This window comes from Centroberyx affinis, unplaced genomic scaffold (assembly GCF_046629955.1).
Source record: "Centroberyx affinis isolate AG114_WGS23_722 - 3 ecotype Tasmania unplaced genomic scaffold, CSIRO-AGI_Caff_v1 ptg008104l_1, whole genome shotgun sequence".
NCBI lineage: Eukaryota > Metazoa > Chordata > Actinopteri > Beryciformes > Berycidae > Centroberyx > Centroberyx affinis.
The window spans coordinates 330-72,418 of NW_027284045.1; the positions used below are offsets into that span (position 1 = coordinate 330).

At 41.0% G+C, this 72,089-nt stretch overlaps 1 protein-coding gene across 1 annotated transcript; it reads right to left on the minus strand.

The window, feature by feature from the left end:
* Positions 1-6,629: 6,629 nt before the first annotated feature.
* znrf2b (zinc and ring finger 2b) lies at positions 6,630-56,805 on the minus strand (the record flags this gene model as incomplete). Its single annotated transcript, XM_071514164.1, has 2 exons — positions 55,963-56,805; positions 6,630-6,725 (listed from the first exon to the last, which is right to left on the minus strand). Coding segments are annotated over exons 1-2 (499 nt in total), but the record flags the coding sequence as incomplete, so codon positions are not given.
* Between the last annotated feature and the right edge of the window lie 15,284 nt (positions 56,806-72,089).

Consider the following 72,089-nt stretch of genomic DNA (forward strand, 5'->3'; position numbering starts at 1 on the left):
TCCATGCTAACACTTTAGCATACGCTACGTTGAGAGACAGTAGGCTCCATGCTAACACTTTAGTATACAGTATGTTGAGTCACAGTAGGCTCCATGCTAACACTTTAGCATACAGTACGTTGAGTGATAATAGGCTCCGTGCAACATTTTAACACAAGTTTTTTTCTTTCATATTTCTTTGAGCCTACTATCACTCAATATAGTGTATGCTTAGCTGTTAACATGGAGCTTACTATTACTCAATATACTATATCCTAAAGTGTTAGTGAGCATGGAGTATCACTCAAGACTAACAATAATAAACTGAGCAACAATAAACTTAAAAGCAACCCATGAACCAGCATTCAAGCCTGACCAAAAAAAAGAGAAAAAAAAAAAAAGAAGAAAACGGGGCACATCTAACACTTATTCCTTTAAACCCAGATCAAGCAGAAGCTTGAATGTAAACCAGACATCTGAGCTGACAGATCATTTATCTTCACTGACGGCAATAAAAACCCAGTCACAGCCTGAAGGCCTAGATCATTACAAAGTTAATGTGCTGTTCAACATTGGGCACTGCAAACTCAAGTGTAAGCATATGTTCAGTTAGCCAAGTTAAAGGAATAGTTCACCCAAAAATGAAAATTAATTCATTATCTACTCACCCCCATGCCAGCTGAAACTTGGGTGGAGTTTGTTAGCGTCATCATTTTTAGCATCAATCATTTTTACAAAAATCTCTTATATATATATATAAGGAAATTTTACAAATGGGTCACTTTACTAGCCTGGTTCCAGACTCCTGAATTGCGTCCCGCTCCCGCCCACTTTTCAGTTTTTGTCGAGCGATTCAGAGAGTCTGGTGTTGCTCCAGTCAATGGCTTGTTCTCGCTGGGAGAAACAAAGGAGCCAATCAGTGCCTTTGGGGGCGGGACTAAAGTTTGAACCGTTCAACGCGCGCAATGTGAGCTTTTCAACAGCTAGAGTGATGATTTCAGCCAAATAATGGTGTAAATGTCGGTCTTTTCAAGTCACTTCGGGATCGTTTGGCGTCCGGAGACTTGCATTATGCTGGACAAGCTGCATGGAGCCATTTTATGGTTATTTTCCGTTATTTTTTTCACCGTCAAGTCAAGTCAGGTCAGCTTCTGCGCCGTTCCGCTGTGGAGCTCAGGGCGCTGTATGGACTAACAAACTCCAGCTGGCATGGGGGTTTCAGCTGGCATGGGGGTAAGTAGATAATGACTGAATTTTCATTTTTGGGTGAACTATTCCTTTAAGGCTTAACTGTTTTAGTAGAAAGAATGGCATACATGCATCATATTCATCATATCAGGTGGACTACACTGACTGGACCAGATCTGATTTAAAATTTTTAACAAAAGGACAATATCAGCCCCATATATCAGCAAACAGACATCCAGGTCTAACCCTATAGTGTTCAGAATGAAGGGCAGATCCCATCAGCCAAGCTCTAAATGAATCATGGCAAGAGTCAAAGAGGAGCCCATCCTGGCGATTCCCTTGTTCCACAGTTTTTCTTTGTCTTATTTCTCATTATCATTCTACTCTCTACTCTCTCTCTCTCTCTCTCTCTCTCTCTCGTCTCAAGCAAAGCTCCAACCCTTTTTATCTGTCCAAGATTTTTTTTTTTTTTGGTCGACAATCAAAGAATGCCTCGCTCTCACTTCATTCTCTCTCTCTCTTCCCTCCATTTTGCTCTGCTCTCCTTTTCTTTCTTATCTCTCCTCTGTTAATCAATTTCTTCCTAACTTTTCAGGTTTCATTTCTACCAGTATGTGTCCACTACTTCCTCACTGCTTTTGTCTTAGAAATAGTAGTAGTAGTAGCAGTAGTAGTAGCAGTAGCATTAATAGTAGTAGTAGTAGTAGTAGTAGTAGTAGTAGTAGTAGTAGTAGTAGTAGTAGTAGTAGTAGTAGTAGTATTCTGGGTTTCAGAGTGTTAGTGTCCCATACTTTTGGCATTGTTTTTGGCATGAAAATAGTCAAATTCAGATACTGAACATCGGCACAAAATATCGGTAGCTTCACTCCAAACATATATTGGCCTTCAAGAATCCGTATCGGTTGACCCCTAGTCACGACACGGGAGATTAATATTGAAAACTATTTCACAGTGGCTGAAAGACTTCAGAGGGCTGGCATGAGGGAGGGTGAAGCCAGATAATGAAGGTGAAGTCACGATTCATTCTTCAGTTCCCCTCATGGTCTATTACCCCAGTGCAATGTGCTGCGCTAGTATCTTTGCAGGCCTAACCAGCCCGAGCGTTATCGAAGAAACGCAGCAAGCACTCGTTCCCTGATGTTAAAAAGCTTCTCCGTACGTTCCAGGACACACAGCAGTGGATGAACGTAGAGATCCTGTCTGCTTTGTGTTCCATTTGAAAAAAAAAAAAAAAGGCTTCTTGTATGGCAGATGAGGGTAAAAAGAGTCACTACTGACCTGAAAAACCTGGTCAACACACACACACAGTTCATCTGACCATATCACCACAATGATTGATCTGTTTTTTCCCCTCTTCCACCGGATGGCAAACGGAGAGACGTGAGCCAGAGTGTGTGTGTGTATGTGTGTGTGTGTGTAAGTGTCTATGAGTGTTACAAAATACAGAGAGACCATTTACTTAAGTCAACACCCTCTGTCAAACGCTCCTACTCATGATTTCAAAGCTATTCAAATCAGCAGAAGCTCTTTGGCAGCTCTGCGCTTTGGGCAGAGTAGCAGAGAAATGGCCGTAGCAGCAGACTGAGACTGCCATATCCCTTTAGCAGCATTACCATGCGCTATGTATTGGGTACTAAACTGCTAAATGAGCTGGTAGTGTTCATAGAAAAAGGTCAGACTAAAAAGGCCTGACCCACAGTGACCCAGAGGGATTGCATCTAATATGTCTCTGCATGTGGAAACTCTATCTGGTTTTGAAGGGATTGAGAAAGGCAAAGTTAGAGAAGACACAGCCAATCCTTCTCCTATATTCATACCAGAGGTGTGACCAAGTCAACTTTGCTCGAGTCCCAAGTCTTGAGGCACAAGTCTCAAGTCATATCCCAAGTCTGAATGTAGATTACCAAGTCAAGTCCATGTCATTAATGTCAAGTCTCAAGTCTAAATGTAGAACAGCAAGTCAAATCAGAACAAATCAAGAGTCCAGTATCAATTAAAGAAAACTAAATATCTAGGACTTTTCAATGCAATATGGTTTTAATAGGATAAAAACTTGGTAAGAACATCATGAGTTTGATTTCTATAATCAGTTTCAACTTCAATAAATTCAATCATTCCATACAAATTCAGAAAACAGAATTTAAATTCAGTCGTCTGTTGGAACAAATCTCAACACAAGATCTCAAGTCAAGACTTTAGAAACATTTTTAAGTCATCAAAGTACAAGTCAAAGTCAAGTCCCAAGTCACCAGAACCCAAGTCAAGTCAAGTCTCAAGTCTTCTCTTCATGCATCAAGTCAAGTCTCAAGCAAGTAAAACTGTGACACATCTGATTCATCCACACACATATCCCTACACATGCAGTATGCCCAACGCACACACTTCGTGCAATCGTCCCATCTTAATCCATCACACATGGTGTCGGGCTGACAGATGACTTTCCCCACTTCTGCTGATGGATGGGATGCCAGATCTGCTGAGCTGCAGGACCTTCGCCCATCAGCCCAAAGCTGCAGCACGTCAGGACACATCAGGCTTCCCACCGCGGGCCTCTTATACAGTCACATTCCAGGACTTTTCCATGGCTTTCCATAACTAAGTTGGATGACCTAACCGTGTTCTTCCTTCCTGGTTTGTTAATGTTGTTTTTCAGTGTGGGGGCGTTGATTTTCTCCGAACCAATCACTAGTGACTGACATATTCGGCCACTGCGACATTACTTAAGTCACACTGATGCTGCAGCCAGTTAGCCTCTATATCCATGGTTAGCCAGCCGATTTAGCAACTTTACCAAGAATGATGGTCGATTTTGCCAAAAATGCTGGGGGTGATTTCAACGAATCTATTCTGCCGAAACACCGATGAAAAACCGTTACACGAACGGTTCAAACTTTAGTCCCGCCCACAAAGGCGCTGATTGGCTCGACTGTTTCTCCGAGTGAGAACAAGCCTCTCTGAATCGCTCGACAAAAACTGAAAAGCGGGCGAGAGTGGGACGCAATTCAGGAGTCTGGAACCAGGCTAGTAAAGTGACCCATTTGTAAAATTCCCTGATATTCCCTTTTTACCTTTGTTTGTTTGTTTGACTGTTAGCAGGATTACGGAAAAACTACTGGCCCGATTTTCATGAAACTTTGTGGAAGGGTGTAGCATGGGCCGAGGAAGAACCCATTCAATTTTGGAGCGGATCTGAATCCGACTCACGACCAAGCAATAATAGCACGAACCTAGCAACTCGGAGGTCTGCGCTCCCCGAGTGCCCTTCTAGTTTTTGTAAAGAGATTTTTGTTAAATGAATTTTTGGGGTATTTTCCTCAAAAATCAAAGTAGAGAGAGACAGATGAGGATGACATTTGAGACAAAGTCCAGGGCCGGATTCAAATCCAGGATGTTGCTTTATACGCTTTAGACCACAGACCACCTGGATGCCCATTCCCTGACTTCCCTGGAGAATTGATCAAATTCCCTGAATTCCCTGGAGAATTGATCAAATCCCCTGACTTTCCCTGTCTGGAATACACCTCTCTAAATTCCCTGATGTTCCAGGACTTCCATATCCAGCGGGGACCCCTGGTAAACACTAGCAGAGCAGCTGGTGAGGAAATGGAGCCGACCATGGGGGCTTACCCACATCCATGTGAGTCAAGCCTCGACAAGAACTTGACGCTGATAGCGTTGTGGAGGTGGCAGAGCCGGACATAAGGGAAAGCGTTCCATAAAACAGCTTGTCACATGATGCTGTCACATCAGCCATAAATCAGATGTGACAACTGGAAGACAGCCAGAGAGGCTTTTATAAGACTCTGCTGGGCTGGCCTGACATTGAATTTGTGCACCACATTATTTTTTCTGTGCACTAGGTTATGCAGCTATCAATAAGTGCTGACTGGAGCTCTCCATAAAAGTGAGCACCGAAACGTGTGATCATCATATGACTGAGGGAGAGGAAGACTGAAAGAGGAATTTGGCCCAGCCGGACAGGAAAATTAACACCATGCAAGCGCTGTGTTGCTTCACTCTGGATGAAGTTAGCACACCATCTGTCCCTGGTCTGTCCCCATAGAGGAACTCGACTTCCTCCCGAAACATTCGGCTAAAAGGGAAGTGGCGGGGGCGAGTGTGTGTACATGAAACTGTGAAGAAAGGTTTTTGAGTGTGTCCAGAAACGCAGAGAGGTTCATATCGCCGAGAGGAAGCTGGAGGAAATGAGCGGCAGGATGATAAACTCAATAAACTTTGCTCGAGACAGAAGGGCCGACTCTGCTTTATCTCAAGCAGACGTACACAGACAAACAAGGGAGAGGCAAGAGCAACTGCTGTTATACTGTAGTCATCGTCCTTTGTGAATCTTTACCAGAGAAAGGTTCAAACTTCAACACTCCCAAGTTCCAATAAAGAGACTCAGTCAATTGCCATGAAAATACTCATGCTCAGTCTAACCCGGTCATCTAGTTTCAGTTCTCTGTGCTGTAAGAAAATAAAAGCAAACTTGATAAGGTGCAACTTTACATTTTGGCCAATAACTCCTAATGCCCTGAATCATTTTCCCCCTCAAATTCAGTGGCTCAACACAAATCCATTGCTATTAGTTTTAATTTCAGCCTTGTCATTTTGAATTTTGTGCAAAACCTTTTTTCTTTCGCAATTTCTCTCAGAAAGTTGATCTAATTTCCACGAAAAGTTGCACACTACACGTGTGGACATCCTATATTATGGCTTTTACACATAATTTTGATACTCCTGTGAAACACAAACATATTTGACAGCCAAGACCTGCAAACAGGCAATGAGGCATAATTCCTAAATGATGCTAGAGCAACTAAATTTCACATACATGCTTGGGATGGACCCAGACCACATTTGGTCATGCTGAATAGCACCAGGACATCATCAGGACAAATTGACAATTTTTCAAATAGCAATATGTCATGCATCATGTCACCTGAAGGACTTTCATTGCCTGGTGTCCAGCCCCCATTGATCACAGTCTGACATACCTGACTGGATGGTCGATGTAGGCGGGACAAACCTACTTATGATGCCAATGGAGACACGACAAAAACAATGCCATTCAGTTTTTTAAGGACTGATGAAATTGCTAAATCTAGCTTGCTATCATTCGCCGCTGCCATATTGGTAGTTGTTGTAAAGCGTGTCATACGCAGGTTTGTCCCGCCTACATCGACCATCCAATCAGGCTTGTCGGATAGTATCTGTCCGAAATAACTGCCGTTGGATAGGCTTGGATCCAGACCACTATGAATAAAAAAAAATGCTAAAGACTGCGATTTACTGGGGCTGGTCACCAGGTGAGGACTTTCACCAAAATGTTCTATCTCGGCGATGTAGAACCTTTCCAAAATGATGAATAATGATAATAATGATAATAAAGCTTGCTCTTTTTCCATCACTGCCCTGCTTCACATTCATACAATTAGTAAGAAAGGAAGGGTCATTCTTACCGTTATACGTCACTCTAGGTTTGGTTAGACACATGACCAGGTGAAGGTCCATCTCATCTGACGAGACAAACTTGGAGCACACAGGGCACTTGAAGCCTGGATGGAGCGAAGAGAAACAAGGCAATGAAGCGATTAGATAAGAGAAAGACTATCCCACATAAGTTTGTGTAGAAATGTAGGCGGATGGCTGTTGTATTCGTTTAGGAATAGGAATCATCAAGCTCCTCTTTATTATTGTATCTCCATCTTTGGTGCTCAGCGCTCATTGCTGTGGTGTTTCTGCACTGCACTTCCCAGAGATTTCATCCCATTGTGAGGAAAATGGTTGTGTGGTAAGTGTAAACGTTGGGCGATAATATGCGACAGTCAGCTCATAGTAAATGTTCAGATGGTCAGAATATGGAATGTTTCAAAGTTCACATCTGACTACAAGAGGGGAAAGCATCAATGACATAATGACAGACTTCTAACAATGAAATGTTAATTACAGTACAGTAAGTAACAAATGAATTGCTGATTGTTAAAATTAATGAACCTACAGCATCTTAAAAGGGACTCCCTTGCTGAGCAAGTCAAAGAAATGTTAAGTCAGCATATGTGTAGCTATGAGTAGACACTTTTCAATCAAAGATTTAATTACCGTACAATTTTTTTTTTTTTAATGGTACTTCAATTCAACTTTTACATGGAGCTGCCAAGATGTCACATCACTGATTGACCCCCTCACAAAAAAAGTACAAAAAAGAAAGAAGAGGAGAGTTGAAGAGAAAAAGAGAGCAGGTAAAAAAGGCTGTGTTGGCATATTTGGATTGGAATCTTTCAAAAAATAATAGTATAATTTGTATTTTTTTTTTTTTAAAAGTAGATCCGGTTTCTGAAACGGGAACTATGTCTCCTCAATGGTATCCCTCCGCTATCTTCTCATCTATCAATAAAAATGCTATTTGGCGAAATTATGTTCTAAAACGTTGGACCCACAGTCAGTTGAAACACAGCAGCAGGATCTGTTGTTGAATCTGTTCACCAACGTGTTAAATGTCAGTTTTCAGTCTATTTTCATGACCTCATTCAAATGAATGGGAAGTAAAAATCTGAACACTACAAACTCGTCCAGCTGCATCTGATCTTGCTGATTAGTTTATATTCTGGTTGTCATGGCGGTCAAGTGTCGAATAACCCCCATGTTAAAACTAAGTGGAATATTGCTTTAAACATCATGGATCCTGCAGCTTCCACTGACATCTTAACGATTATGTTCAGTAGATTTATATGAAGCGAAATCAGATCAGGTTAACAGCAGGAGACATACAACAGTTTCCCAAGCCATCTGAAGTCATCACAGTGAACAGTTGAGTCCTATGATAAAGGACAGCAGTTAACTTTCATCCCTCTAGCATGGTGGATAACAGCACTCTAGGGTGGCTAGAATGTCATTTATCATTGACAGGTGACAGAAGTTAATATTGCGTGTGTGTGTGTGTGTGTGTGTGTGTGTGAGATGCTAGGGAGGAATTTCAATTCTCCACTCAGTGCACAGTGTGTCCCTTGACATAATCCTACATGAACATCTTGATCCACCTTGAAATATCTTGATGTTTCTATGATTTTTCACTTCATACTGCTGTATTCTTTTTTTTTTTTGGTAGATTTTCATATCGTACATATTTTCATAGAGTTTTACTTGGTCTCAGTCGAGATTAGATCGGATGAAACTTTAATGATCCCTGTGGGGTAACTGGGTGGTTGCAGCACCAAATAGGATATAAATATGAATAGAGCAAATGGGTGTTATATAAGCATACAAAACCCACAATTCCAACACTCAAACATAGTAAGTAAAAATGTATGAATGAACATGTGAAAAATATGGGCAAAATAGCAGCAGTAGTTATCAGTATTATAGCACTAGTAGTAGGTGCGATAATATGAAAAGTAAGTAATAATGAAATTGTTGTATGCACGTTCAACTGCTGTTATTTTGCACACATCATAATTCATATTATTTCATATTTTCATTCATTCATATCCACTTAATATGTTCTTGACATTGTCAGATGCACACAAATTTCCACACAGGGATGAATAAAGTTTCATCTTATCCCAACAGTACAATCTGACAGTTAAAATCTGTGTGTAGATACAGTGTGTGTGTGTGTGTGTGTGTGTGTGTGTGTGTGTGTGTGTGTGTGTGTGTGTGTGTGTGTGTGTTTCTGATCACATCTCTCTAGAATGATAAAGTCTGCCACAAATGCTGTAATGCTCATGGGGTAAAAGGATTAATGCAGCCAGGAGCCAGACTCTCTCCACTGTTTATCTGATCCATTTTAACCCTAAGTCACAGAACGCACACACACACACACACACACACACACACACACACACACGACCAAGATGTACAAGGGTGACATCTCCTAGGATCTGGTCATCTGCTGACAATTCAGAATGTGTACTATAGTGCTTAGGGACTTACTCAGTCAGTCAGCCATTCAGGATGGCGAGGGAAACACTGCAGGAGCTAAACCTCTGTAATACTGCATAAAGTTGAGAATGAGTTCCAGCTCTGCTACAGTTCTGCCGAGTGGGCCTGGTCCCAAGAGATAAACTCATTCTCAGAAATGCAAGAAATCAAAGCTGGCGGGAGCTCTCCCTGCGACCGCGATGACTCATGCATTATATGGGATGCTCTCTCCAGGAAATTAATCAGAATAAAGCTGCGTGTGTGTGTCCATAGCACCGCATACCAAAGTGTCCATAACACCGCCAACCTCTGCTGCATTAATAATGGTCGTTACAACCCCTAAACGTGCTTTGGAGTGTATTTAGATGTCGATTGTGTCAATATTCCATCATTGTTCTCAACCTTCCCTGCATCTTGCTTGATGAAAACCAATTTTTGCCTGGGTGACTCATCATCTTCCACCCCAGCTGGTCCTCATCCATCCATCTCTTTGCTCTGAGATGTGCGAGGGCGGTCTGCCTGTAATGAGGGGTGAAACAGAGGTAACGGAGCTTTTATCGGGGCTCTCCTTAATTTCGCTCAAATAATCCGGTGATGCCCGCGCCCCCTGCAGCTCAGATAAAAAACACACTGGGCAGAGGGCGCTGCTGCTGTGTCTGTTCAAGGACATCACACACACACACACACACACACACACACACAAAAGTCGCTTTCACACACTGTCTTTTGTCTGGTCGAGGAGGAACACACACTTGATGAGCAGTTGGATTTAGAGAACACACACACTTGACGACCAGTTAGATTTAAGGAACACACACTTGACGACCAGTTGGATTTAGGAAACACACACTTGATGACCAGTTGGATTTAGGGAACACACACTTGATGACCAGATGGATTTAGGGAACACACACACTTGATGAGCAGTTGGATTTAGGGAACACACACTTGACGACCAATTGGATTTAGGGAACACACACTTGGATTTAGGGAACACACACTTGGATTTAGGGAACACACACTTGATGACCAGTTGGATTTAGGGAACACACACTTGGATTTAGGGAACACACACTTGATGACCAGTTGGATTTAGGGAACACACACTTGACGACCAATTGGATTTAGGGAACACACACTTGGATTTAGGGAACACACACTTGGATTTAGGGAACACACAGTTGGATTTAGGAAACACACACACTTGATGACCAGATGGATTTAGGGAACACACACTTGACGACCAATTGGATTTAGGGAACACACACTTGATGACCAGATGGATTTAGGGAACACACACTTGACGACCAATTGGATTTAGGGAACACACACTTGACGACCAATTGGATTTAGGGAACCCACACTTGGATTTAGGGAACACACACTTGATGACCAGTTGGATTTAGGGAACACACACTTGGATTTAGGGAACACACACTTGGATTTAGGGAACACACACTTGATGACCAGTTGGATTTAGGGAACACGCACACTTGATGACCAACTGGATTTAGGGAACCACCCCCCCCACCCCCCAGCGACTTTTTGAGCAGTAAACAGCTACTCTCCTTGGAAGAGAGTTGGCAACAGCATCAGATTGGAGTCGTACAAATCAATCATGTTTGAAGTCACGGTGATAGTCTCGACTGGATCTGGGGCAAAGAGATTAAAGTCGTGAAACAACAAAATCTGATCTGATCTGGAAAATCCTACCCGATGGCCAAATTGTGGATATAATCGCACTAGAAGTCTTATAGTGTTTCCCCAGCCTTAGATGGAGCGAGAAGACAGACACGAAGGCAGTTAGCAAAATGGGAAGACAGAAAGACAGACAGGCTGACATACAGACCAAAAGACCAAAAGCAGAGCAGGTCTTAACTGTTCTTGGCAGGGAAAACGCTGAAAATACTGGCTTCTTAAAGAATAATTCTGTTGGAATAATTCACATATGCTGAAAGAAGTATGAATAAGTAATGTGAGTGTTTCATAAGCACTATTCATAACCCCGGAGCAATGTATACCTTTCAGAGTTTCATCTTTTGTTTGTACAGAACAATACAAAACATCGCAGTGGGGGCATTCTGCTCCACGGAATTAATGAAAACAAGGGAATGAAACAACAAAGCAGCGTGATCTGAAACATCTGCTGCCTTGAGGCCGACACGGAAGGTGGTTGAGTAAAGGTTAAGTTTGTTAAACTCTCAAAGGAACACACATCCAAAGAAAGGTGCACATGTTTGGATGATGAAAATATTGAAAATGCACTTTTCCCTCCATGCAAATAAGAGCGAATTTACTCAAGTGTTTCAGCTACATGCCTTCATCATCATCACAATGCTCTGATGAAGGCATGTAGCTAAAAAAAAAGTAGAGCAAAATATAAATTTTACTGTCATTCAGAACTTGCTTCTTGTATAAAGTATCGTGCACGCCCTTTCTCTCTCACAGGTTTTTGTCATATTGCCAAAGGACTTTTATTCTGAAGGGCTACATGAACCGTGCATGCATCACGGTAGAATCAACGCAATCGGTGAGCTAGCATTAGCTTTAGCTTCCGGCTCTCAAAAGCTTCGTTTCGGGAAAAAGAAAGATGGTACTGGAATTTTGATGATATCGTCCAGTGGTTCTCAACGTGGGGTCCGGGGACCACCAGGGGTCCTTGAGGGGGTTCCAGGGGGTCCCCAGCAAATTGATGAATTGTTACACTTCATTATTTTGTCATTTTAGAATGACTGTTTTGATCATAGTCTCTGTTCGAAACCGTTCCCTATTACAGAAATAGTGCACTATATAGTGTATCCGCCATTTTCTACTAGTGTCCGAATTCTCAACGGTTAATTTGATTCACTAAATAGTCCACTATAAGATACCCACAATGCACTACAAATTGTAGTGAACAGACAGTGTACCCTACAATTTCTCCTGTATACCACAATGCAATGTGATCGTGTCTTACCGAAGAAGAAGAAACAGCTAGCTAACATGTTAGCTAATAGAAACTGGTCTGTTTACCGGTTGACAGCGTTAGCAAATCAACAAAAGACGTATCAGACTCCTCAGTCGAGTTTCCTCCGTTTTGAACCAAGAGCAGCAAAACTGCAGGAATCATCGTTACAGGTCAGCTGACTACTTTATCCACCAATACAGGACAGGAGGTGATATGAAAGCTTCTGCTAGTCATTAGCTCACAAGCTTGTTTACCAAACCAAAACAGCTTGCTGCCATTAGCAGACAGCACCAAAGTTGACAAAACCACACTTGCACATGATTAGAATTTCAACAATTTATTTGTAATTTAATGTTGAAAACTTGTCAAAATCAATACGACCTGAGTCCATTTCAACCTGCTGTCATGATGCTTGGTTTGTTTACGTGATGCTGGGCGCATCCCGGTGCGTCACACGAATATCCAGCGCATTTTTTTGACGCAATTATATTTACTATAGTGTCCGAAATTTCGTTTGGTCGTTGCCCATATAGTTCACTATATGATAAACACTACATGGGGAATAGTGAGTGAGGGAATGAGTGAACCATTCCGAACGCAGTCATAGTTTCTCTGTTATCTCTCTACCTACAGTGCAGATTGTCATGGAATTCCGGAATGTGTTTTTTAGTCTCAGTGTAGAGCTGCAACGATTAATCGATTAATCGATTAGTTGTCAACTATTAAATTAATCGCCTACTATTTTGATAATCGATTAATCGGTTTGAGTAATTTTTTAAGAAAAATAATTCAAAATTCTCTGATTCCAGCTTCTTAAATGTGAATATTTTCTGGTTTCTTTACTCCTCTATGACAGTAAACTGAATATCTTTGGGTTGTGGACAAAACAAGACATTTGAGGACGTCATCTTGGGCTTTGGGAAACACTGATCCACATTTTTCACCATTTTCTGACATTTTATAGACCAAACAACTAATCGATTAATCAAGAAAATAATCGAAATTAATCGACAATGAAAATAATCGTTAGTTGCAGCCCTATCTCAGTGTGTTTAGTGTTTAGTGCTGTGGGCTATTTATGTGCTGTAAACCATGACCACTAGGGGTCTCTGCGGAGGGCAGCGGCTAGCCTGAGCTCAGCTCTCCCATAGACTGTGATCGACTCTCTGATTAACCACGCTGGCTGATAAACACACAGCATACGGCTTCAGATGACATAAAGACGACTAAAACAGCTGGCAGAAATTTGGTGATTCCACATGGCACCGCAGACTGTTTGGAGAATTCCTCTACTGCTGAGGAAGTTGCAAAACGTGGCACCGGCAGGCAGAACATCTCCTGGGTAATTACATTTACAGACTCCCTCCTCACACCCCGAGTATGAAAGACAGTTATTATCTGACCGCTGAATAGTTTAATTAACTGGAATTAGCGCACAACTTTTTGGAGCCGTGCGGTAATGATGCATGGAGCGATGACTAATGGACTCGGAGCGGGCGTCCCTTATCTCGCCAAGCGCCCCGTAAAACGATCCCCTGAGCATCGTTTGAGCCCATTTACTGCTCGCCATCCAATGAAAACAATTATCTCTGCACCAAGGGTATGGCTGTCAAAGAATGCAGATCGCTTCCCCAAATGAGTGCTGACATGTTGGCATAGGTCGTTATCTGATGGAGAGCCAAAAAAAAAAAAAAAAAAAAAAAAAAAAAAAAAAGAGCAGGCAACAGTGAGAGAGTGAATCTGGAGGAAAGCTGTGGTCTTGATAAAAAAAAAAAAACCTTGGCAATTCCATTCATCTCTCTAAAGACTTAGGGAACACAATGTAATGAGGAGTTGGATTTTGGGGAACACACACTTGATGACCATTGGGACTTTGGGAACACACACTAAACAACCACTTTGATTTGAGGAACACACACACTTGACAACCATTTTGATGTGGGGAACACACACACATGACGACTAGTTGTATTTAAGGAACACACACTTGATGACATTTCTGATTTGGGGAACACACACTTGATGACCTTTCTGATTTGGGGAACACACACTTGATGACATTTCTGATTTGGGGAACACACACTTGACCACCAATTAAATACCAGGATTACACACTTAGCTGTGTTCTACTGCCATACAACACCAACATTTTCCAAACACATGAACTTGCAGGTAGAGCAACTTGTTGCTGTAATGTTTTTCCTTGTCTTGCACATAACTCTCATTTCTATTGCTGGTCTCTGTTCAGATTTGATTTGTCGACCAGCTCACACTACAGGAGAATGTCGAGACTTAGGTTGTAAAAATCAAGCATGTTTGAAATAATGATGACAGTACCGACTGGATCTGCACTAGGGCTGAACGATTTTGAAAAAATATCTAATTGCGATTATTTTGACTGATATTGCACTTGCGATATGATTTGCGATATTAGAGGGAATGATCATTTTTACATCATTATTCTCATTTTCACTGAAAAATATGTATTAAAATGATTATGGTGTGATTTTTGCGGGGATCTGTACCAAACAAAGATGTTTTCTTAAGTCTGTAGAATATGATGTGCAGGCCAGGACATCTCTGCAGCACCACAATATTTCATTTAAAATGGTATTTTGACACACATTTCGCTTTTAACAAATATTGCGCCTCCTGCGATTTGAAAATTGTAGTATTATTATATATTGCAAACTAGCTTCGACTTTGGAAAATCAGTTGTGATGCCAAATCAGCCTACAAGGTGCAGTGTGTAAACACAACTAATTACCTGAACACACCAGGCAATCTGGCAGGAATGTTTCCCTGATATGATACAGTACAGGAACACTGTGATGCTTAAAAGTCAGGTAGATGCGATAATTCACTGCTCCCGTCTCGAGAGGAAAAAAAAAAAAAACCTCAAAGGCTTGAGAGCGTGTTGGGATGGATAAAAGCGTGGGAGGCGGAAAAGGGAAATGGAGAATAAAAGGCTGAAAGTTAAGAACTATCTTCCAAACTAGCCCCATGGGGTTTGGACCAGCGGGGGTGGGGGAGGGTGGGGGGCAGCCACAATTAGCAGTAGTCAGAGGGAAATATGAGGAGTAGCGTTGGTTTCACCAGGGGATCACCACCCCCACCCCCCTCTCTTCCCTCGCTTTCCACCGCAGAAATTGAGAGCAAGAAAGAAAGAAAGAAAGAAAGAGGGACAAGTCTGGAGCTACAAGTAGAGGGAGAAACTGAAGTGGGGTGTCTATACTGGGGGCAAGAGTATAGTCTCTAGACAATTCCATTCATCTCTCTAAAAGCTGGAGACACACTACACGACTGAAGAGACTGTATAAAGACTGGATGTTACATAGTACTGGCGTTTGCTTTTTTTTTTTTTTTTCTGCTAACGTCGTAGAGGACTACACACTTGACAACCAGTTGGATTTAGGGAACACACACTTGACAACCAGTTGGATTTAGGGAACACACACTTGACAACCAGTTGGATTTAGGGAACACACACTTGATGACCAGTTAGATTTTTAGGGAACACACACTTGATGACCAGTTAGATTTTTAGGGAACACACACTTAATGATCAGTTGCATTTAGGGAACACACACTTGAGGACCAGTTGGATTTAGGGAACACACACTTGAGGACCAGTTGGATTTAGGGAACACACACTTGAGGACCAGTTGGATTTAGGGAACACACACTTGAGGACCAGTTGGATTTAGGGAACACACACTTAATGATCAGTTGCATTTAGGGAACACACACTTAATGATCAGTTGCATTTAGGGAACACACACTTAATGATCAGTTGCATTTAGGGAACACACACTTGAGGACCAGTTGCATTTAGGGAACATACACTTAATGACGAGAGAGAGAGAGAGAGAGAGAGAGAGAGAGAGAGAGAGAGAGAGAGAGAGAGAGAGAGAGAGAGAGAGAGAGAGAGAGACTGAATCTGTAGGGAATGAAACCCAAGAAAAAAAGGTTCAAGAAAGTCTGCCAATAGCTCAATACCTGCTGGAATAGCTTTTACTTTAATTATTGACTCCACCAACAAGAACTCACTGAACTAGCCCATTTCCTCTGCCGTGGTTTCCCCCCTGCGCTCACACAGGCCAACGTGACACACAGAGTCAAAGTCCTCCTGAAAGCGTTGCAGGCAAACAGCCGCTTGGCCCCAGCTCCGGCCCGACACACTGTGTTAACCTTCCACCCAGTTTACAACGCATTTGGAGAGCATCCCAAGGTGCTGAGATCATTATTCCCATTATTCCAACCCCCTGAATCAGCAAACCCCCGTATGCCATACTATTAAATGGGATTTATGTATTACATCTTCATTTTTATTGATCAACACACCGACTGGCGCGGCTCGAGCCCTCCTGCGTTCTCTGGCTCTGTGTAACACACACACACAGAATCAGAATTATACATACAATATACTGACACTAGGTACAGGACTTCATATACATGATGCTGATCTGTGATGTCATCAAGTGACACTTTTTCCAGCTCTACTGAACATGCACAGGGAACCCACTTGGTAGACGTTGTGAAAAAGCATCTGGGTGATTTTCCAAGGATGTAGATATATTTTCTAGTTCAGACCTGTTAGCACTACTGCTGTGAAATAAAATGGAATATAGGGTGATGTCAGTGAGCTAAATGTCTCCTTAGTGTGTGGTGGGTAAAAAAAAAAAAAAAAAAAAGAAGAAAGTAATGCATTACTTCAGTGGTTCTCAACGTGGGGTACGGGGACCACCAGGGGTCCTTGAGGGGGTCCTTGAAGGGGTCCCAGGGGGTTCCCAGCAAATTGATGAATTGTTAAACTTCATTAACAAGAAGTGAACACAATTAGAGAATGCAGAAGAATGACTGTTTTGATCATAGTTTCACTGTTATCTCTCTACCTACAATACAGATAGTCATGGAATTCTGGACAAAATCATATCTAACAATAAATATATTCTCAGATTTGGGTCGGAGAGACAAAATCTCAATGGTGGACTGTCCAAATGGGGGTCCGTGGCTCTAATGTGGACTAAATTAGGGGTCCTTGATATGAAAAAGGTTGAGAATCCCTGCATTACTTTACTTATTTACTCCCTGTAGAAAGTCATTTGTTACACTACTCGTTACGTTACTTTTGCGTTACTCCGCAACATCGCCTGAGATGCATTGTCACGTAATTGCCAGTTAACAATATAACATTAAACCTTCCATATGCCCACATATCAGCACAAATCCCTATCCTAATAAGGACATACACAAGATCTTTCTTTTATGCTCTTTAATACCACAAAGCCGAAAGAAAACCAGCCCAAAGAGCACTTCACAGAAGAATGTTGTGGCGAGAACAAGGCTCAATTGCATGCCTAGCAGAATCAAGGCAGCACTGACAGTAGGCTATAACTGCCTCAAAATAAAACTATATCAACATGTAAAACAATATAAAAGAGGTTGGCCCACTCTGCCATTTTTGTCTTATCTCCCGCACGAACTGTCTCTAGCCAAAGTCACATGAGAGGTCAGAGGTTGTTGCGCAAGCGTGCATGAAAAGGCACGTTTGATAATTTTTTTTCTATTCGCCCAGATCCCAGATCCTGCAGATAATTGATGAACTTAACTTAAAGACATAATGGTTTGATTAGTAACTGTAATGTGATTACTGATTTCAGGAACTGTAACGCGTTAGATTACTGCGTTACAGACAAATGTAATGTGATTACAGTAATGCGTTAATTTGTAATGCGTTACCCCCAACACTGGTGGTGGGGGTGGAGGTGGTGAAGAGGTTCATCCATCGTTGGTGAGTCCAGCTTTCTCTGTTTAGGAGAAACTTTTGAATTTCACTCTTAAGTTTACATACGAGGTGAAGTGTAACTCTCCTACTCCTCAATATTGGGAGTACCCAAATATATCTTTTTTCCCCTCTTTTTTTAATGAGCAAAAGCAGGGCCAGGTCATCATCACTTAGTGTTGACTCTTGTCGTGGTGCGTCAAATTAGCTTGCAAATTATTCACAATTTTGTATCATTTATTCTCGTCGTTCTTGATGTGTAAATAGGTTTTACGTTTTCACCAAATGCAACTTTAAGGCAGCAGGAGAGAGAAAATAGCGATGTAGTGCCTACAGACGTGCTGCATCTCTGGGCTCGGTAGCTAAGGGCGGTAAAGGGGACTATCGGAGAAACAATAGGCTCTGTGGATGAGCTCCATCATAGGCCCCAGCGGACAGTCAGGTATAGCAGCAGAGAGGATCGGTACTGGAGAAATTCCTCACCGGCGTCCCATCTGTCGCCCAGACTGTCACTCTCTGTGTGTGACTGATGTGTGAAGACGGTTATTAAAATCACATTACGGCTGCAACAATAAAGCCTGGAGAGATGAGACGCCCTCTATTTACAAAAATATGTTCTGGGACAGAGAAAGAGAGAGGGAGCGAAGAATAAAAGATGCAATTTCCTCTGTTTTGCTAAAAGGAGGAAATTGGAATTGTGCCTGGGGCTGGTGTGAAAGAGAGAGGAACAAACAGCTTTGGGATTTTTTTTTTTGTCAGGAAGATGGTTGGGGAAAAAAGAAAAGATAATCCTCAACCCCTCATGCCTACTCTAGTGGTTCAATATGGCTGCAGCATACAGAAATACCTGTGTACCTGCAAGTATGAAGACAGAGCTACACCTGTCCATCTGGAGAAGACAGACACAATACATAAGCAACCAGAACACCAATAGTTTCTAGGATGAGATACAACCCAACAGACAGACAGACAGACCCAGGCTATCCTGGCCGATCTCTGGTGTAATGCTCAGTCTCCAGAGGAAACAACACAATCATAGTTCCTGTTGCTGCTCAGAGAGACTGGCCTGTAGCAACACACTGAGTCACTCCCTCTCTGGGGACGAGCAAGATAGCAGACGCTCTGATGCTGCATTCACATCCTATGGGGAAGATGGTAGATATGAGCTTCCTACTACAGTTCACTAGAGGTTCAACCAACAGCTGTTTTGATAATGTCGATTACTACTTCGATTAATCCTTCACTTGGATAAAAAAAGCATAATTATTTTAAACATTGCATTTGTTTTATTTAAAAAAAAATGAAAAAAAGAAAAGTTATTCCTCATTTTGTACAATGCTCTCTTTCAAACAACTTGAGACATGAAAGTTCTAAAGCAAAAAAGAAAAAATATATGCTGTATGTTTTTACCAAGTGCATATTTCAGCAGGTTTTTTTTTTTTTTTTTTACAAAAAGCTGTCTTCAATTTGAAAGGGGCTCAACAGTTAACAGTACAACTAAGTGCTAACAGGCATTGATACGTCAAATGGCTTCAACAGCAGTCTAATTCTGAACTCTGGCAGTAAAACCATTCTAGAGGAATTGCAATCCAAAAATGTCCAAAATGTTAGCGTGTCCACATAGGCTGCCTTTCTTCTCGGAAGATATGTTGCCTGCTGCAGAGGAGAAGGACTCAGATGGTGTTGATGTGGACATACTGTATAAGTAGGGCTAGCCTGCCCAAGGTAGGGTCTTTCACCAATGTAAGGGATTTTCTTCTATGGCAACGGGCTTCTTTCCAAAGTATGAGAGGACTTTATTCCACAAAACCTTGGAGATCCTCCGCTTCGCCCTCTTGCTTTCTTCACTACCACTTTTAGAGCCAAGAAATGAGTCCAGTTATGAGACAGGAGGAGTTGTAGGTCCAGCAGCTGTAGTAAAGGTGGAGATGGTACTGATTCGGTACGGTGCCATGCCATTGTTCCGACGGCCCACTATTCCAAAACCCTGATAGTCCGAAAACTCTAACCTCAGTGATCCCATGCCTCAACCCAACCACCTCCGGGATAACGGGCTGTCGGACAAATGGGCTTTCGGTCCAGTGGGTGGACATTTTTCGGACTATTGGGGTTTCGGAATAATGGGCCGTCGGAACAATGGGTCCCCTTCGGTATTGACTGTCATGCTGCTACTGATCCACCTCCCTTCTTAATCCAATTGCCAGTGTTTGCATTTTACCTTGCACATTATAGACTTGATCAGGGGTCACAAACTTCAGGTGTCAGTTTCCTAAACCTCGGGTCCAGGGCAGAGGGGAGGATCACTGTGTTTGGTGCAGCGTCTGAGAAAGTGGTCTCTTTCTTTCAGCGCTGTTGCCCTTCACAAGTGGAAGTAATGTAGGGATTGTGGTATATTTCAAAGGGTTTAAGGGCTATGAGTGCTCCTGAAGCAGGCTCCATTGGTCCGCTTTTAGGTTGAGGTACGGTTTGCCCGTCTGTGTCACAGCTGGGTTACACAGGCCACCTTTGCTCAAGCAGTCTGCCAATTACATGCTGAGAACATGCTGTTCCACCTCGTACTCACACCTCGTTTAAGCTTGTGGTCAGGTGTGCTCATTTGTTGGTGTTTTTCTCAGCTTTCTGCAGGGTAGCACACTTTTTCAAAAAATGGTCCGAGGTATCTTCACCTCATTTAATGCTTGGGTGCTGCAGTTAAGGATTGATGACCAGCTGCAAGGTGTCTGACAGAGGACCACCATTGTCCTACACAATAATATAATCTGTCTGGGAGGAATTTCAAACTTTTTGGTTTGTGGTTGACATTACAGTGTTTGGTTTGCTGTAAAACATGAAGCTAAATGTATCATCACTAAATTCATGTGATAAGTGTGAAAAATTTCAATCTTGCCACCTTAACGGCTTAAAAACGAGTTTGAACTTGTTAACACTTTCAAGTTGTTGCTTTTAACCATCAAGTCGCTCAGATAGTTATTCATGGGACGTGAATGCAGTATCAGGAAGAGTAGGAACCAGAGGATGAGGAAGAGGCAGGGATGCAAACTCAGAGTAAATGTAAGGTAGAGTCTGCTGAGTTCTGCATTCATTCTCGACAGATCTGCTGAGAGGTGTTTTGAGCCTGCTTGTCTGGTCTTAACATTAGATGTCTCTGCATACATCACAATTGCAAGAGCGAGAACGTTTCATGAAAATGCCCATTGCAAATCAGTAGGGAATGCATGAAAACCAGAAGTCGCATTGTAATCAGCACAGGAGTGGCTGTGTCCTGTTTCATTGATGAACGAGATCTAGCTATGCCATCACCTTACAGAATTACGAGTATCAAAGTCCTCAAATTCCATTGGGAGCCGCCAACATGCAAAGTTGCCTAGTGTAAATTTTAAACTCATTTTGAAGCATATCAACACCATTAACACTTTTAGGCCATTTTATATGGATTAAAGCCACCATGGGGGTTCAAACGTGCCGTACTGAACCTGATGTAGATCTATGATTTTCTGCGTACGCCACCAGATTAGATCAAAGATTACAAGACTTTTCTATAACTGAGGCCCCTGGTCTGTGTCAGAGCTCCAGGCTGAAAGCTGGGAGGTGGGAGAGGTGAATCAATGCTGGGGACGTCTGAGGGTCGTCCTATTGATAGAGAACCTGAGCCGAGGAGGAGCTGGCCCGTTCATATTCCTGGCACCAGCACTCCAGGGGACCGGGAGCGGGTTAAACAGGAAGTGGAGTAAAAAAAGGAACCGGGGGTGGGGAGGGGAGGGGGTGGCGGGGAAGAGAGGGGTATAAATACATCAGCTTCCAGCCACTGGGGAAACTGGGGTTTAAGTAGGGTAACACGCTGACAAGTGAAGGTGATGATGAGAGTCCTTCCTCTTTTCAGGCTATAATATCACACTCACTCTCTTTCCCTCTCTCCTTTTTCCATCTCTTTCTCTCTCCCTAGCTCTAGTCTATTTCCATCTATCTCTCTGCCTCTCACTCAGTAAACAATATAATTGTGTACACACACACACACACACACAGTGCCCCAGGGGGCAAGGGCAGAATTTAAGTTTGCCCAATGCTAACGAGATGCTGCTCTCTCACGTCATATTGAATGATGCACGACTGCTGTTACAGTCTTGCAATATGTATGACAAAAAAGCTCCCTTTTTTTGTTTAGTTACAACTACTTAGTTACAACTACTAGCTAGCTATGAGCTAGCAAAGCGCTTTTGTGTAACAGAAGTTTTGGCCAATGCTAACAAAACATTTTGGCTAACAGTTACTGTGTTATGATACTGAATGACAGCTAACCTAGCTGAGGATAGCAATATAGTAGAGTGTATCTGTTCTTCTTCACAATACATTGGGTGAATGATGTGGTTATGCACTGTAAAGATATTTTGACAAACCCTGTTTGGATTTATTGTTAGCAGCAAGAGGCTAGCAATGGGAGCTCGCCGTTTCAACCGACAGTTGACTGGAGCCAATATTGTTTGCGGGTCCAAGTACTATGTAAGAGACAAATTATAAATAGGTCCAAAATCGCTATCCTTTAAGAATGTAAAGCCATGATTTTTTTCTCTGCTGACTGAATGCTTATGGCTCCACAATTGACCTATTGACCAATTTCTGGTGCAATGCTTATGGAGAGCCTATAAAATGTAGCCTACTACTACTACTACTACTACTACTACTACTACTACTACTACTACTACTACTACTACTACTACTACTACTACTACTACTACTACTACTACTCTGTAATGGATGTGATTTAAAAGTTTAACACCTGGATCAAAACAGTACAATTACTGGCTTCTAAAAAATACTCCAAAAAAAGTACAAGTACAAGTACACAAAAAAGCTACTCAATTACATTACAGAGAGTGAAAGTAACTGGTTACGTCCACTCTTGGTCGGGGGTAAGGAATGTTGTAGTTGGTGTTAAGTGTTTGTAAAAGTATCCACCGTGCATTTTACTCAAGTTAATCATCTGCCAATTTAGGCTCAGCAGATGGACGACACCTCAGAAAAACATCAAGGGGGGGGGGGGGTAAACAACACAGACACCAGGCAAACAAACCAAAGGCTGTAAGTGGCTTCTTTGACTGGCTCTTTGTGTTGTACACGTGGACAGACCATGGCAGTGCGTGTGTTGCCACAATAGGCACTGTGTAAACCCATTATGGACCTAATGGCTCACGCACAGTAAACCGGCCTGGTGAGTTTGGAAGCTGCACGGTAATGCTGACTGCAGGGGGAGAAGGGGGGTGGGAGGTGATGGGAGTGAGTGAAACTATGTTGACTTGAAAGTGCTGTGGTAGTACACTATGAGAGTCTAGCATTACAATCATTACATGTATATAATTATGTACCACTTAGTACCAAATATATGGCTGATATGTTTGATATGAAGCCTTACAATATGCTTTCAGTAAAGAGTTACCAAAAGTGTAGGGGGGTGAATACTTTATTGGACAACTGTAGTGTTAATATTAAATATTAAACTATATGATAATAAGCTGAATTTAACTGCCTGATGTTTGATGATTATATTGTAAGAAAAATTTATCTCTGCTTCTAATGGATTAAAATCTGCTTGTAATGCATCACAATGCACTTCAAGTAAAGCGTTACCACTGAAGTCTGACTCAAGGAGTGGGATTTCATTACAGATGGATCATGAATATTCCTCTTTAGATAAAACTGCAGTGCACAAGTCGGTATGTGTGTGTGTGTGTGTGTGTGTTTACATCTGCGTGAGCATAAGCATATTTATACGTGGATGTCCTTGTGGGAGCTGCTATGTCTGCACATTTAAAGACAGCCTGGTCTGATATATTGACTGAGTCAGTTATTGATTCTCCTGATCTCATATTCAGCATGCAGAACAGGGGTTTCCCTCTGCAGCAGTCAGTCTCACACAATCAGATTTAAGAGGACATTGACCCTGACACAATGCTCTGTGTGTACAGTACAGGACAACAACACATAGATATTCCTACATAGACACAAACACGCATGTACTGACACATAAGGTGATTATCAAATCCAAAAATGCAAAGTGGATACTTGTGTCCTTGCTGGGAGAGATCTTTCCAAGTTGTCTGGGAGAGAACAAACTTCTCAAGAACATGACAACAGACAACGTCCTCACGGTTTGGGATGGGCTGTGTACTTGACATTATGGGATCAATTAAGACAGACAACTGTTCATTGTCCCATCTGTTTCAAATGTCTCCGTACTATACGCTGTAGCCCTGTCTGGATGTGTTGTGTCATTCTTGTCATGAATCTTGGGGGCTTCCCATGCATTCTCATATTACATCAAATGCGTGAGGGAAAACACAAGAACACACAACTACATATCGAGTTTTCCATTTGTAATGATGTGCAGCAACAGTTTTATGTTGGAAGACAATGATTTACATAATAACTGTTTAGCAGATCCACCTAACTTTGAAGTACAACAAAATGTGTTTCCATTGCTTTGTCGATTGCCTGCAATACTTAAGTGATTAAAAAGGTTGCATTTAGTTAGTCAATGGTTGAAGGATATATATTTAATTTATATCAAAGTTTATATCAAAGTGAAATAGGCAAACATACATACTCAAGTGTGAGCACGACTCAGTTTTAGTAACCTTCAGTAATCATCACGTGCATGAACCATCTTTATCCTGCTCCCAGCCGAAACCAGGATTCACACCGTTAAACCTGTTAACATGTCCCGACAGAAACCGGGATTCACGTTGTTAACCTGTTAGTATGTCCCAAGAGAAACTGGGATTCATGCTGTTAACCTGTTATAGCACGTCCCGATAGAAACCGGGATTCACGCCGTTAACATGTTAGCATGTCCCGACAGACACCGGGATTCACGCTGTTAACCTGTTAGTATGTCCCGAGTCCCGACAGAAACTGGGATTCACGCTGTTAACCTGTTAGCATGTCCCGACAGAAACCGGGATTCACGCTGATAACCTGTTAGCATGTGCCAAGAGAAACCGGGATTCACGGTGCTAACCTGTTAGCATGTCCCAAGAGAAACCGGGATTCACGGTGCTAACCTGTTAGCATGTCCCGATAGAAACCGGGATTCACGCCGTTAACATGTTAGCATGTCCCGACAGACACCGGGATTCATGCCGTTAACATGTTAGTATGTCCCGAGTCCCGACAGAAACTGGGATTCACGCTGTTAACCTGTTAGCATGTCCCGACAGAAACCGGGATTCACGCTGTTAACCTGTTAGCATGTCCCGACAGAAACTGGGATTCACGCTGTTAAACCTGTTAGCATGTCCCGACAGAAACTGAGATTCACGCTGATAACCTGTTAGCATGTGCCAAGAGAAACCGGGATTCACGGTGCTAAACTGTTAGCATGTCCCAAGAGAAACCGGGATTCACGGTGCTAACCTGTTAGCATGTCCCGACAGAAACCGGGATTCACCAGTTTTGGTGATCATGTGACCACTGTATCTTCACCTTCTTGTTGTTAGCTGAGCATGGTCTTCCATCCGCTTCAGTGTGGTTCTTCTGCACACCACTGTTGTACTCAACTGTTATTTACCCTTTGCTTGAACCGGTCTTGCCAAGTGTTTTGGCTGACTGGATTTTTTTTTGGTTACAGCACCATTCTTCAAATCTAGACACTATGGTGCCCAAATCGCACCTGTTCTCCATTGTAGCGTTTAGAAATACGTGACTCACTATCACTCACTGAGCCAGCTGTTTGCGTAAAGGAGAGTATCCAAATGAAGAGACTGAGCTGCTAAGATTAGTGAGGGGGGGAAAGCAGGTCAGGCTTATCTCATCAAGGTAGATTTCAGTTAACCTGGAGTGACTCAGCCGCTAACACACACACCACCACGGCTCAGCTATGTGGTGTATGATTTCCTGAAACCACACTTCTAACTTGTGTACATTTCTCAAATCCGATTCAATATTATTCTTCTCAGCAGGAGTCAGACTGTGCAAGGCTCCAGATCACTGGGTCCTTGTTCACGAGTAATGATAGGAACAGTGGAAAACAACACCGTCTCCTCCTTGCTGACCTCTTTGCCAGCTCAAATCTGGCTTGAGCTCATCACGGAAAATAGACCAAAGCACCAAATCTCTGCTCGCTTTAGATCGCTTTATCTGTTAGGGATCGAGAACATCGCCCAGCTTCCTTGAACAGACTTTTTTTTAGGTAGGTGGTGAGAATACAGTTTGTGTATACTTGTCTCCTTTCGTCCAATTGTGTAGGAAGTAACTTGTGGATTTCTAGAGTACTGATTCTCAACCTTTTTCATATCAAAGACCTCTAATTTAGTCCACATTAGGGCCACAGACCCCCATTTGATGAGATTTTGTCTTTCTGTCCCAAATCTGAAAATATTTTTATTGTTAGATATGATTTTGTCCAGAATTCCATGACTATCTGTATTGTAGGTAGAGAGATAACAGAGAAACTATGATCAAAACAGTCGTTCTTCTACATTCTCTATTTGTGTTAACTTATTGTAAATGAAATTATGAAGTTAACAATTTATCAATTTGCTGGGGACCCCCTGGAACCCTCTCAAGGACTCCTGGTGGTCCCCGGACCCCACGTTGAGAACCGCTGCCCTAGAGGCTACATTGTGATGTTTAAAATATAGTCTGTGCTGCACTTATTCCTAGTAACCCTGTATGTACATATACTTCATAAATATTTCATTCTGCTGATCTTTTCATGTCTTTTTAATCTTTATATTTTCATACTTTGTCTTGTTTCACGTGTACAAATGCTCTTTTTACGTTTATGATTTTAGTGTTTTTTATGTAAAATGTATTCAGTACACCTTACTGCAAGCATGAATTAATTAAGTCAAGTACTCTTAGAGGATAATAGCTGGCTGTAGTAGCCTTCAGCATTTACAAAATTGCAAGCATTATCAACAATAAATACATGCAATGACGTCCAAAATGGCCACCAAAGGACCCATAGACCAATCATACATCAACTCAGGTGCTATGTAGGAGGCACCATAGGGTTTCAACCCTTTAAAGACATAGAATACATAGTACAGGGGTATTCAACTAGTTTAGAATTGGGGCCAGATAATTAAAATGTTACCAGTTGAGGGGCCATAGATTATAGCTATAGAGTATAGCTGCTCATGTATGTTCACAAGTGCAGTTTGGTCTTCTCATCTGGTTCACATTATTTTTAAACAAAGTATAATTCCAAAGTGGAGTGCAAAATACTGTATTACGCAATCTAGTAGGTCTATCTTTAATGCTGCATTCCATTGTACTCGGAACTCAGAGAAAAACGACTTCCAACACGGACAAGTGCAACAGAACGGCCGTTCAAGTCGGAGTTCCCAGTCGCAAACTCGGACAAAATTATTTCCGCCCGAGTTGTCCGACATAAACACAGCTGACGTCACAGCATCAATCTGTAGGCTGATTTTACTTGATATGTAGTTTTTGTGTTATGAAAACCTGTTGTAACAACTTTGTAGTTTCCATTTGTAACGCAATTCAGTTGACTTGTGCTTCGTTAGTAGATAGAAGTCTTTGCTGTATGAACTCTCCTGCTAACGTAACTACAGCTGTCAGATAGCTGCCGTTAACATTAATGGGTAAAGGCTGTTGCGTCCATGTTTTCCCGAGAAGACGCACTGGAACGCATTTAGATCGGAGGTTGGTAGTTCCAAGTCGGAACTACAGACCTCCGACTTCCAATGGAATGCACCATATTACCGTATGAACCGACCCTTAAGTTGTGTTCCGTAATCACAAACCAGTTTCACTGCACAGTAAGCACACAGGCTTCATACCACTGTTCAACTGCCGAATCTCTGTGTTGACGTTCAAATTTCTCATTCACTCTACATGGTGTTGTCTTTAATAATGTAAATGCTACAGATGCACGCTTTGTAATCCAGATCAGTGTGATGTGGAAGTGTTGATATCATCAGCCTATTAACACTGGAAAAGTAAACTATAACTTGCCTCCCATTGTGAGGAAAATGGTTGTGTGGTAAGTGTAAACGTTGGGCGATAATATGTGTCAGTCAGCTCATAGTAAATGTTCATATGGTCAGAATATGGAATGTTTCAGTCAAAGTTTACATCTGACTACAAGAGGGGAAAGCATCAATGACATAATGACAGACTTCTAACAATGACATGTTAATAATAGAATAGTACAGTAAGTAACGAATTAATTGCGGATTGTTAAAAATAATGAACCTACAGCATCTTAAAGGGACTCCCTTGCTGAGCAAGTCAAAGAAATGTTAAGTCAGCCTATGTGTAGCTATGAGTAGACACTTTTCAATCACTTTTTTTTTTTTTTTTTTAAATGGTTCAATTCAACTTTTACATGGAGCTGCCAAGATGTCACATCACTGATTGACCCCCTCACAAAAAAGTACAAAAAAGAAAGAAGAACAGAGTTGAAGAGAAAAAGAGAGCAGATAAAAAAGGCTGTGTTGGCATATTTGGATTGGAATCTTTCAAAAATGATAGTATAACTAGTATTTTTTTATTTTTTTTTAAAGTAGATCCGGTTTCTGAAACGGGAACTATCTCTCCTAAATGGTATCCCTTCACTGTCTTCTCATCTATCAATAAAAATGCTATTTGGCGAAATTATGTTCTAAAACGTTGGACCCACAGTCAGTTGAAACACAGCAGCAGGATCTGTTGTTGAATCTGTTCACCAACGTGTTAAATGTCAGTTTTCAGTCTATTTTCATGACCTCATTCAAATGAATGGGAAGTAAAAATCTGAACACTACAAACTTGTCCAGCTGCATCTGATCTTGGCGATTAGTTTATATTCTGGTTGTCATGGCGGTCAAGTGTCGAATAACCCCCATGTTAAAACTAAGTGGAATATTGCTTTAAAATGAGAAAATAGGTTGTGAGAGAGTGTGGAGCCTTTCAGACTGTATAGCTCATTTATTTGCATAACAGTATATGCAAAAACAGGATTTCAGAGTTATCCAGGCAAATGTGGAAAAAGGTTTGGCTGTATGGGCACTAGTGTTGAGGCTGTTACTGGAAAACAGTCATATAATACACATTACTCACAAACCATTGTGCTACCTGCGTTCATTGGGCCAATAGGATGTCAGGGTCTTTTTTGTATTTTTTAGCCCATTTACTATACTCCAGGCATACTTCACATTACCGACAATTTTCCAAAGCATACCATACTTTTTCATATGGTTTGAATGTGTTTTTCCTCCCAGGCAGCCATTTGTTTCCATTCATTTCCTTAGGGTATGAAAATCAACTTGCAGAGACTTGAAACTTGTTAGAGATAGGTAATCCTTCAGTGAAGATCTTGCCCCGGGTTTGTTTTTGTCAGTTACTTTGTGTGATAATTTAGCTGAATGAGTTGACTTGAAAGGTCTGTAGGTCTTCTGGTGCGTTCAAGTGCTAGTGGGAAGTTCCGACATCCGGGACTGCAGTGAGTATTTACCTCTTTGTTGGCTCATTCACGGGTGCTCTACTCATAATTCTGATTATTTCTGACACTACTTGAATTCAGGATGAGACAAGGGGAATCTTTCATAGATAATACGCCAATAAAGAGGTTAAAATGTAGTGCAAGTAACGACCGATCTGTTAGACCAGTAACTGTAATGTGATTACTGAAATTGGAACAGTAATGCTTTACTTAGTAAAAAAAAACATTTGGATTGGAATCTTTCAAAGCAATTGGAATAAGGTTATGGAATGCCTTTTAGTCAAGTCATAAGTTGTTTTATATGTAGGAGTTGTCTGGCTAACTGCAATCTTGTTTGCTGGATTGTGAAAGAAAAAAAAAAGTGTCAAAGAATTGTGCAAGAGAGGACAGAGGCAGGAGGCTTGTGTGAGAGGTAAAAATATAAGACAATGCAAGTTAATTGTACACAAGAATGACTAACATGTGATCTGAGAAGAAAAAAAAACATAAAGCTGCTGAAAGTAAAACAAAACTAAAATCAGTTGATTTGGTCCAAGGGGTGAGTGAGTGAGTGAGTGAGTGAGTGAGTGAGTGAGTGAAAACATGAATGTGCAGATGAATATACAAATTTTACCTGTCGACTCCTATTACTATAAGATTTTAGTATCTTGTATCAAAACTCAAGGTTCACCACTGCACACTCACATAGGCATCAGTAAGATTCCCAACTCCACTTGCTCCACTCTTCATAAATCTCAGATACAATGGTATTAAATGGCAAAGTGCCTCAATCAGTCCACACAGCCTTAATCAGTCCACATAGCCTATTAAAGTACAAGTACGCAATTAAAAATTAAGTGAAAGAAGTCTCATACATAATGCCTCATCAGTGTTTTCCTTGTAAGAATGTCACTTCACAATTCATTTGCCCTCATCAAACTAGGTGCACTAGACCAATGATTCTCAACCTTTTTCATATCAAGGACCCTAATTTAGTCCACATTAGGGCCACGGACCCCCATTTGATGAGATTTTGTCTCTCAGACCCAAATCTGAGAATATTTTTATTGTCAGATATGATTTTGTGCAGAATTCCATGACTATCTGTATTGCAGGTAGAGAGATAACAGAGAAACTATGATCAAAACAGTCATTCTTCTGCATTCTCTAATTGTGTTCACTTCTTGTAAATGAAATAACGGTGAAATTTAACAATTCATCAGTTTGCTGGGGACCCCCTGGAACTCCCTCAAGAACCCCTGGTGGTCCCTGGACCCCACGTTGAGAACCACTGCACTAGACTTACGGTGAGTTAGAGTATTACAGACAGCTTCTGAACCACAGGTCAAACAAGGCCGCACTCTGTTAGCCTTCTGGCCTTGGTCTAATGTTCTACCAATTCCAGCTTTGTAGCTCACATGATCCGGTCCTTGATAGATTCATTGTGATCCTTTAGGCTGGGAGCGCACTGGAACAGTGATTCTCAACTTTTTTCATATCAAGGACCCCTAATTTAGTACACATTAAGGCCATGGACCCCCATTTGATGAGATTTTGTCTCTCAAACCCAAATCAGAGTGTAAGGTTTGGGTGGTGGAGTCCCCCTTACATACTGCAGGATAGCAGCGGCTACTGAGATGTACAACGAGGAGGAAGAAGCACAGCATCCACTCAGAACTCTGTGGTTTACTGCACTTTTTACATGGCCATAGTTACAAAACAAAACAGCAATACAGAGGGACAAGGGTTCCCCTCCACCCACAACCAGCCAACCCGACAACTGAATACCCCCCCCCAGTATATAAATGCCCTGAGTCTAACCACTGCAAATACAATAGGGATGATATTTACAAGAAAAGCTGCAAGAAAAGCTGCAAAAATATATACATTTTTTCCAAAACACCATATAAACATTTACATTTTACCCAAACTATACATTTAACCCCTAAACAAGCAAACACACAATTTAACTCCCTTACAACCTCCCCCCCCATCTCCTCAGTCCACTTGGTTTCCCCCCCAATAAGGCTAATTGAAATCACCAGGGCCTTGTCAGCAACACTCAACAAAGTAAACCTCAGAGAGAGAGAGAGTGGATGATCAGAAACAAACCCGAATCACACAAACAGAAAACATCTCTTGAAAATAATCCAGCTCATGCATTAATCAACTAAACAGGATCCATCTTTAGCAAATCAACACATCACCAAAAACCCTAGACAAAAGAATGAAAATTTAGCGTCTGAGTGTATGCATGTACAGTGTATGGAAATGTGTGTGCATAGGAACTGTACACCAGTTTAATGAGGGGCTGCATGCAGATCGCTCACACAGAGAATATTTTTATTGTTACCTCCGCCAAGGAGGTTATGTTTTTGGTGCCGTTTGTTTGTCTGTCTGTCTGTCTGTCTGTCAGCAGGATTACGGAAAAACTACTGGGCCGATTTTCATGAAACTTTGTGGAAGGGTGTAGCATGGGCCAAGGAAGAACCCATTAAAATTGGAGCGGATCCGGAGCCGGCTCACGAAATTTGCATATCATAGCAGACTGGACTATTGGCCTTGGCGGAGGTCTGCGCTCTCCGAGAGATTTTGTCCAGAATGCCAGACTATCTGTATTGTCGGTAGAGAGATAACAGAGAAACTATGATCAAAACAGTCATTCTTCTACATTCTATAATCGTTCTTATAAATGAAATAGTGAAGTTGAACAATTCATCAATTTGCTGGGGACCCCCTGGAACCCCCTCAAGGACCCCTGGTGGTCCCCGGACCCCACGTTGAGAACCACTGCACTAGAAGACTTTTTGAAAATGCACTTCATCACGCACTTAACAATGACTGTTTTCTCTCTCAGTCGGGAATATGCTCACGCTAGATGATTAGGGAAAGTTAGGCTTGTAAAAATTAGGTTCCCAAATGATTAATCCCTGCATCATTAATCTAACTTTTTTAATAGACCTCTTCTGCCTCTGCCTCTTCTGTAAGCCCGGCTGTCATTGGCTCTTTGGCGGTCTCCACTCTTTGATTGAATCTGTCCCTTCAGGACCCGTCCAGACATCAGGTCGTGAATATCAGACATGTTTGATATGATCGGGGGGCGGCTCAGATCAGTCTGCGAGTCGATCAGCGGGGTTAAGATTGAATCTGTATACTGATAATCTGTTTGGGCCGTCCTTCCAGACCAAGCCTCAGATCGGGGGATTCCCCACCCAATTGTCGGGATTTCCAAATATGGCGAGAATTGGCCCGATGTGTTCCCAGCATAAGGTACTTTACACGATTTCTCGGCTGTCTTTGTGCGTAATGACCGAGCAAATGAATAGAATCTGATTAAAGCGAGGGTGCTCCGGTTTCCTCCCACAGTCCAAAGACATGCAAGTCAAGCACTGGAGACTCTAAATTGCATGTAGGCATGAATGTGAGCGTTTGTTCGTCTAAGTGTGTTTGACCCTGAATAGGAATACGTGGGTACTGAAAGTGAATGCATGAATGATTAAAGCGATACGTGCAGGTTTTGATTAGGAACCCTCTGATTCTTTAAGGAATTTTGGTGCAGAGAGAAATCCTGCAGAAAACAAGACCGTTCTAATCAAAGCGTGAATCATCAGTTCTAAGAAAAGCCCTGTAAAGAGACAAAAGGGAGGATTTCTAAACCTAAGCCTCTGTGAGTCTCCAGTCTAGCAGAACTGAATCATATGCCTAGAGTGATTAGTATTGGCAGATACAAATGTATCATGACCTGCAAAGCAGCAGATGTGCTCTGAAAACTGGTGGGTGAGAAATGACTCTTGTGTCGGAGTGTAATTGTCACGAACGCTTCAAACACTACAGGCGGGTTGAAGAGTTTGCTATGGCTTATGAATATGAACAGGGACTGATGAGATGTTTCAAGATGTTGTCTGATTAATGACTAATTGCCGTTTCGATTCTACGTCCAACAAACACAAAATGAATCAGAGCAGGATCATGATGATTTTTTTGCAGTCATACAAATCTATTTGAGATATGGCAAACAGTTTGTTAAGAGACACTGATACTTCCACTAACTACTGATAATGCTCTTACTAACTACTGATGACTGATGATTCCTTGAATATGAATCAGTTTAGAATGTTCATTAAATGTCATTTTATTCTGGAAGGATATATTGCAAACACAAATGATGACATTAAAAAACATTTAGAAAGGTGGGAAAGGTTTATTGAAGCGGAAGGCTGGTAAGAAGTTTGTATTTAGCTAAAAAAAAAATATTAAGTGTAGAATTTGAAATTTTTTTTTTTTTTTCTTCTCTAATGTTTTGTTACTTATTTAGGTTGTTAGGCCTACTGATATATGTTGTGATGATATATGGTATGTGTTTGTGTTTATTATTTTGGTTTGTTTTAGTGTGACATAGTGTGTTAAGTTGTATTTGTGATTATTTTTTATATGTCTTCTGGTGATTTATGTCATGTTTTTGTTAAATAAAAAAAATAAAATAAAATAAAAAACTACTCATGATATTGATGAATTTACACTAACTATTTTAGTTGAACTGATCTTATCTTATCTATTGCTCGTCTACTGTTATACAGTTTATGTAACTCCCTCCTTTTATTAACCAATGTATGTCTATCTAATGTCTAATGTCCAATGCTTGTTCTTTATATTACCTGCCCAGGGACTACGGATGAAAACTAGCCTTCTTGGTTAATTCTGGCGTATTTTTTTAATGTGTACTGTCCCTGTCAAATAAACTCAAATAAATAGGTATTATTACTTTGTCCAGGGAAGCAGCTGACTAGTTGTAGTTAGAAATGATTAGATTGCCTACCTAGAAAGTCCCTGAAAGGCTCTCACATGTCTGTAAATCCCATTTCTCTCTCTGGGCTCTGACTACAAGGTCCATGCCATGTGAGTTTAGTGAAATACAACCGTGGCCCCCCAAAAAAAACAGGCTGCTGAACTCTTATCAAACTCTGCGATGGGGAGCAATATTCATTCAAATCACACTCGCAAAAGGAAAACATTTCCATTATGTGCTTACAACTGTCTAGCTGGTATGGAAATTCTACCAACAACCCAAGCCTATGGTGTTATCGTCTGGTACACACAAAATGCTCTTCGAAATAAACTTCCCCATCCAGTATGTAACCTTACCACAAACCTTTAGATTATTTTGACCTACAGCTTGAAGAGGACAGTAGAATTGAGAATTTAAGACCATTTTAAAAAATGTAAAATGAAGAAACAAAGCTGGCAAAACCAGTCTATTTCTGATTGAACACAACTAATAAAAGTAGTGACCCTATAAATGGGCAGAAGAAGAAAAGGGACACCAAGTCACAATGAAATGAAAAATGGCTTTTTCACCTTGTTAGCAAATTTTCCATGTCACAATAAATGCCAAAACATGTACACAATTTAATTTTTTTTGTTTTTTTTATATGGAAATCCTATTACTTTTGCTTCCTGGAAAACAGTGTAACTTTAGTGATTACTTCATGGTGTACCAGTTAGGTACAAGGTAAAATGGTAAAGGATATCCCTGAATGCTTAATGCATAATGCATAATGCTTTGAATGCTCCCTCACCGCATTATGCCAACATCCTTCCATCAAATTATGGAAGCAAGATGCTCTCAAAATGGAATCTAATCTAATCTCTCGTGGAATCTAACTGTGTTTCACAACAATTTCACAAGCTCTCCATCCACATTATATTATTTGCACTTTGTAATGACATTTTCAAATTGTTGTTTACATTCTAGCAAGCTGATGCCACCGCTAGAAAGATTTGTGGCTCAGAAATAAACAGTATTCTGCACAGGTAGACTTTGCTGTCATTGAACTTTTATTGTATTACTTTAGTATAGATAGGCCTAAATCAAAATGAATGAATTACTGTAACATTTTTGTATCGAATTGTGAACCATGTATCATGTATCGAATCATATCCTGAGATAAGCATATTGTCCCATCCCTAATTTTAAGACTTTATATATATATATATATATATATATATATGGATACCCTGACCCTAACACCATTGCAAAGTTGCATAAAGCTAGTTTAAGACTAGTCTAAGCCTTAGACTGGTCTTACATTCTCAGATTGGACTAGGCTAATTCTGTTACTTAAATATTACGACTGACTTATTTTAAGGTAGGAATGTTAGCCACCTTCCCCCTGGCTAATCTTGAGTTAAGAACTTTGTTGTTATGGCAACCAGTCGGCCTAACTGTCAGAGCGAGAAGTTTAAATACTGAAGCTATTTCATAAAGGATGGCAAATCTTTGGTTTTTGGAAAGAACCTGAAGAAGAGAGAGTCTTTAGAGACAGAAACAAACCATTAAAGATCTACAACAACCAAGAAGTAGTAGGAATAGGTAAATATAGGTGTCTATAGCAAGTTTGACTTATGGTCATATTTAAGTCTAAGACTGGGTCTATCTTTATGCAACTGACCCCATGTTTCTCAGAAATGCAAACAAGCTGCTTTCACAATACTACAACCACAGAGCTTCCCTCAGAGACATACTGCACGTACTATAATATCATGTTTATGTAGCAGATGCTTATGTACTCTGTGTGGTGGTAATATTAGGCTTTACGCTGAGAGTAACTTTAGTCATTTGGGCTCCAAGCCCAGACCCAGTTCTCATGACAGTCTCCCTTTGGGAATAAGTGTATGGTCATAATATTGCCGTCCGTGCTGACTGAAAATATGCTTGTGTGTCATCCTCTTCCTGTTTATGGTTTGGGGAAGTGCGGACTGTTTGTCCTCTGAGCTCCCTCAATTCCCTAGATATCACTTCCTCAAATACGCACGCATTAAATCTACAAAATTAGCAATCAAATTGTTTTCTTTTTCATAGGAAGACTAACATTTACTGGCATACAGTGAATAACACTTGGGTTAGACCGATATATCAGGCAGTCAGTGTCGTCCACCTCTGATATGATGGAGCTTCCTCCCTGGCCACAGCTACAGAATAATATCAGTCTGCAAAACCTGACTTGACATTTCATTTTCATTGCACAGTTTGTCCCACGATGGTATAAATGCTATTTCAGAAGCTTTTCCACTCTGACAAGAATAAAATTCTGGGGGGAACACTGAATACTTGGCTTTCTTTTGCATGAAAATGGCCAAATTTAAAGACTTACATATCGGCTATTGATTGCTTAAATACAAACATATCCATATCGGACTTCAATCACCCATATTGGTCAAACCCTAAATGAGACTGTATATACGTTATTAATAAAAATCTAGTAGAGTAGAACTGCTGGATACACTTGACAGGATAATACACAGAGTCGGGATGATTACTGCTAATTAAGAAAGTTTCTGTTTCTCTTCAAGGTGCCAGGTGGAAAAAATACCACTTAAACCCAACCCATTAATCAACACTGAATGGCTTAATGCCCTCACCCCTCCAGCTAATTAAATACCAAGAGTGAGACAGGGGGCTTGTTCAGTGTGGTGCAACTACCCACTGAACTAGCTTCAAAACTAAACCTGGAGAAGTCTGTTGCAACTCTCAGTTCTTCTAAATCAAGGCTGAAGACTTTTCTGTTTGCCGCTGCCTTTTATTAAATCAAATAATTATTCATCTCTTACACTGCACTGTAACTTTTATTCTTGTATTTTATACCCGTCTTATTCTATTTTAGCCTATTTTTTGTTTTCTATTCTCTTAGCTCTTTAATGAACTTTATTTTTCTTGGTCTTTTATATGAATTTTATCCTTTTCATTTTGTCTCGATGCTTTTACTGTTTTATGTAAAGCACTTTGAATTGCCTTGTTGCTGAAATGTGCTATATAAATAAACTTGCCTTGCCTTGCCCCAATAATATATAAGGCCCAGGCTGAAAATAACCAGAATTTTTCTTTAATACATCTGATTAGCACACAATATTTTCAGGTATCTCTCTTTTCCTGTGGTTGTTATATATTTAGATTTAGATTTGGAGCCAGCTGATATGAGATTTGTGATGCAACTGCAAAGCCTATACAAAGCATACAGAATTGTACATTTAGTGAACTTTCATATCTGAGTGTGCCATTACACTTAGTTAACTTAAAGTTCCCTCCACATGTTTGTATAGGCTTGATGCAGATGTGACTGGTCAGTTTCTGATGCAGTGCTTATGAGAAATTACAAAATCTGTCAGCAAGGATAGCCACGTATGTAAAAAGTGATCATAAAAGGCTAATAAAAATGCAAAATACATGTTTAGATTTTGTTCAATAATGGTCTAAAATACCTAGTTTTGGATGGGAATCTGTGAGTTGGTGCCAAGTAGAGATGATCTCATCCCAGAGAGATAATACTCATTAGCTCGGTGTTGGTTTGTATTTGTGAGAGTTTTGTGATGAAGAGACAAAGTCCTCCAGAGACCTATCAGACTTTCCGTAAGTATTGACTAAGTGAGCAGAGATAGGCTATTTATATGTAAATGTACATTCAATACACTCTTCTTATCAGCGTGGTAGGAATAGCCACGGCACTTGTCATAAGCCATTACACTGTGCCTTTGGCAGTAACCTGGGTAAATAAGGCACTTAGAGAAGGGCAAACTGCTTACAGGCTCATGAGGTAGAATAACTGCCTTACATCAGCAGGGAACTTCCATTATAATCACGACTCATGCTGCAGCAGAGCTTGTCTACACTGAATGAGACACTGCAGCATGATTTTACCCTACAATCATCCTCAGTTCGTATCCTTTTATTGTGGTAAATTACTGGAAAAGAGCTGGAAGCAAGGTGAAACAGAGATAAAAAAAAAAAAAGTGGGTCATTGAATAAAAGGGAACACAAACTGCAGGCGAACATATGCTCAGGAGCAAACACAAGCAAGCACATACCCATGGACACACACACGCACACATGTGCACACACACACACACACTACAATCTAGCCATTCTATCAACCACCACCAAAATTCTTGCTTTATCAGTCATATGACCTCCCCGTCTCGTGTGTGTGTGTGTGTGTTTGTGTGTGAGCACAGTTACGCAGGTGTCTGCTGTATTTACTCATAAACCCTCTGGGATATCCAGTATGGATGAGTGTGGTTTAGTGGGTGGAAGGGAGCCAGGGTGTTTGTCCATTATGAAGTGAAGTTTAACCTGCTGAAGCAGCATATTGGTCCACTGTAGCAATCCATTCAATGAGTTCTATATTGTGTATGCTGAAGTGTTAAGGCCCATTCACATCTAGAACGATAACTATAAAGATAACTATAACACTAAAAAAATTTAAATCGTTATAAGTAAATGGAATATTCAGTACCGATATTGTTATAGTGTGAACGCTTGAGCAACAGCATACCGTAATAGTTTATAGTATCTCAACATAGTGTCAACATAGTGTATGCTAGTGTTAACATGAAGCCTACTGTCACTCAACATAGTGTATGCTAGTGTTAACATGAAGCCTACTGTCACTCAACATAGTGTATGCTAGTGTTAACATGAAGCCTACTGTCACTCAACATAGTGTATGCTAGTGTTAACATGAAGCCTACTGTCACTCAACATAGTGTATGCTAGTGTTAACATGAAGCCTACTGTCACTCAACATAGTGTATGCTAGTCTTAACATGAAGCCTACTGTCACTCAACATAGTGTATGCTAGTCTTAACATGAAGCTTACTGCCACTCACCATAGTATATGCTAAAGTGTTAGCACGGAGTCTATCATTCAATATAGTGTATACGAGTGTTAACATGAAGCTTAATGTCATCACTTAATGGGGAAGCTGACTATCAAGACAATATATGCTAGTCTACACTAAAGTGTTAGTATGTGTTCGTTGTATGTTAACATACCATCACTCAACATAGTGTATGCTAAAGCATTAGCATTATGTTACTTGAGTGTTTGCATACTATCACTCAACATAGTGTATGCTAAAGTATTTTCATGGAGCCTACTATCACTCAACAATGTTCATCACTTAATGGGGAAGTTGACTAACAGGACAGTCTCCAAAAAACTAACCTTAACCCAAAAACTCACTATATTCCTTTAATGTCACTGTAATCTAATTCACTACAAATTATCCCAATGTATCAGAATGGCTATTGTAATCCTAGCTTTCACTCTCACCACTATCATCCCCCTATGTACAGTGTAGACAGTTCTACACAATTCAGTAAATCAACAACTCAAACCATCATAATGGGTCCCTATACTATGTCTGATCAAAGTTGAGTCTATTTGGCATCTGTAACATGAAAATGTTTGACAGAAACCGCTCTGAGGCTGACTATACAGCACAAACTCAGTCATGGTCCAAGTGGACTTGTCTCCATATAGTCTAGCAGAACCTCTTTTACAGAAATCCAATTCGGTTACGCTGGAAATGATCAGGAGATTGAACAGTAACGCTACGCATATCTGGACTGAGGGTTAGAGTCGGAAATGAGTGCGCTTTATAGCAAGGTGGATGCAATAACCGGAGAGACAACATGGCAACAGCAACAGGCTCCATACAGTGAACATGTGTCACCAGTGTAACTCCCTACCTCTTTCATTCTACAGCCTTCTCTGGGTGGAATACACACTGAAAGGTTTGTGGTTTGCTGTATGTAGCACCCTGTAACACTCAAAAATAGGGCAAAACCTCTATAGTAGTTTGCTGATATATGGGGCTGATATTGGCCTTTTATTAAGTGTATTAAGACAACACTGGTTGTCTATGGAAACTGATTCTAATGTGATATTTTTTAATCAGAATCCACTCACGCATGCATTCCACATGCATGAATATATCATTATTATTAGTATTTTTATTTGTAGTAGTACTAATACTAATGATATCAGTAGTATAATCCTGGGTTTCAGTGGAGAGTTTTAGTGTCCCATGATGGTCTAAATGCTGTTTCAGAGGATTTCCATAAAATCCCGCAGGAAACACAGAATACCTGGAATTTTCGGGCGCTTGTTTGGCATGAAAGAGGTCAAATTTAAATATACGGATTATTACCACAAAGTATCAAGCTTTGGCAGCTTCACTCCAAAAACATCAGTGTCAGTATCAACCTTCAAAAACCATTTTGGTCAAACCCTGTACTCCAGGGAGTGCTCTATATGTGGCAGTTTATGGGGAGAGGAGAGCGCAGGTGAGGCTTCCAACGTGTCTGGATGGAAATACAAACATTTACGAGGCTGATGTAATATATTTGGTATGAGAGGGAGTGAGAGACAGACAGAGGCACGGGGAGGGATACCAACTCACACCCAATTCAGATCAGATTAGTTTCTCCTGGGTGGGTACAGTAATTGTAATTATTACATGAGCGATTTACAATTACACATTTCCCATTTGGCAGACGCTTTTATCCAAAGCAACGTATGCATGAGATTTAATACAACACAAGCAAGGATCTAGTCAGGAGAAAACGAGAGTAAGTGCCATAAAGCTAAGTTCTGGTCCAACAGGACATAGGTGCCACGAGGCAATGCATAGAGACAATGCATAGAGTGCATAGTGGCAGATCAAATGGAGTTTGGTAACTCGTTCCACCACCGAGGAACCACAGAAGAAGAGTCTGGCTAGAGACTTAGGGCCTTGTTGTGGTGGCAGCACCAGGCACCACTCCTTGGCATAGACCTGAATGAGGGAGTTCAGTTATGCGGTTTGATATTATCACAATATTTTGAGCAAAAGCTGAATGAAGACAATTTTTTATTCCTAAGGGAAAACAAACGTGCAAACAGGTTTCTGTAAGTTAAATTTTAAAACTTTGTAAGACCTTTTTAAAGCCAGCTCAAATAAAATGTAAGACCAATGCACGTTGCTAGTGCTGCCTGGAAAGCAAAGCTGTCTTACAATACTTGCAAACAGTCTTTATCTTGTCAGTTATCTCCTTCTTGTTTCCTTCCTTAATTGGAAAGTCAGAATGTTGCCACACAGCAGACTGAAAACTTGACACATTCTCAGCAGACTGAAAACTTGACACATTCTCAACATTTTTCATATCAAGGACCCCTAATTTAGTCCACATTAGGGCCACGGACCCCCATTTGATGAGATTTGTCTCTAAAACCCAAATCCGAGAATCCGAGGTCCGAGGCCTGAATGTGTACTAAATTAGGGTCCTTGATATGAAAAAGGTTGAGAATCACTGATCTGGAATGATGCACACCACCAGACATCATCCCCTATTTCTATCCCACTTTGATGCAGTGCAGTTAGAGCAAACCCAACAGACAAATCTGACTGACTGTGTGCATTTGGCCACAGCAACAAACATTCAAGGCTTTAGGTTTGTGGTAGGTAGGTGAAGACCAGCTCTATCATCAGAGAGGGGAGTGTGTGTGTGTGTGAATGCATACACATGATCCATTCATCCATGCACCCATTATAGCGCAGGGAAACTTAACGAGTTGGGTTAATAATTAGGCGCCTATCTATGCTGACTCACACCCAGATTAACAACCTGTGTACTGGCTGGAACACTAACCAGCCACGTGTGTGTGTGTGTGTGTGTGTGCCTGTGTGTGTGAGAGCAAATGGGGAATTTCCATCTCGATGGCAGAGTGTTGTCCACAGGTGTGTGGCGGTGCTCTGTATCGATTAGCTGTCAGTACAGCGGGTGACTGAATGGGTCACATGGGTCTCTATGTCACAACATCAATCAGTCGCAACATCTCCCTGATTCACACTGTAAACCGGATGGATTGCTAGTATTATTCCATGACTTTGATTTTGTCTCCCACAATAAAATATGATGGGGAATATGGCTATATGCACCAGAAATCCCTTAAAATAACCTTACATTTACATTCATTCAACCCCTTAATTCATGCAAAATCCCCTTAACATGAGAATTGATTAATGGAGGAGACCCCATCAAAACCACCTTAAACAAACCCTTATTGTTTGACTGCTTACTTTCTAATATAATGTAAAAAAAAAAAAAAAAAAAAAAAGACGGGGACTTTCCATTAACAACTTATTAATAACCCTGTAAACCACACACAAAAGGCATAAAAAATCCCTTAATTTCTAGTGCCTCCACGAATCAGCCCATGAATAAATCCCTTAAAAACCCATGATACTAACCTTAATTTTGACATTTTTTAATGAATGTTAATGTAATGAGAAATTAAGGACATTTCAGGGATAAAATGAAGGGCTTTGGTTTTGTAGTTCATGGCTCTGTCTCCATTTGTGTGTTTGTTCATTCATCAGTCCATCATGTAATATCTCACACATCGCTGGTCTGATTTTCATGAAGCTTGGGGGAATGATGCATCTAACCACTGTGTTCCAGCATTTTCAAAACGACACTGATTGACCCAAGGGGGTTGAACTGGCCATCTGCTATTGGCTGGTCTTTGGTGCCAAAGACCAGCCAGTTCAGTACCCTACTTTTCACCAGAGGGTAGATGTCAGGCTTCACCACAGATTTGGGTTTGGGTGTTTAGTTCCTCTTTAACACGATCAGAGGAATTAATTGAATAAATAATGTCAGCCCCTAAATTCCTTTATGTTTTCTAATCAGTTTGATTATATTTGGGGGAGTGTGTGGAAAGCTTTAGAAGAGTTAAAGAGCAATATCCATCCATCCATCCATTTTCCATACCCGCCTATTTCATATTCAGGCTCATGGGTTAAAGAACAATATAAAGGATTAAAAGCCTTGACTATAAACACTTTTCAATTTGTGTGTGTACAGGAAATTGATGTATATGTTGTGATTTTGTTTGTGTTTTTGTGTAGAAAAAAAAGAGTTACTGGACTGAATCTATAACAATAATAATAATACTATTATTGATGATAATGACTATCTATTGTGTAAAAAAGATGGAAACCTGGCTACTGACACTGGCCTCCCATCTCTCTCCGTTTTGCCTCCTGCTTGTCATTCACCTATTCAGCTGGATCTCCCCGAGCGGCTGAACCGGCCAGTTGTGCAAAGCGGAGGGGAAACCGTCACAAATGAATTCATGACTGCAGCCAAATGCGCCGAGCGTCAGGCCCAGAGACAGCCGTGAAATCTCAAGTGCTCACAGTGAAGTGGAGGGGAGAGAGGCCAAGAGAGGCTGCCGTTTTCCACATGCTGCTGCTGATATAGAGGATAACACACTGTAGTCACAACACAGCGCCACCAAACACAGCGAGTCACACAGCGAGTCACACAGTCAAGACACGTGATTCGCCGAGTGACTGGGTGCTGGTAAAACTTCAGATTATCAAGTCAAGTCCAAGTCAAGTCCATGTCGTTAATGTCAAGTCTCAAGTCTAAATGTAGAACAGCAAGTCAAGTCAGAACAAATCAAGAGTCCAGTATCAATTTAATATATTAAAGAAAACTAAATATCTAGGACTTTTCAATGCAATATGGTTTTAATAGGATAAAAACTTGGTAAGAGCATCATGAGTTTGATTTCTATAATCAGTTTCCACTTCAATAAATTCAATCATTCCATACAAATTCAGAAAACAGAATTTAAATTCAGTCGTCTGCTGGAACAAATCTCATCACTTTCAATCTGAGTCATTTACACAAACACAAGATCTCAAGTCAAGACTTTAGAAACCTTTTCAAGTCATCAGAGTACAAGTCAGAGTCAAGTCCCAAGTCACCAGAACCCAAGTCAAGACAAGTCTCAAGTCTTCTCTTCATGCAACAAGTCAAGTCTCAAGCAATTCAAACTGTGACTCAAGTCCCCAGAACTGAGTAGACATGGTTAATGTCTGTCTGTATCTGGTCAGCTAGCCATCACTGTCTTGTTAACACATCTGAATTGCACACTAGCCAACATATCTAGTAGAAGCTAGTGTTAGCATGTTAACATTAACATCACCAAGAAAAACAGAATATAAATAAGAATAGAGCAAATGGGGGATATTAAACATAATCCAACTGATGTTAAGTGGTATATACTTTATGAAAAAAACTGTGGTATGAAATAAATTGCACCATTATGAGGGTGTGCAAAAATAACATATTTGGACAAACAAAAATATGTATGATATGAAAATATTAAAAATTCTATTAAAAAAGTGGGATGCAAAATGTGTATCATATTCACATGAGCAGATCTACAGGAGGCCATACATATGTACAGAAAGTGTCTGTGCGTAAATATGTGTAGTAAACTATTCACCTTATCAAATGCATTCAAATTACAGATGTAGATAACAGAGTCATTCTTATGTTCCCCAGATTTATATGGCACATAATGGGAACATGACAAAGGGTCCTATGTTCCCAGGGTCCTATATTCCCCAGTTCTACATATGTGCTCTCCCAGGATCCTATGTTACCAGGGTCCTATGTTCCCCAGCTCTATATAGCACATAATGGGAACCTGAAAAAGATGTTCCCCAGCTCTGTATTCACTTAATATGGTTAGTTAGGGTTAGGGTTAGGGTTAGGGTTTAGGGTTAGGGTTAAACATAGGACCCTGGGAACATAGGACCCTTTGTCATGTTCCCATTATGTGCCATATAAATCTGGGGAACATAGGACCCTGGGAACATAGATATGCTCCCGTAGACAACAAGTGTATAGAATGACAATGTGCAAAACACACATGCATTTGCCACCTGTCATTATCACCATCATATTGTGAACGTGTTGATAGACGGTAGTGGCACACGTGCAGAAATTGTCCAGATATGTGCCGACTCATATGCAGAGAAACGTATAGAACATGTTTTGGGATGAACGGATGCAGACGGCTTTAGATACCGTCGGATTCTCCAGGGCTAGGCTGCACGTTCACGCCGCCAGCCTGCGGAGGCGGCGTCCGGCTCCATATTTAAACGCAATATTTAAGCGGCGCTAAAAACAGCTCTGTGGAATTAGGGTCAAATTCAAAACCATTTGGCACTGGTACAGAACACAGAGCAGTACCGAGTCTACCCTTTTTTACCCATGACCCACTCTGAACCTCGGCCAAGAGTCTCTCGGTTTACCGGCCCTGACATTTCAGCGAGGGCAACACTGATGGATTCGGCACATAATGATTCTGAATATATTCCCTCCCATATGAAGCACGACTGCAATCGATTTCTCTCTTTCTCTTTTAATCTGTTTATTGTTAGCTCTGCTCAAACTGCGTCATCTCCCCTATCCCCCTCACTTTATTCCCCTCCACGTTCCGACCCGACGAGTCTAATTATTCCCCCTTGTCTTCCTCTTTCTATTTTTTTTTTCGAACCGAGTCTTTTGTCTCCGCCCCTTCTCTGATCTCCTCATTCTTCTTCGCGTATTCATAAGGTCTTTGTGCACGCGGGTGGACTATGACCTCTGAATGTCATGCTCGCCTGACCGCCGGAGAGGACAGCTGGGGCTCGGCGGTCTATTCACTGGAGACAAGATGCAGAATAATATGGGAGAACAAAGGAGATGGAGGAGGAGAGGTTGGAGGCAGTCGGATCAAAATAATACGGATCTTCTGACACTGGCTTATTTGCAAGGTAATCTTTCAAAATCCAACCTTTCAAAGACAGAGCGGAGCGTACAGTCAACACAACATTAAAGGTGCAATGTGTATCATTTTTAAACATCGGTATATCGTTGTCAAATTGATTGTGACGCCTTGGTATAATTACAGTAAACAGATGAGTCCATGGTGGAGACGAATGGTAGCCTCTATCTCACGCCACTAGTAGTGTTACTGCAAGAAGAACAGTGCCCTCTTCCTGTTTTGTGCCATAAAGCAACGTCCCTTTGTGCCGTAAAGCAGTGGTTCTCAACATTTTTTATATCAAAGACCCCTAATTTAGTCCACATTATCGCCACGGACCCCCATTTGATGAGATTTTCTCTCTTGGACCCAAATCTGAGAATATTTTTTATTGTTAAATATGATTTTGTCCAGAATTTCATGACTATCTGAATTGTAGGTAGAGAGATAACAGTGAAACTATGATCAAAATAGTAATTCTTCTACATTCTATAATTGTTCTTATAAATGAGATAATAAAGTTTAACAATTCATCAATTTCCTGGGGACCCTTTGGAATGCCCTCAAGGACCTCTGGTGGTCCCCGGACCCCACGTTGAGAACCGCTGCCGTAAAGCAACACAGCAGATTTCCTGCCAAATCCAACCCGGTGGCACACAATGGAAAAGTGTAGGAGCAGTGTAGAGGCGAGTAGAAGCTGACAATCTTCTCTGTGATGGTCTCATTTGTTTGTGGTAACTATACTATTGGCTCAAAATGAATGTGAATTATTGATGTAAAATGAATATCTGAATATCTGTCCGTCACACACGATAGCTCAGACATCGTTCAGGTTATTTTGATGAAACTTGGGGAAATGATGCATGTCACCACTGTGCTCTGGCATTTTTTTCAAAAGTACACTGACTGTCCTACATCATGTGTCTTTCACACATTTTTCATACTCATAACTGTGAAAAAGCATAAACAGGAGGGGAGGCATAATTTCTAAATGCTTTGTGCTAGAGTATTCAAATTTGGTAGATAGGTTTCAAATCCAGATGGTAGCACTATAATGTGCAACTTTAAATTTTGGCCACCGAGTCTTAAACCTTTTTTCCCTCAAATTCAGTGACTCAACACAAATCCATCGCACATATTGTTTTTCATTTCAGCCATGACGATGTTTTCTGCTATTTTTAATTTTATGCAAAACCTATTTTCCAATCTTTCTCCGCCTAATGTTGATCCAATCTTAATGAAATTTTGTGCTTGATCGCATCACCATCAGCACACCCTTGCAATAGTATCTTTTTTTTTTAATTCCTCCTACAAAGTTGCCTCATTCCCCAAATTCTACACACAGCATATTTCAACTGCCTGCGATATCTTTGTACCACACAATTTTGATATTCTGTGACACAAAGATGTTGCATGGTTGATATTTGACATTTGGCCATGACGCACAAAAAAAGTTGACGGCGAACACACACACACACAAAGCGATGCATAATTCCTTGCCCAAATATTTGAGCAACCAAACTTCATGTAAATGCTTATGATGGCCTAAAAGTGTGTCACATCACATTTGGCTGCGTTCTATAGCTTTAAGGCCAAAAACTGGCAATTTTTCAAATGTCAACATGTCAGGCACCATTTCACTTGCAGTTGAAATGTTCCAACTTTTAGATGTAAAACTTTTCCAAAATGATGAATCAAGGTAATATTGTCACTGTCAAATCATTTGCTCCATGGCCTCGGACCCCACTAATGGCCATTTGCGGCTACATTATATTCACTACCGACTTGCTCTTTGGAGGACTGCATCATTCATGAGGGACTTCATGTCGTACTGTTGGCTGGTGAAAATCTGCAGCGCCAGTGTTCCTATCAACACCTCCAGCGAGGCCACAGGAAGAGGAAACAAAAGTGAAAGGCCATGTTGGGCAGCTCCAGTCCGTGTGGCTTTGCCAAGCCAAGCTGGCTGACAGAGGGGGAACTGTGGCCAGGGCTGAGGTCATACTGTTCAGGTCAGACGGTTACAAAACCAGCCTGGACTCTCCATCACGCTGAGAGATATGGTTCCCAACACCGGACCCCGATATAGTACACATGATGGAGTGAGTGTCACGAATGTTGAATCTTACTGCTCTCGCTTTTGCTACAATTGCTGTGCAGTACTTCAATGCCTGGTTAAATTGTACTAGAAAAATATACTCAAGAAAAAAGATAAATGGGGTCAGATATCATATTACAAGTTTGCAGCCACTACTGCATTCATGTTGCAAATTTTAATGAGTACGATGATTTAAATAAATTGTGTGTAGTTTTAGCTGGTAAATATTGTATCAACGAATGTGCCGAGGCTTTGCCACCTCATCCTTAACAGAAGACGTTCATTCATGAGTGTCTAAATTTTATAATGCAATACTAAGATTGTTTTATGTTCTTTGTGTTTTTGTGTGTAATATGACTTCTATTTTTCGTGTGTATGTATGTATATGTGTATCAATGTATTTGTACGAATGTATGTACTTATGTGTGTGTATATTTGTGTGTATGTATATATGTATATACATATATATATTCTACTATTTTTTTTCTATGTGTATTATTTTTAGCCGCGTCTCATAACTCTTAATGAGTGGTCCTCAACCTTCTTTTTTTTACTGTACTGTGTAAAAATTATCTGTCTATCTAAATTATCTATCTTCATTCAAATATTGACTTGCACATTAGTGAATCTTTTCTGCGATTTCAAATTTAGAAGACGGATATGTGGATATTTTCTGTGCCTGTAAATTCTGTCATGCAAGTCCTCAGGTGTTTTTACTACAAAAATACCTACACAGATTTGGCCTCGGTCACACTAGGGATCACAGGGAGCTAAGTCATGAGTATCAAAACCAAAGGCATTCTGTCCTATTGAAGTCTTCAAAACCACGTTCAATGGAAACATGTTTCTGACAGCCTCCCGTGACATCTACTGAATACTCACTATGGGAGTAGGATAAGGCCGTCCGCTCTCATTTCAAAATGGAAATCAAAGCAAGACTGCCGCGAACACGGAAACATAAGAAGTAGGAAACATTGCTTCACACTGCTGCTCCGGGGGGGGGGGGGGGGGGGAATATCCCCACTTGCTCCGACTCTCAGCAGATGTCTTTACAAAGTGAAGATTCCCCTCAGCCACGATGTAACAACACCGCTTTACAATTACAGCCTGCTCAGTCTCCTAAAGCTTTCCATTCACACAACCGTTTATTCAGACGGAACAATGGTTTGGAGAGAGAATGGCCGGACCAGTGAAGTCAAAAGTAAATAGATTGCTTTGCTGTTGGAAAGAGAAGCTGCAGATGGGTTTCAATTACGGTTAGACAGGGGCTGATATTATATGGCTTTTTATTAAAAATGGGGTGTGATCAAGTTAGAGTTTATGATGGATATGATGCAGCGTTGTCTATGGGACGCTCTTAACTTGAACCCATTCTAATTTGACCTTTTGATCAGATTCCACACAATTATGCATGAACATGTTATTATTATTATCATCCTGGGTTTCCATGGAGAGTGTTAGTGTCCCATGGTCTATGTGTTGTTCTTGTATGTAATTGAGTGGCATCGCACAAAGGGAGAATGTACTTCTGGGTTCTCTTTCATCTATTCTTCTTCTATCTATTCTATAGAATCAGATGGATTCTCATCTATCTGTGGATGGTGAGGTTTTGGACCAAGAGGAGAATCTGTGATTCTCGTCTGCCTTGGGCAGTGAGATCTGACGTAAATATCAGATCAAGAGTAGAATCAGGAAGGACAGGGGAAAAGAAAATTAAAGAAAAACATATGGGTTCACTCACAATGTGCATCTAAAAGTGGGAGTATTTGTTGTGTTCTTTTATCTTTCTATTTTACTTGATTTGTTTCTTTTAATGCAGTGCATTTTGCTTGTTCTTTTATATGAATTGTATCGTTTTATCTGTCTTTTATCTGCCTTCTATTGATGTAAAGCACTTTGAGCTGCATGTTGTGTATGAAAGGTGCTATACAAATAAAGGTTATTATTAGTAGTATATGTACATTATATATATATTATGATATATATAGTAAAGTAAATCTTTTTATGATGGTAAGACAACACATACCCGTGCATTTTAAAATAAATCACATGCTCTACAAGGTCCGAGAATACAAAAAGGAAGTTGTCTTCTGGTATGTTTCCAGTAATCAGACCCTGAAAGGACAAGTGTTACTTTCATGTCAGACTATGTTCTCCTTACTGACATCTGTCCTCCTTTTTTAGACCTCCCTTAACTGCCAGTCACTCAGCCTAACCTCTGAGGACCGAGGAGAAAAGTAGATTATTTACTCTCCTTACTGTCGTTGAGGAGCATTTTGTGTAGCCTGCTTGTAGTTTTTTGAAGTCAGTAATTTTTCTAGGCCTATATTTTCCACTGAATCATTTTACTTCACATTTTAAATCACATCCATTACAAAGTACAGATTTTTTTGGCTCTCCATATGCATTGCATCAAATTACATCTGTTTTGACATTTATCCAAGATAGTAGCTTAGTTAACATCCATCCAGCTCCAGTATTATTGTTTGTGTGGGCCTGGTTGTTGTCTAGCTAATTTGCTAGCCTTGCTAGCTACTCGGTTAGCGCTAGTAGCAAAAGAAACATCACTGTAGTAACATTGTTGACTAATGAGGAGGGTATATTCAGTGGTTGTTTTTTTTAAATCACACATTGAATAATGACATGAATGTCAGAATCTTATAACGCTCAACATAGTCTCTTTATTTTTTTGGCAGTTTATTTGAAAGATGTTCTGCTCATGTTAGAAGAAACAGCACCATGGTTTATGCTATAGAAAGGAAAGAGTTAAAGTATATATGAGAGTTAGTTGTGAGGAACGTGAAGAAAATGTAATCGTGTCAAGTTTTTTTTTTGCATTACAAAAGTCCTATCCAACAGTCTCGTATCCTATTTGAGTGTCAGAGTGTGTTTAGGCCAACACTGAAATGTTACAGTACAAGCGGTGAAAAAGCTTGAGTATTATCCAAGGACAAGGTCGCTGTGCCATCAACCAAAACAGAGTACACACTGTTTTCACTATCAAGGCGGAAAGATTTCATGCGAGTCTCTTAAAGTGTAGAGTGTTTACCTCGATATATCACTCAAATTAAATTTGGAAGGACAAGCAAAACAGGAAGAGGTTTTAGTCTACTTGTTCGTACGGAAACAGACACACAGATGCTGTCCAGTAGCGTTAAGCTAGGTGTGCAGCATCAACTGTGGCTGTAGTTGAAGTTACCACAGTTCTGGAATAAAAAGGATAACCACAGCATTCACCCAATGTATTGTAAAGAAGAATAAACCCACTCTAGTATATTGCTACACTTTGGTACATGCGCTATGTTTCAGTATCCTAGTAGACTGTTCCACATCTGTAAGGCAAAACTCCTTTGCTAGTTGTTGTAGCTAAAATAGTTTTTATGTCCCATGAAGGTCTAAATGCTGTTTCAGAGGCTTTTCCACCCTGACAAGTCGGGCTGGGCGATATATCAATATTATATCGATATCGTGATATCAGACTAGATATCGTCTGAGATTTTGGATATGGTAATATGGTGATATGGCATAAGTGTCTTTTCCTGGTTTTAAAGGCTGCATTACAGTAAAGTGATGTCATTTTCTGAACTTACCAGACTGTTCTAGCTGTTCTATTATTTGCCTTTACCCACTTAGTCATTATATCCACATTACTGATGATTATTTATCAAAAATCTCATTGTGTAAATATTTTGTGAAAGCACCAATAGTCATCCCTACACTATTGTTTCAATATCGATATCGAGGTATTTGGTCAAAAATATTGTGATATTTGATTTTGTCCATATCGCCCAGCCCTACTTACAACTGAACATTTAGCCCACTTCGTAGAAAATACCGAGATATATATCGTGTATCGCCATTCAGCCTAAAAATACCGAGATATGATTTTTGGTCCATATCGCCCAGCCCTACTGACAAGAATACAATTCTGGGGGAAACACGAAACACGGTAACACTTTACAATAAGGGTCACTAAGTTAAGGGTTAGTTAATGCTTAATTAGAATTAACTAACCCTTAATTAACAGTTAACTAATGTGTAATTTACTAATGGTGTTCATGTTAACTAAGGTATTAATTTATACATTATTTAATAGTTTATAAAGATGACTATTAAATAATGTATAAATTAATACCTTAGTTAACATGAACACCATTAGTAAATCATTACCAGATCCGTTAGTTAACTGTTAATTAAGGGTTAGTTAATGCTTATTAAGCATTAACTAACCCTTAACTTAGTGACCCTTATTGTAAAGTGTTACCCGAAACACTTTTTTTTGTTTTTTGGATTTTCCAGGACAAAAATTGTCCAATGTAAAGATATTGAATACTGGCACAAAATGTTGGCAGCTTTAAACAAAAAATATCAGTATTCAAAAACCCATATCAGTCGAAAACCTGCCAGTAATACATACAGTTAGAGCTGCAACGATTAATCGATTAGTTGTCAACTATTAAATGAATCGCCAACTATTTTGATAATCGATTAATCGGTTTGAGTAATTTTTTAAGAAAAATAAGTCAAAATTCTCTGATTCCAGCTTCTTAAATGTGAATATTTTCTGGTTTCTTTCCTCCTCTATGACAGTAAACTGAATATCTTTGGGTTGTGGACAAAACAAGACATTTGAGGACGTCATCTTGGGCTTTGGGAAACACTGATCCACATTTTTCACTATTTTCTGACATTTTATAGACCAAACAACTAATCGATTAATCGGGAAAATAATCGACAGATTAATCGACAATGAAAATAATCGTTAGCTGCAGCCCTACATACAGTATACCGGTGCGTATGTGTGTTGTTACTGTGTTATCTCTAAAGCCCTGACACCTGGCCTAAATGTGTGTTTCCAGGCTGGTGGTTCAGTCTGACAGGTCACACAGGCTGAAGCTGCGTCCGGGCCTGTCGACACATGCAGCTCTGAACATGAGAGCTGCTGGGGAAATTCCATATGAGCAGCGGCAAATAACTACTACACTGTCAGCACGCGTTCAGCCTGTCTGGTGGTGTGTGTGTGTGTGTGTGTACCTCGCTGCAGGAACCCGACAGGATGACACACACTTTCCTACGCGACACCCTGGTCCAGAGTCGCCACGATTGTGTTGCAAATGTAATAAGTCACCAGAAGTCTGTTCGTCTCCTACAGATGGCCTCTACTTTCTTTACTTTACATTCATCGACCGTCAGCCAATCAGATTTTCTCGTTTCCCTACAGATGCGATTTCACTTCTTGAACAATAGTTCTGCCTGGCAAGTGGAAGATGGATGACAAGTTGATTATAGCCACTCAGAGCTTCCCAGTTCCTTACAACTTTTATTTGATAGACTACAGGAATGAATGTCTCAAAAAAACGAACCTTGGAGAAGACTGCATCCATTGTTGAAGCCACCGGTAAGCTTGAAAGTCATTTTATTGAGTATTGAGTTTATTTTTTGCTTAATGCTACCTAAAGGCTTAATTCTACCGCAGGGCCAGGGCTTTCCAGAGACCTAGGTTAACTCGTTAAAATGACATAACGTTATGAAATGCAATACTGGAGCAGATATCACTGCATAGATCCAATAAGAGCTTCTCACACCACCCACAATCGGTCAGGACAGAGCGACCCATCGACCATCAACGCCTGTACAGTGCAGTTTTCGTCTTATTCTCTAAGAAATATGCAAATCAAGCCCTCTAAAAGAATTGGAGCATTCTCTGATCTGATCTGATCTGCTCTAGGAACGACACGGTCCGTTCCCTCCTGGTCTGTGTGATGGTCAAGTCTGGACCATGTGTATAAAACACAAGTCTTGAGTCTCTCGCATCAATGATAGCAGCCGTTCTGAACGGCCACAAAGTCTATCACTCCACCTTTCAAAAGGGGCTTATATCAGGGCTGGGCGATTATGAAATATTATCGTTTATAATTTTTCAGTGGAATCCTATCGGCACGATATGGTGATTTGGGGATATCGTGACACACAATTCTAATTTCTAAATTGATATTAACAAGCACATTTTATTTATAATCGTTGACAAAATGAGGTATGAAACATTCTAAGGAATATTATTTGAAATTTTCAGTTTTGTTTGATATCACTCCTCGCATTACCATTTGATTACCATTTAATTTGAGTATTTAACATGTGTTTTGCATATGTGAGCCATATCGCAATATATATCAATTTCGAAAAAAAAATCCTTATGAATATCGTGACATTGATTTCAACCATATTGCCCAGCCCTTGCTTACAATAATTTGGGGGAGTTGGCGTTGCGACAGTCTTAGCGAATCTCAATTTGCAAAGGCCTCACCGACAATAAATATGACGTGGGCAAAACAGTGAGATTTGCATATAATTTACATATGCATTAGGCAGCTTTCCACTCACAGCAACGCGGTGAGCATGGCAGCGTGGCTTTCTGATTTGGTCCTTTTGGTGACACGACACACTCTCTTCCCTCCGCAAAACTTTCAAGCCCGAAACTTTCCAATCTGCGGCTTTTTTGGGCCCGAAAAGAAGCGAGACTCAGACACACAAAGGTGAAAAGAGGTCAAATCCTGCAGCAGTTTAATCAAGTGGTGCCCTCCATCTGAGCAGAAACGGGGGGGGGGGGGGGGGGAGAGGCCTTGTGACTGAGGCGGCTGAACGAAGGCGAGTTCAATCAGTCGGTGATTTAACAATTTAATTGCAAGAACACATGCAGCGCCGCGCAATATTGGTCAGACAATCACTTTGTAGAGATTACAGGGCCGAGACGAAATGGCTGATTGAATCTTGTGCTGTGGTTAGTCGAGGCAACGCGGCGCGAGTTGGGACTCTTTGTTCTCAGCAAAGAGAGAAAATTATTCCCTGTGAACATTTGGAGAGATGCGAATTAACTTGCAAAATGTTCCCCTTTTTTTTTTTTTTTTCCTCTCGCGTCATTTCTCTCGTCTCTCGCTCTTCTTCTGCTGTCTCTTCCCTTCCCTCTCTGCATTTCTCTGTTATGATGAAATGTCTCTCTCTCCACTAATCTCTCTCTCTCTCTCTCTCTCTCTCTCTCTTGATTGACCAATGCAACTCTGCATATTTAGCAGCTCGCAGTGAAACCGCAATCTTGGTTTTCTGGACCTAATCTGTCAAATTCCTAGACAAAACTAATCCTACTCCAGCACGGCCAAAGGGAACAAGGCAAATAGACCGAACCCTGCAGTCACTGACCCAGTCAGATTTAGGCTACCTGGTCGAGCCTTCTGTGAAACCAGCTGGCTTTTAAACATCCAATCAAAACTGAATGTCTGGCAGGAGCAGGAAACAGTGCAATCAACTTGTCTTATGTTCACTAACCCATTATTATACAGAAAGCAAGGCAGTGACAGGTATCCATGTGTTCTTGGGTGATTCTTAGTTTCCAGATTGTCTGATTGTCTTACAAAATCCTCTGATTTTGCTTTTGAAACTGCATGTTTGAAAATCAATTCATCCATTCATCCTCTATAAGTCTCTGACACTTCATCACCATTAAAAGCAACAGTAACTATAGTGCACTGACAGCCTACCTCTATAAGCACTAATACAAAATGCTTATCTATATCTATAAATCCATTAAATTCTTATTACTGTGACTAGAAAATGTATTCCTCAAAAAAATTGAAAACATTCCTTGGAGTGGTTTAGGTTCCTAATACACCTGACTTACCCCAGGTAAGTTCTGTTCAACTCCATTTAAAAATCTGCCAATTGAATGTTGCCTTGCTTGTCAGTAGAACCAGACTTGAGACATTTTAAGAGTCATCAACGAGCCAATCCTCAATTCGGCATACATCCAACACACCAAGCAGCACTTATTCTAATAAAACTTCCAACTTTTAAAATGAGTTCCCATGCTACTCACGCAGTCTTCCTCCACCAAAATACATTTAGATGTGTGAACCACTTCTAAAAGTTTAGATTTTATAGAAATAGAGTGCTGATTGGTTGATCATGTGGAGGCCGAATGTATCAGAAGAGCCTGCTGGTTCAGAACAAGTATAGAGTAATGTTTTACGATGTGTGTACATTTGCCGATAGTCAATGCAGCAGACTTGTGAATGGAGTCTGGCTTGACAATCTCTCCAAACAAGAAAGGCACGTATAATCAGTGAATATCATCTGTCACTACAACATAGTGGGTCTCTTGGAATGTATAAAGTGTAGGTGTCCTCGCCATGTTGCTGCCCTCTTACCTCCAAAGAGGTGAGGCGAGAGGTGTGCTGGTAATGACCCTATCAACAACCTGGGACCTCCGTGCCCGCCGGCTGACCGGTCCCTGTCCGCCGACTCCTCCGGGGTGCTGCTGCCGGACTCCTGAGAGCTGTAGGCTCCGCTGCTGTTCGGGATGTTGATGCCCGACTGGGGTCTGGCCCCGGAGCCCCCGGAGCCCCCTACGGACCTGGTCCTGGGTCCGATGTGCTGGCTGGTGCTGGATGTGGCTCCGGAGGCTCCGGACGCGCTGTACGCATGGTACCTCATCGCCACGGCGGCAGTCCTGCTGCTCCCGTTGCTGCTGGACGTGCTGGAGGGCAGATCTGAGCCCGAGTAGGCTCTGGTCCGTCCGTTAGCAGCCGGATTGCTCTGCTTCGCCCCCATGTTAACCTCCACAGATTCACTTTTAATTATTAAAGAGGCGCTCAAGAGCCGCTGCGGGACAGTGCGCCAGATTTACGCCACAGAAGCAGATGGCTACACAGGACAGGCGTCCTAAAAGAAAATAAAGCGCAAAAGTGGAAATTGTGCGTCGTTAGGATCCCATCGACATTATGGAAACGCCAGCGAGCGAAGACAGCAAGTTGACAAACCGTCCTTATATGCCAGAAACTAGACGTGCGTAAAAGTTTAAAAAGCCGTTCAGACCCCGGCACCGCTGTATTCCATTAGCAATAGTTGTCCCCTGGCTGCAGTTGTCGGATGCTTCCTCGTCCCAGTCGCTGGTTTGGAGTCGCCGTGCTTTGGCCGATGTTTTCCTCTCAGTGTCCCCTCCGCCATACCTCCTGTGTAGCATGAGAAAGTGAAGAGCCAGGCTCCCCACACCTCCCTGCCGGACCACACACTGTTACAATGAGGGAAGTGATGGAAGAGAAAGTCCTGCAGAAAAACCGTTTATCGGTGGAAACAGACTCGGTGCGCAGCGCTGTCAAGCCCGCGACAATTAAACATAAGACTTCCCGTCATAGCTTTCAAAATAAAACCCTTATTGAAGAACGAGTTTATGCTATTAGTTATGCTAATTACAGACCCAAATAGTCTGAGTCTAGTCTAAGAGTCTAGTATGTACATCAGGTAAATGCTGGGTGCTAGCAATGACCCAGCTTACCATCATTTGAGTGACATATCTCTCAGCCAATAAAACTTAATGTTCAAAAGTTGAGCACATTCCTATTTGGAACACATTGCTCAGCTCCATCTCAGGTTTCTAGACCTTCACCTTCTAGCTACTGCCAGTAATGATACTATGAACATTTTGCAAAATAATTTCACGTTTAGTTTCACTCGGTTTCACTCCAGTGAAACACTGTGTTGTAACGATTCCACGACAATTGATACGATTTGTGTTATTCTGTACTCAATACGTTCCCAAAACTGACACATTTCACGCTTTTATTTTGAAGTTAAAATGTCGTATTTCCGTTGTGATTGCGTGTATCGATGGTAGCTTGATGGAGCTTTGGATTAGCGCGTCATGTGACGTCAGCAGCAGCACAGCGACGTCAATAAGCAGAGAGCCTCATGCTGCATTCATGGTCTCCTCGTACTTTATTTGTTTATTTGACAGGCACAGCGCACAATATATTGCACCAGAGTATAGCCAGAGGCTAATTTGCATCTGTAATCCTTGGGCAGGAGCCAGCAGCACATTAAAATACAATAATACAAAAACATAGTAAATACAATAATACAAAGCACATTATACAATAATGCTCATACACTATTTAATATGTAAAATGCAAACATCATTCATATAAATACACTATAATACACTAAAAAATAACAGTCAATCTAGTATAACTCATCATCATAAAAAGTTGTGGAGACAAAAAATCTTAATAATGTCACAGTGTTATGTGCCTTTCAAGTTTTGCTTATAAAGTTTTTGTAATAGTTTCCTATTTCCAATATCTGAAGTCGTAAATACAATTTGTTGTAACGTGTAATTGATTTTTGTTTGAAAATAACAAAATGGAGTCTTCAATAGAAGTGCTTTTATGGTGGCTGCAGCAACAGAATGAAGACAAGAATATAATATGTCACATTTACCATCACTTGTTGACACAGCTTCCATGTTCTCCCCCTTTGGTTGGAATGAAAACCTGCAGAGTCTTGGGTCACAATGGCAAATTGTGACTGAGAGCCGCTGAACTAAACGTCACATCTTGACAATTTACTTATTAAAGAAAATCAGTCGTATTTATCACTTTGTTGGGTCTTTCATGTAAGTTGAATTCACAAGTCATTTAACACAAGATCTCAAGTCAAGACTTTAGAAACCTTTTCAAGTCATCAAAGCACAAGTCAGAGTCAAGTCCCAAGTCACCAGAACCCAAGTCAAGTCAAGTCTCAAGTCTTCTCTTCATGCATCAAGTCAAGTCTCAAGCAATTAAATCATGTGACTCGAGCCCCCACCTCTGGTCTCCATATAACTTATATCAGTTTGATACTACTTACTATGGCATACTGTGAATCCACATGATCTAGATTTCTATCAGCCTAAAAAGGTGCTAAACTCTATTCCACAAAATAAAAAAGGTGGGTAAAGTGAGTTGAGGTGGGTTTACCCGCCACTTTAATCAGCTCTATTCACATGAAACATGACATGAAATCACCACCCAACAGGAGATCTCGCATATACTTTGATGAGATGATAGTATCGACCAAAAGGTTCACCTGAAGAAGCCTTTTTCTTTTGTATTTCTGCTACAACGTTGTGGATAATGCATGAGGCTGGAGAAACAGCGATTTTTTTTTTTTTACAGCAGCAGTTTTACAGTAGATCAGCATTAGTGTCTCCCACATCTAGCAATCTTGCATACTGTAGACATTGTCTCCCTCCCTCTCTTTCTGGGCCAATGGGACATTCCTCTCAGCTACTGCGGAGGAAAATCCTTGAATAACAGCGGAGGGATTCCTCTATTCAGCAGTTCAACGCCTTCATGTTGGAGGGAGAGAGAGAGAGAGAGAGAGAGAGAGAGAGAGAGAGAGAGAGAGAGAGAGAGAGAGAGAGAGAGAGAGAGAGAGAGAGAGAGAGAGAGAGAGAGAGAGAGAGAGAGAGAGAGAGAGAGAGAGAGAGAAATGACCTGCTGCATGCAGGTCATATGGGAAGGACAATCTAAGTCTCCTACTAGAAAATACTGTTCACCTCAGCTTTCAGCTTGGGGTATTGGGAACTTGGGGTTTGGTGAGGGACCCTCAAGTTTCTTCAAAGTCAATTTGTGATCACAACTCTTAAAATGCCATGACATGACATGACTTCTGCAATTTTGGTTTGTGGTTGGCAGCTGGATTCGCGAGATCACGATCACGCGAGAATCCATCTCGCCAGGCTTCAAGTTCTGCGTTTGTGGCCGAACCACAGCGGTGCGGACCAATCAGCGTCCTGTGAGGGCAGCTGGGGGCGGGGCTTAGGTGTGGCGACAGCGAGAAGCGACTGTTCGTTCACAACAATGGCGGCTCCTAAAGAGGCTAGCGTAGATGCTGCTATCACATCAGTTATTTCTGAACTGGAGAGTATTTCTTCACTGAAAGAAGAGCAAAGAACGGCACTGAAGGCTTTTCTGGATGGAAAAGATGTTTTCGCTCTTCTCCCGACTGGCAAGAATCGTCTACCGACAAACTACATAAACATCGAACATGTAAAATTTGCCAAATCTTCTCTGCCAATGCCAAACAGCTTATTCTGCTATTGCTATTGACTCTTGTTTGGTGTTGTTTGGTGGATTGGATGATTGAAGTCTATCAGTAACAAGGAAGAAACAAGACATATTGGCAATTTTACAATTTATTCATTTAACAAACAGTCAGGAGCCTCAGTAGCGTGTGGAAGAACCATACACAGCCACAACAGCCTGGCACCTCCTCCTCATGCTGGTCACCAGCCTGGTCACACACTGCTGTGGGATGGCATTCCACTCCTCAACCAGGATTTGTCGCAAATCAGCCGACGTGGTTGTGTCGGTCACTCTAGCACGAACAGCACGCCCAAGCTGATCCCATAAGTGTTCAATTGGGTTGAGGTCAGGACTGTTGGCCGGCCATTCCATTCTCTCTACTCCCAAATTCTGGAGGTAGTCTCTGATAAACCCCGCTCTGTGGGGGCGAGCGTTGTCATCTTGGAGGATGGAGTTCGGTCCCAGACTGTGGAGATATGGGATCGCCACCGGTTGCGGAATCTCATCTCGATATCTCTCTGCATTGAGATTGCCTCCGATGATGACAAGCCTCGTTTTTCCAGTGATGGAGATGCCGCCCCACACCATCACACCGCCTCCACCAAAAGGTGTTACTCTATCGGTGCAGCGATCAGCATAGCGTTCTCCCCGTCTTCTCCACACTTTGACCCTACGATCCAACTTCCGTAGGCAGAATCTGGACTCATCGCTGAACATAACGTTCCTCCACATGTTCAGGTTCCAGTGCAGGTGCCAATCAGGTACCTGATTGTCAGCACCTGGGGGTACCGGAAGCTCAAAACAAGAGTCAATAGCAACAGCAGAATAAGCTGTTTGGCATTGGCAGAGAAGATTTGGCAAATTTTTCATGAGCGCAACCCACATACTCAGCTGTGCTGCTCATCCCACAAATGCATGTTCCTTACAAATGGGGCACCATTTAAAAGGGAAATAAACAGGCTTTCCAACGGTATAAAATGTATTGCCAAGAAGCATTGTTACAACAGAGAAATAATCTACCAAACACAAAGTTCCGAACGTTTTGTTCGATGTTTAGTTTGTTGTTGTCTTTCCTCTTCGGTGCTGTCCCACTACGTCATATGGTTCGTTGATCTGATTGGTTGACGTTAGCCCATGCTAGACGGTGATAGACAGATGGTTCATCCAATCACCTGCCAAGTATTTTTTGAAAGTGCCTGCCCTTTTCCAAACAGTTTCCAAGGACGACTTCCCAGATGGTTCTGTGTTCATGTGTGTTAAGTGTGAAAAAGCTGAGCTCAGGTGTGAAGTGGTGCCACACAAGCTCACAGAAAGGGCCCGCTGAGTGCTGAGGCATGTAGTGCGTACAAACCTTCTGTCCTCGGTAGCGACGCTCACTACCGAGTTCCGAACTGTTCATCTGGAGCTTCATGACATGGGTTTCCGTGGCTGAGCTTAAGATCACCATGCGCAATGCCAAGCGTCGGCTGGAGTGGTGTAAAGCTCGCTGCCATTGGACCCCGGAACAGTGGAAACGCCTTCTCTGGAGTGATGAATCACACTTCACCATCTGGCAGTCCGATGGATGAATCTGGGTTTGGCGGATAATGATAAGGATAATGATAATGAATTTTATTTATAGAGCACCTTTCATACAAGAACAGTAGCTCAAAGTGCTTTACAAGATGGCAAAAGAAAACAGATAAAAGTGACATAGTATCCAGTCAATGTATTGAAAAAAAAAAGCAGGGAATTTAAAGAATGGGGTGAGAGAACAGAGAAATCACATCAAAGAAACAATAAAATTGGTAAAGCAAAAGTATTACTATTTGTAAGCTAAGGTAAACAAGTATGTTTTCAATTTTTTGTTTAAAAATATGGAGTGAGTCTGCCACTTTAATACCTAAAGGTAAGCTAATTCCACAGTTTTGGGGCATAGTGGGAGAGAGCAGCCTCTCCAATTTTCTTACTGACCTTGGGAATGTTTAAGAGACAGGCATGTGAGGACCTGAGGGCTCGTGTAGGGACATAGAACGATAAACTGTGTGAAATATAAGAAGGAGCGAAACCATTTAGTGCCTTAAAGACTACAAGAAGTATTTTAAAATCTATTCTAAAAGATATGGGGATGCCAGGAGATATGGGGATGCCAGGAGAACACTACCTGCCCGAATGCATGATGCCAACTGTAAAGTTTGGTCCAGCAGTAACAATGGTCTGGGCTGTTTTTCATGGTTCGGGCACCTTAGTTCCAGTGAAGGGAAATCTTAACGCTCCAGCATACAATGACATTCTAGATGATTGTGTGCTTCCAACTTTGTGGCATGACCCCCGTGCACAAAGCGAGGTTCATACAGAAACGGTTTGTCGATATCGGTGTGGAAGAACTTGACCGGCCTGCACAGAGCCTGACCTGAACCCCATCCAGCACCTTTGGGATGAATTGGAACGCCGGCCTTAATCGTCCAACATCAGCACCCGACCTCACTAATACTCTTGAGCAGTGGTGGAAGAAACACTCTGATCCTTTACTTAAGTAAAAGTACCAATACAGCAATGTAAAAATACCTGCATGAAAAGTCCTACTTAAGTAAAAGTACATAAGTATTAGCAGCAAAATGTAGTTAAAGTATTAAAGTAAAAGTAGTGGTTTGGTCCCTCTGACTGATATTTTATTATATATGACATCATTAGATTATTAATACTGAAGCATCAGTGTGTAAGCAGCATGTTACTGTTGTAGCTGCTGGAGGTGGAGCTAGTTTGAACTACTTTATATACAGTTAGCTAGTTTAGTCCAGTGGTTCCCAACCTAGGGGTCGGGCCCCTCCAAAGGGTCACCAGATAAATCTGAGGGGTCGTGAGATGATTAATGGGAGAGGAAAGAAGAAAAAACAAAGTTCTGATACACAAATCTGTTTTCAGTTTTTGGACTTTTTCTCTAATCTTTGATTTTTGCTGAAATATTGGATCATTTGAACATTTACTGAAATGAAACCATGTGAGGTTTAGAGGGAAAAATCACTATTTGGTGGAGCTGTTAACAACTCATAGACATCTGAAATGTGACCCTGACTACACACTGCTTTTTGTAAGACGTCAAAAGCCAAAAAGGTTGGAAACCACTGGTTTCATCTTTAACAATGTGTTGTATTTTAAAAGCTTGTTATATTATCCATTGTGTCAAATCTCCATCTGAAAAGTAACTAAAGCTGTCAAATAAATGTAGTGGAGTAGAAAGTACAATATTTCCCTCTGAAATGTAGTGGAGTGGAAGTATAAAGTAGCATCAAATGGAAATACTCAAGCAAAGTACAAGTATCTCAAAATTGGACTTAAGTACAGTACTTGAGTAAATTTACTTAGTTATTTTCCACCACTGCTCTTGAGACTGAAAGGAAGCAAATCCCTGCAGTAGTGTTCCAACATCTAGTGGAAAACCTTCTCAGAAAACTGGAGGCTGTTACAGCAGCAAAGGGAGGGAACAACTCCATATGCCCATGATTTTTTAAATGAGATGTTCAGGTGTCCACATACTTTTGGCCATGTGGACATTATGTACTGAGCTGAAAGTTCACAGAGTGGGTGCGGAAGGTAAATAGTTTGCTTAGCCTTGATTCGAGTTAATCCTGTTAATCCTTGTTCAGATTCCGCCTCCTCCGCCTGGAAATAGCCCCGGTTGCCTGTCAATCAATGGCCACGCCACAGGGTTGCCACGGCAACCCGCTTCCATCATGGCCTACGAAACGAAGGGGAGGGTAGGGCCACTCAGCAGGCAGACAGCCACCTCCTTCATATTCCCGACTACATTCCCCTCAGTGGGTTGTGTTTGTGTGAATGTATTGTGGCAGCGTTACTTGGCTCTTTTGATGGTGTTGCATGGCAGGAATCCCTTTGTCAACTCAAAGGAATACTTCAGTCTTTGCTGGGTATTGGTTTCTCTCATGGGGATTTATTCTACTGTTACAGAAGCTAATAGGGCTGCCGTGCATGTTAAAGACTGCAAGAGTGATACTGATATTTGTTTGATTGTAGCAAATGATATTCAATCTTTTTAAATTTTGCGATTTCCACAGCAAAAGAAATGTATTCCTGTTCCACAGCATTTAGGCCATGGGACACTAAAAGCCAGGGTAGTAATAATAAAGCATATTCATGGAAACTCAATAAAGTATATTCATGCAAATCAGTCAAACCATCATATCCATATCCATCATATCAGAGGTGGATGACACTGGACCAGAGCTGATTTTCAATGAAAGTATAAACAATACTGGCCCAATATACCGTCAATCCGATACATCAGTTTAACCCTAGTGCCAATACACTACAGCAGATAGACAATACAGTTGATATAAAGCACACAGGCTCTATTCACTCTAATGCGACTATTATCCTCCACCAAAGCAGATATAAAGTGGTTGGAACAGGGGAATCAGGGTGTCTGGAGACATATGACACCCATTTATTTGTAAAGATCTGGAATCAGGTTTCAGTGAAACCTCGTCTTCGGACCCATCCCATCCTCCCTTTGGCCAAATTGCACTGTCCTTCTTCAAGGATAAGTCCATAAATCGGGGACGGGCCCCTTTTAAAATCCCTCGCCTCATCAGCCGTAGATCACACCTTTATTGCGAGAGTATTTTAGGCCCGAGATCTGCGTCGTGGCCTGGCCCAGCCTGGGTCACATTACATCTGAGATCATTCAAACATCATAAATCTCATCCTGAGCCCTCACTCGCTTGTGTCTCTGTTTTGAATCAGAGTCTCCAGATGTGTTTTCCACTGAGTTGTTCATGCGCTTGTTCCCCTTATAATTTAATTACACCTCGTAATGAGGGCAATCGGGCGCAGGCGTGTTCCATTTTTAATAGGTAGCATATGGAGATCATGCTGGAGGAGTGCAATATGTGGACAGAACCCTACTGGTAAAAGCAGAGCACTGCTTCCCCCTGCTGGCAAAAAACAGGCACTACAGCTCACCAACAAAACCTTTATCTCATCACAGGTTTACACAGAGTTGAGGGAGTAATTGAAAGCCATACATACATACATACATACATACATACATATACACTGCCCGTCAAGTTTGGACACAGCACATTTTTCTTTTTCCACATTTTAGAATAACAGTAAAGTCATCAAAACTATGAAATAACACAAATGGAATTATGCAGTGACCGAAAAAGTGTTCAACAAATCAAAACTATCATATATTTTAGATTCTTTAAAGCAGCCGCCCTTTGCCTTGATGGAAAGGCAAAGGCTTTGGAAAGAAATTCATACCTAGGATCAACTTCACTATTTATATTTGTCTAAGAAACACATTTCAAGCATTTAAGCAGAAGCCTTTAGATCAAAATGGCTTTAAGATGATGAAAAATATAGTACATTCAATCAGGTGTGTCCAATCTTTTTACGGGCAGTGTACATACATACGTAAATAAATGAAGAAATGCTTTATTTTTATAGCAGCATTCATAGAATGCAACTCAAAGCTCTTTACATAGAGTAAATGGATTAAAACATGAAAATATATGAAAAGATCTGTTCCATTTTAAAGCAGATGATAAGGTAGTCTATAACCTTATATGATGTGCAGAATAGAACAGAATGGAATAGAATAGAATAGATCTAGCCCTAAGAGGAATTTGCACATAGAATCGTACACATAGAGACCTAGCAGTGCACAAAATAAATTAAATTACATGGCTGTTTATCCAGTAACCACTACACTGGGAGGATACAATGGCATCCTAAAAGAGAATTCAGCAAATTACATAATGAAACACTTGGATATGATTAGATTAAACTTTATTGATCCTGGGGAAATTGGGTCATTGCAGCAGCGAAAGTAATAGGATACAGCAAAGAAAAATACAAGCACAAAATAGAACAGCAATAAAACAATTAAAACAATACAAGCAATAGAAATAAAATATGGAAAATTGTGGGGTTAACAATTTACAGTCTGCTTAACATGAGTTGGAAGAGTGAGAAGTATGTGAAAGAGTATGGATTACTGGCATGTATGGATGTACTTAGTTACTTACAGTTGTTAATTAGTTACTTTCAGTTTTTACTTACAATTACTTAGTTATTAACTAGTTACTTACAGTTGCTAGTTAGTTACTTACAGTTGTTACTGTTACTTACAGTTACTTACAGTTGTTAATTAGTTACTTATTGTTACTTGCAATTAATTAGTTACTTACATTTGTTAATTAGTTACTTAAAGTTGTTACATTTATTTACAGTTGTTAATTAGGTACTTACAATTACTTGCAGTTAACTAGTTACTTACAGTTGTTACAGTTGTTAGTTACTTACATTTGTTAGTTACTTAACACTTGTTACTTAGTTACTGACAGTTAATTAGTTACTTACAGTTGTTACTTACAGTTACTCTCAGTTGTTAATTAGTTACTTATCGTTGTTACAGTTACTTTCAGTTGTTAATTAGTTACTTACAATTGTTACTTATAGTTACTTTCAGTTGTTAATTAGTTACTTACAGTTGTTACTTATAGTTACTTACAGTTCAGTCAGACAACTCATTTACTAAATATGAACATTTTTATAGAGTAAATAAATGTAAATATAGATTTTTTTGCATATAGGCTCTGTGTTGATTCACTCCCTGTGAAGTGTAATTTAAAGCCAGCCAAAAGCGAGAGCAGAGAGAGATCAGCTGCAGCCCCCCGGTGGAACCATAAAGAGACAGAACCCACACAGTGACATGCACAGACAGCAGCAGCAGCAGGGGGCGAGCAGCAGCAGAGAATACACAGTGAGTTTGACAGATTAAACAGACCGCCCAGTTGGTGATGACAATATGCTAATAAGCTCAGCTGACACATCAGCTGATTCAGAAGGCAGAAAACAGCTACTTACAGTTAAGTTACTTACAGCTGTTAATTGCAGTTAGCCTACTTGAAGGACCATCATTGTTGTGGGAAAGCCAGTCTCTCCTTCATAGTGATTGGCTGGCTGAGAAAAAAGCGGTTCACGTCAAAGTTGAACATTTCTCAACTTTTGAAAGCACTCCCACTGCCAAAAAAACAGAGCTTTTTACACCTTTTGTGCACCTTGCAGCTGCTCCCCATTTGTTTTAATGTAAAAAAAGACAGTGTCAGTTTTGAAAAAAAATACAAAAACCCTACAGAGAAGTCTCACTTTGCCAGATTTTTCTCCCGCTGAAGGTTAGATGTCCCACAATGGCAAGTGAAGAGGCAGGTAGCAAGTTCACTAGTTTAACAAGTTTACTCCCTCGCTTCATCAATTCCGCAATTATGAGATTTTTTTTCAGGAATGGGAGGGGGAGAGCAAGGGAGGAGACAAGCTAGTTTTTAAAAAAAGAAAAGATACTGAATGGTGTCACAGCCCAGGCTCAATGGACTTGACAAAAAGTGAGACCACACATGTTTCAAAGTAATACAACAATATTTATTGTAACCTATATTAGTAAATTATCCAAAATGAGAATAAGGGTGTAAGTCTGTAACATCAGGAGTGAATGCATTGCATGGGTGAGTCTAAAGTGTGGTGTGGGGGTGTTCTATGGTGAAGGAAAAGAACCATAAAAGGAGCATAAGCTCAAACCATCCAGAAGGGTGGAGAGGAGAGAGAGAATGAGGGAGAGAGAGAGCAGCCATCTTAAATAACCTGGGATCCACCCATCCCAGGTGTCCCACATCAGCATCAAGGACACTCCCAACTCTGCCTGTCAATCACCTGTAACAGAAACACAACCAGGAAGCACGCAACAGAGTGGGAGGGTTGTCACAATGGACCGGGAGGAGTTTTGTCCGGTGTGGAATTTGACAACAAGCGTTAGAAAAGAGGTGAAAACAGCAACACAGCTGGCTGCTGTGTGGATATTGGTTTATATCATTATGTCTCAATGAAATCTCCACATGGCACACATTAGTTTCAGGATTGGTAGTAAGGTCTGATATCGCTTATTGCAGGTTTAAAAGGAATGAAAATTAAAATTACATTTGGAGAGAAAAGAAGAAAAAGAATGAGAAAAAAGAAAAAGGGCAAGGTCTTGTATGGCATGCTCATCATGCTTTCAAGAGTGAAAGATGACAATGGCACAAAAGGTGTTGTTAAAGTGATAATCATGTCCGTTTTACTTCTTCTGATTGCTATAACACAATAGTGATTGAACCTATATCCAGTTCATGACCATTTACTGTGCTGAACGCTAGAACGGTGCCTATTAGGGTTAGACTGATATCAGTTTGCTGATATTGGCCTTTTATTCCAAATTGTGTATCATCCAGTCAGCGTGGTCCACCTCTGATCTGATGGAGGTTCCTCCCTGACCACAGCTAGTCGCTATATTTTTATCATGATTTTTATATCAGAGAAATTATTCCAGCCAGTGTGGTGAGGGAGGATTTTACTCAACAGTCTGTAAAACCTGCAGTGAAACCTGCCTCACCCTGCCTTAAGGAGCTGCTAACACACCTAAAATAATTTAATTAACCTGGTTTTCAGTGTAAACTAAAAAAAAACCTGTTTCAGAGGCTTTTCCATCCTGACAAGAATAAAACCCTGAAAAAAAACCCTGAATACTGGGCAAGAACATAGTCAAATTTAAAGATATTGGCAGAAAATATAGAAAATATGGAAAATCTCAGCTATTGGCAGCTTTAGTAGAAAAATGTTGGTATTGGTCGAACCCTGGTAGGACCTTTCTTTTCTCCCCTTCTCTCCTCATCTCACCTCTTCTCCGTTCCGCCTCCAGCCAGCTCTGTTCCTCTAACAGATTCGGCCTGAAGGATTGAGACTCACACACAAAGCAAACATCCTTCAAGCTGTAGCAGATCAGTCAATAAACACACAGGCGAACCACCTCAGAGGGCAGAACGCGCTCTCATGTAACTTATCAATGATAGATCCAATGGTTGCTGGATGCATTTCCCCCCAAAAGGTACCGCGATCACGTGAAAATCTCATCGGGGGGGGGGGGGGGGGGGGGGAATGAGCTGACCGAGAGTAAATGTGCATGTTTGACTCCACCACTGGATGGCAGTATTGCTTAAATAAAAACGACTCAGTCACTTGGTGTATCTCTGTCAACAATGTCCAGCATTTGCAGCTATGTCAGTATGTAACTAAGTGTTGAGACAAGCTTAAAAAAAATGCAAATTTCATGTCAACATGCAGAGAAGTAAAAAAAAAAATCAAATCTCTTGTGAAAGGGCTGAATTCATAAACAGCATCCTTCATGTACCCATAAACAAAACAACATTAAACGTCTCATATACTTCCATTGATGACATTCAACTGCTAGCATATCACTTATAGTCCATGGGCCAGACCAGATTTTGAAATTTTGAAAAGGTATATGTCCGTAGATGATATTTTGGTATGATAACCATTGCTGAATGGCAGCTTTGTCACAGTAATCAGCTCATGAAGTTAACCACCCCCCTACAATAAATTGGATTGTAGGCGCTGATGCATATCCTATTTTAGGCTCATTTTCCGGACCTTTAGTCATGTTTTATGAGAATATGTTTGATATCATTTTAAAAGGGTAGCTTCTTAGCTTTCATTCAAGCCCAGTTGTGAGTCTGTCGGACAAATAAAGGGGTCACATTGGCTCTTCAAAGTGTCGGTGACATTCATTTTTCCACAATTTTCACCTAAACTATAGTCTTTATTTGAGCGTATCATATCAGGGTGTCCCAGTTAAAACACTGTTCAACCTCTATTGCCAGATGAATGCAGAAAACGACCTGTAGATCCTACTGACAGCCTCACCTCTGTGTATGTGACTCTCAGCGGGGTGGTTTTACATTTCAGACGGGGTTTTTGGTGAATTCTGATAATGTGCAGGTAAGCTCCGGTTTACAGTCGCATATCATCCGATTACACGAGTGACCACTCACTGACCTCGGTAATACACTGACGCCCGGGTGTCACCTCCGTGGCCACAACGCCGCAGCACATTCCAGACGAGAACTTGAAAAGGAGGAAAAATGCACTTAATTAATTGCCTGAAATATTTTCCAGTCCTTTTTCCCAGCCAATTTGGTGGGAGATGTCAATCAGGTGGATTAAGCTTGTTTTTTTGTTAGCCTTGTGCTGACAGTGGAAAATGATTAAATGAGGAGATTATGCGATGGCAAATTTGTGCTGATATCATTAAACTTTCATCATGGACTGGGTTTAAAGCTCTAAATTGCTTATTAACTCAGCTTTTTGTGGCTGTTCGCCTATCAACACTTCAAATGAGCCAGATATCAGAGCAGCCCCCCCCCCTCAACCCGCCAGATTCTGTTCACTTATTTTTGCAGTGGAGACATCACTTGCATACCTAGGATGCAAACATTGGAACATAGCTACATGCCCAGATCTCTTCTCATTTAACTCTTTCTATGTCTTCTCTATGCAGTTGCACAGTCCAATAGAGGCTTTGCAGTTGCACCACAAATCTGTCTACTGGAGAATTGACTGTTAGCTAATAATGTCTAAATCTGTAAGGCTAGAAAAAGAGAGATACCTGAAAAGGATTGTCACTGTAGATCCATTCAGTAACGTTCTAAGTAAAAGTGAACAGTCTGAGTTAAATTTGTTTCCAAATGTAGGTTACTGTGACACAGTCTTGTCTTCAGCTCTAGTCTCTACTCCAAAACACTCTGAGTTGTAGCTTGAGAAGAGTCAGCTCAGTTAACCTGAACAAACTGTTAGCTAGCTAACTAGCCAGCAGGCTCAATTAGTAAATCCACCTGGAGTCATTCCTATGTTCCCCATATTTAGGGTTAGGGTTAGGTTGGTTGTGTGTAGGGTTAGGGTTAGAGACCTTCAAAATCAAATAAAATGATAACCATTGGTTTTGTTGTGTTTATATAGCTGTTTTGAAGCCTTGTTCCAATAAAAAAAAAAAACTGGATTTTTATGAAATATTTTAACTTGACCCGAACACAATAGGAGGGTTAATGTGTGTTAACAGAATATTGAACTGGGGAACATAGGACCCTGGGAACATAGGACCTTGGGAACATAGGACCTTGGGAACTTAGGACCCTGGGAACATAGGACCCTGGGAACATAGGACCTTGGGAACATAGGACCTTGGGAACTTAGGACCCTGGGAACATAGGACCCTGGGAACATAGGACCTTGGGAACTTAGGACCCTGGGAACATAGGACCCTGGGAACATAGGACCTTGGGAACTTAGGACCCTGCGAACATAGATACGCTCCCACGTTAAGCTTCTACTAGATACTTTAGCTAGTGTGCTAATCAGATGTGTTAACAAGACAGTGATGATTAGCTGATGCTGTGGTTAGCTAGCTAAGAAGCTAGCATTATCTAAATACAAAATCAATCAGCACAGAAATTAATCATGTCTGTTCAGTTCTGTAGAGATGGACAAGTTGTACATTTAGAAACACAATCAGCTGTCCTCAGCCACCTGAAAGAGCTGTGGACCTCCAATATGGCTGCCAGAGGGGGGGTTACATCACCTGAAAGCCCCCTACACAACCTGTCAGCTCTGATGGACTGTGGATGAATGCTGGGGATTCAGGAGCTCACAGCATGGGGATTTACTCCTGCATCTGTCCACCTCCATGTTCACCCAACACCAATGGAGACACACACACACACACACACACACTCTCACACTCACTCCACAACTCCCATCACCGCAGGTCACAACACAAATAATCTGTGGCCAGCAGCACGGAGCAGACGGGGAGAATAAACAAACTGATGTGTGTGTGTGTGTGTGTGAGAGAGAGAGAGAGAGAGAGAGAGAGAGAGAGAGAGAGAGTGAGAGAAAGAGGTGGTGGGGAATGTCAGAGGCACTGAGGAAAGGCAAATAAACAATATGCAACAAATATGCCCAGTCCGGTTCCTACTGTGGTGGACAGGGATTCCTTGTGGTCTCTAATGTGTTGGACTAACATTCTGCAACAGTGACAACATCTTGTCTTTTCCTTTCTCTGATCCTTTTCAATGGATTAGACAGAATAAGGAGTGGATTCAATTAGATGTTTAATGATCGCTGTAGGGAAACTGGGTCAAATTGTACAAGGATACATTAAAAGGGAATATGATATTAAAAAAGAATAGAGCAAATTTTATATGAACATACACAACATACAGTTCCAACACTGAAATGTAAATATATGAAGGAGAATGTGGGGGAAAAAAGTCTGTATTCCAGCATTAAGAAGGTGTAAAATAGCAGCAGTTAAGTATATATCAATATAACATATATAGGCAATGAGAGGAATATGACAGTATGATAAAGACAGTATGTCTATGTTGGATGTTGTATACATATGATGACATATGAACTGTGCAAGCAATGGTAAGTATTACATTATTGGGTTTTATTACATTAGTGAGAAATGAAATGTTCAGCTTTTCAATAATTATAATTGAAATGATAATATAATAACAGTCAAAATTCAACACACACCT